This window comes from Melanerpes formicivorus, unplaced genomic scaffold (genome assembly GCF_026170545.1).
Source record: "Melanerpes formicivorus ecotype bairdi unplaced genomic scaffold, bMelFor1.0.p_v2 SCAF_57, whole genome shotgun sequence".
Classification (NCBI taxonomy): Eukaryota; Metazoa; Chordata; class Aves; order Piciformes; family Picidae; genus Melanerpes; species Melanerpes formicivorus.
In genome coordinates this window covers 2,391,893-2,463,818 of record NW_027142409.1, presented here as the reverse complement: position 1 = coordinate 2,463,818, position 71,926 = coordinate 2,391,893, and the positions used below count along the sequence as shown (strand labels likewise).

The window sequence follows — 71,926 nt, the reverse complement described above, 5'->3', positions numbered from 1 at the left end:
CTGTCAGTCTTGCTTCCGTCTTTGCTCCGTGCAGCAGCTTTCTGTGCTGGGCTTTCTGCCAAGGCCTCGGCCTTGAAAACCAGATAACAGGCCTGTATACTAACTCCTTTCCAATTAACACGAACTGCTTCTAACTTTTTTTTCCTCTCTTTCCTTTCTCTTTCTATCCCATTCTGGGGAAAGGGGGGGAGAGAGGGGAGAGCGGAGGTGGGGGACCCCTCTCTGCCGAGAGGGATTACTCTCATTTCTGTGTTACTCTGTTGTATATCTTTGTATATATTGTAGATATTGTAAATTTGTAAATAATCCCCTGCAAACCCTACATTGCTTTGTAAATATAGCTCCACTGCTTTGCTAATTCAGCTTGCGAGTTTTTTTTCTTTTCCCTTCAATTTTTTTTTCCCTTTTACTTTACAAGGGGGAAGGGAGGAGGCTTCTTGGCCTTGCCCTTCCACCCACCACAATATCCTACATTGGTTTGTAAATATACAGCTCCACTGCTTTGTTAATTCAGCTGTGAGTTGTTTTTTTTCCCTTTCCCTTCAATTTTCTTTCCCTTTACCTTACAAGGGGGAAGGGAGGAGGTTTCTTGGCCTTACCCTTCCAAACCCTTGACAAGCTGAAAGAGTTTAATTTCAAACTGTTGTACTGCTACATCGCATCCAAGGGAAGAATCCATGAGGAATCTACAGTGCACAAACCCTGAGAACCCTGAGAGCTCTGAGTCAACTAAGAGACCCTGAGAACCCCTGTTTCCCTTTTACTTCACTTGGTTGGTGAAGAGACAAACTGTTTTCCATTTTTCTCATTTCCTGATTTTCTTGGACTCTTGAATCATCCACGTCTGATTATGGCCGGAATGGACTATGAACTTTACTTATGAACTGTAAATATTGTCTTGGATTGGATGGACAGTGTAAACAGCCAATGAAATTGTTCAGAAGGGGTGGACTGTGACCGTTTGAGGCGGTGCCTTTAAGAAAAGGACAGTGCTGGGACACTCTGGCTGAATATTTTGTAAACAAAGACAGGTCTAAACGAATTTCATTGGTAGATTGGTAGAATGCAGCTTTAAGTTTTAGTGCAGCTGGAATTTTTTCTCAGTTCTTTCCTTTCCTTCTCCCTTTCCAGCTTGTCTGCTTCTGGGCAACTACCCAGAATTCTTACCTTGGATAACAGATAAGGCCTACTAACACCTTTCTCCTGTAATAACTGCCTTTTCTCTCTCTAACCCTTTTTGGGAAAAAAGGTAGGGGGAGAGAGAGGGGTACAGGGGGGGAACCCTCCTCTGTCCAGAGGAGGGAATTTTGTTCCTGTATTTTTCTTTGTTGTATATTTCATAGTTTCATAGTTTCATAGTTTCATTCAGGGTTGGAAGGGACCACAAGGATCATCTAGTTCCAACCCCCCTGCCATGGGCAGGGACACCCCACACTAGATCAGGCTGGACAGAGCCTCATCCAGCCTGCTCTTAAACACCCCCAGGGACGGGGCCTCGACCACCTCCCTGGACAACCCATTCCAGGGTTTCACCACTCTCATGGTAAAGAACCTCCTCCTCACATCCAGCCTGAATCTCCCCACCTCCAGCTTCATTCCATTCCCCCTAGTCCTATCACTACCTGAGATCCTGAGAAGTCCTTCCCCAGCCTTCCTGTAGGCCCCCTTCAGATACTGGAAGGCCACAATTAGGTCGCCTCGGAGCCTTCTCTTCTGCAGACTGCACAGCCCCAACTCCTTCAGTCTGTCCTCATAGGAGAGGTGCTCCAGCCCTCTGATCATCCTCGTGGCCCTTCTCTGGACACGTTCCAGCACCTCCACATCCCTCTTGTAATAGGGGCTCCAGAACTGGACACAGTACTCCAGGTGGGGTCTCACCAGGGCTGAGTAGAGGGGGAGGATCACCTCCCTCGACCTGCTAGCCACACTTCTCCTGATGCAGCCCAGGATCTGATTGGCTTTGCGGGCTGCAAGTGCACACTGAGAGCTCATGTTGAGCTTTTTGTCCACCAGCACCCCCAAGTCTCTCTCCTCAGGGCTACCCTCCAGCCAGTCACTGCCCAGCCTGTATTTGTGCCTGGGATTGCCTCGACCCAGATGCAGGACCCTGCACTTGCTCTTATTGAACTTCATGAGGTTGGCCTGTGCCCACCTCTCCAGCCTGTCAAGGTCCCTCTGGATGGCCTCCCTTCCCTCCAGCGTGTCTGCTGCACCACACAGCTTGGTGTCATCAGCAAACTTGCTGAGGGTGCACTCAATGCCACTGTCCATGTCCCCCACAAAGATGTTGAATAAGACAGGTCCCAGGACTGATCCCTGAGGGACTCCACTTGTCACTGGCCTCCACTGGGACATGGAGCCATTGACAGCCACTCTTTGGGTGCGGCCATCAAGCCAGTTCCTTATCCATCTAGTGGTCCACCCATCAAACCCATGTGTCACCAGTTTGGAGACCAGGATGTGGTGTGGGACAGTGTCGAAGGCTTTGCTCAGGTCCAGGTAAACGACATCAGTTGCTCGCCCCTCATCTATTAATTTTGTCACCTGCTCATAGAAGGCCACCAGGTTGGTCAGGCAGGATTTGCCCTTGGCAAAGCCATGCTGACTGTTCCCAATCACCTCTTCACTATTCTTTTGAGCGAGTAGTGACTCCAGGAGGATCTGTTCCATGATCTTTCCAGGCACAGAGGTGAGACTGACTGGCCTGTAGTTCCCTGGTTCCTCCTTCTTGCCCTTTTTGAAGATGGGGGCAATGTTTCCCCTTTTCCAGTCTGTGGGGACTTCACCAGACTTCCAGGACTTTTGAAATATAATAGAGAGGGGTTTAGCAACCTCATCTGCCAGTTCTCTCAGTACCCGTGGGTGTAACCCGTCGGGTCCCATGGACTTGAACACTTTCAGGTTCTTCAGATGATCACAAACCTGATCTGCACTTACAATGGGCAGTTCTTCCTCCCCGTCCCTTGCTTTGACTTCCATAACATCAGGAGTGTGGCTAGAGGCCCTTGCAGTGAAGACTGAGGTAAAGAAGTTATTAAGTACCTCAGCCTTTTCCTCATCACTTGTGACCATGTCACCATTTTCCTTTCTGAGGGGGCCCACACCTTCCCTAGTCTTCTTCTTCCCATTAATATACCTGTAAAAGTTCTTAGTATTCCCTTTAATCTCCCTGGCTAGATTCAACTCAAACTCTGCTTTGGCTTTCCTAACCAGGACTCTTGCTGCTCGGGCAGCTTCCTTGTATTCCCCCTGTTCTACCTGTCCTTCCCTCTGTATATATGTTGTAAATACCATATATATTTTGTATAAATAACCTGCATTTTCACATTGCTTGTAAATATAGCATCCCTTTTTCTTTTCCAACTGTGTTAGCTGTGTTTTTTTTCCTCTTTGTGGGGGAGGGAGAGCTAGACCTTCTCTCTCAACCCGCTGCAGTCATGGATGGAGATGAGGTTAGTCAAGCAGAACCTGCCTTTCATAAACTCATGCTGAGAGGGTGATCATCTGGTTGTACTGTATGGTGCCGTATGATAGCACTATAGATGGGTCCAGCAGTGTTCCCTAGGGATCAGTACTGGGTCCAGTTTTGTTCAATATCTATCAACGACCTGGGTGAGGGGTTTGAGAGTACCCTCGGCAAGTTTGCTGATAATACAAAACTGGGGGGGTGGTTGGCTGACACCCCATTGGACTGTGCAGCCATCCAACATAACCTGGACAGGCTGGAGAGCTGGGTGCAGGTGAAGCTCAAGAAATTCAATAAGGACAAGTGCAGGGCCCTGCATCTGGGGAGGAATAACACCATACATCAATACAGGCTAGGGGCTGCCCTGCTGGAAAGCAGTTCCACAGAGAAAGACCTTGGAGTGATGCTGGACAGCAAGTTCTCCATGGAACAGCCATGTGCCCTTGTGGCCAAGAGAGCCACTGGCATCCTGGAGTGCAGAAGTGTGTCCAGCAGGTCTAGGGAAGTTCTTCCACCTCTCTACTGTGCCCTGGTGAGACCACACCTGGAATGCTGTGTCCAGTTTTGGGCTTCTCAGTTCAAGAAAGACAGAGAACTGCTGGAAAGAATCCAACAGATAGCCATGAGGATGATTAGGGGACTTGAGCATCTCCCCTATGAAGAGATACTGAGGCACCTGAGGCTGTTCAGTCTTGAGAAGAGTGAGAGGGGATTTAATCAATGTGTATAAATATCTGAGGGGTGGATGTCAAGTGGAGGGGGCCCATCTCTTTTCAGTAGTGTGCACTCATAAGACAACAGCAGGTTCAAACTTGAACATAGGAGATTTAACCTGAACCTGAGGAGAAACTTCTATACAGTGAGGGTGGCGGAGCACTGGAACAGGCTGCCCAGAGACATTGTGGAGTCTCCTTCTCTGGAGATTTTCAAAGCCCACCCGGATGCATTTCTGTGCAGACTACCCTATCCTGCTTTGGCAGGGAGGTTGGACTCGATGATCTCTTGAGGTCCCTCTAATACGACCTCTAATACACTGTGATACTGTGAAACAGAATTTTAAGAGAATCCACACTTCTGTGGGCACTCCTGTTGGTGTTCTCCACATTATACACATCTACACTGATAATTTTGATTTTGCTCAGTTCCTACTTTTCAGAAAATAATTTGTTTGGCTTCTTGCACTGGCTTTGTTCTATTGTATATCTTGGTGTTTTGTTGGGAAAAGTTTTCTCAGCTGATATTTCTTGGGGTTTTTGGCCTTTTTTCCTTAGTGAAAAATAAATTTATTTAATCAGTAACCAAGGATTTATAACATCAAAGCAAGCTGTTTCATATCTTTGCAAGTGCCATCCCTAATTTTAAATACATGGGTAGTGACAGTTGTTGGACCTAGTCACATAAGTATGTTTTGCATCTGCAGGTATTTTCACCTAGATTTTAGAAGCAATGGACTCTGTGGATAGACAGATAACATGAGTATTAAATACAAGGTCTGTGCAGACAGGTATTGAATAGTGTCTGCTGAGATCAGGAGAGAGAAGCAGAGAGAGTATTATCTTGTCTTAAAAGTGTGAATTTGATAGTCTTGAAACAACCTGTGAACTAGACACAGACTTGCTAAGTAATTTTGGTGATGGGTGATAAAATTCTGAGCAAAATGAAGTTGTGATCTTGCTTCTAGCCAGCAGCCTGTGGTTAAAGCATTCACATAAATGTCTTGGATTACCAGGCTTAATCCCTTGCCTTGCTTGAGAGGATTTGTACCCATGCTTCCAACTGTCAAGAGATTTCCCTGGCTGCCACAGAGTAAGAGGAGAGAGATGCACGCTATTTAATTTCTGCTCCTGGTGTCATTCTACTCTGCATAATTAATTAAGCATTCACTGAGGCAAGGACCAGAATCATGCTAACCCATTGTTTAAATACTGCCCTAATTACCAGACCAGAAAGTCTCCTTCCACCCTTTTTATCTCCTATTCTGTCTCAGATGCTGTCTGATATGGAAGACAGCAATGTTAGCAGGAAGAAATAAAAAAGTATCACAGAAGAGCCTTATCACATATATGGATTTAGGGTATCTAGGTAAGTCAATCACTTTGGATTTTTCCTGGGCCAAGTGATATATCAGGTGGGATTGCAGTTTCTTTGCATGAAATCATGGTAACATGAGAGACGTCAGATCTGTATCTTACCTTTTTACATGTCCAATCCCACTGAACTCTTAAAGCTAACTGGATTAAGTGCTATGCTAACAGAAAATGGTTCTGTGACAACTGAATTTTGATATGCATGTTTGTTGAATCAACTACTCCTACCACTGATAGTATTCATAACATTGGTAGCATTGAACTCACTTTCCTACCTTCCAGTAAATTGCTTTAGAATTTTTATTTTGCAATGAACATCCACCTGACACCAGTACTGTTTATCATTTTCATTCAAAACTATTACAGATTATACATAATTTTAAGTAGGACTTGATCAAAATCAATGTCATGGTCTTAATGCTTAGCCGTCTGAGGAGTTGCATGGAAGTTAAGGTCATAATGACCCAGATCAAAAAACCAAATCAAACAACCAAAACTCAAACACTTAGATGCTCAAAATGAAATTTAATTAAAATGTAGATCTGAGTCCACAGCTTAGATCAGGAAAATCCCTATTCACCTGCTACATCAGTATCAGCTGTGCTTTATATATAATGTGTAACTGGAATGTATTAAAAAGGAAGAGCTGTTGAGTTCAATGAGTGATTTTGGCTATGCAGTTGTGTTGTCCGGTGCAAAAATATAACTACAGAAGAAAAGGTAACTTCTTGCTCATCATTTCTGCTCTTTGCCCAAATTTACAGTCTTTGTACCTCAGAAGAGCCAGTAATAACATACTAGAATTATGCTGGTTGCGTCCCTAAAAAGGAAGCCTGAGGGTGCTATGTACTGGATACTGTTCCAACACAACTTCTGCAGTCAGTATAATTTATGCAACGGAAGTGAGAATGCACACACATATGCAGCTCTGCTATCTGGAGGCTTTGCACTGAACTACCTACAGAGGTTAAAGTGTTCATAGGATATAGGCAGCCTCCACCCGAGAAGTTAATTTCATGATAATGTGGTTGCTAGCAAATGAAAACTTTTCCAGAAGTTTCTTTATTACTAACGGTACATGAGTCATCAAGAACACAAAGTGACTTTGACATCGCTGGGAGAGTTTGCAGGCTAATAACTGGAAACACTGTTCTCACTTGCAAAATAAAGTAATGAAAATTATTTTGACAGCCTGAAACTAAATGTCAGTCTAACAAAGATGCTTTCAGAATAGGGCCACATCCTGAGAGTGACTCAGTGAAGTTTGTGTCATGCAGATGGCAGAAGCAATGAGAAGTACTCCAGAGCAGAGGCTTCTCATTGTTGTTGCTGCTGTTATTGTGAAGCAGAGAATTTCATATTCCTTTGCCGAAGCAGATAAATAAAGATGCACTTTTTATTGGGAGAAAAGAAAAAAAGTTGTACTGAAGTGCTTGCCTGAAGATGTATTTACCTTAATCTCATAAAGTAAAATTGAATTGGTTACTGAGTTGAAATCAGTCAACAATTTTTCTGCAGCCTATGCAGAAAGAAGTCTTTCAAGTGTGGGAATGAGCCCATTTTGACATATATTATCTTGATGTAAAAACCAGATACTTTAACAGATTTTGATATTGTTACTGAAGCATAATGGATAGTAATGTGGTCTTTGTGACTTTCAGTAAGTGTATACAATAGAAGCAAACTAGTAGAAAAGTATTTAAATTATTAATGATGCATTTAGTATGTCAAATTGTATGTATAAAAGACACAACTATAACTAATTCAAGAAGCCTATGTTGCTAGCTGTTAAATTTGAGAGAAATAGTTTGCTAATCCTTCTTTCTAAGAGAGTGACCTGAGCAGTAAGTGGCAGCATGCAGTTTTTATCAGAAGGTCTCTGAATCATTCATTGTACCTCATATGTGTGCATAATGTAATTTGGTTCTGCTAAATGCAGTGCACGGAAAACACTGATGGTTATAGTTGGGGGAAAACAAATAGGAAACTGAAGATATGGCACAAAATTAAGTTGTAATTTCTTTTTAAACATTTTTTTTCCTAAGTGAAGCGTCTAGTAGCCCGAAGTGCATTCCATCAATGTGCTCTTAGAGATTCATTTGAGATCATTAGAATTTGCAGTAAAAATACTGCTGATTATTTTTCATGGGAAGATGATTCTGTCCTAGTTGAAAGCTGTGCTGGGTTGAGGTAGCCCCCTTCCCCACCACTGGCAGCAATAAACACTCAGACAAATGGATTGCAAAAGTGATGGAAAGTTTAAATAGAAAGCAGTGAACATTTACAGAAAGCCAAAAGCACAGTGACAAAGAAAGATCCCAAAACAGGCCCAGAGAGATCCCATCCCCACCTGAGGGTACACCCAAGACCCCCAGGGCTCCTTCTTCCCCCTCCCACTGCTAGGCTAGTCTCAGCTGGCCAGATCTGAGACTGCCCATCCCCCCATGGCCTTGGGCCTAGCCAGGCCCAAAGCCAGGAGACATCTCCCCCAGTTACCGGCTGGCGAAGGAGGAAGAAAAGAGGAGGTGCTAGACTCTGCACTGCATCTTATAGTGGTGCAAAGAATTGTGGTATGAAATACTACATAATTTCCTGTGTCCACCCCTCTGGGCTGGACTTCTGGACACAGCAAGTAAACATTGCAGGGGGGCACCCAGCTCAAACTGCAACACGCCCAGGAGCTGATGGCATTGTTCCTGAAGTGAGTCCCGTTGTCAGACTCGATCCATTCAGGGGTACCGTGCCGCCACAGGATTTGCCTTTCAAGGCCTAAGATGGTGTTCCAGGCAGTAGCATGATTTACAGGGTATGTTTCTAACCAGCCTGTAGTCGCTTCCACCATGGTGAGGATGTAGCGCTTGCCTTGGCATGTTTGTGGCAGTGGTCCAATATAGTCAATCTGCCAGGCCTCGCCATAGCGAAAACCCAGCCATCGCCTTCTGTTCCAGGGAGACTTGGCTCTGGTGGCCCTCTTGATGGCAGCACAGGTTTCACAGTCATGTGTGACCTGTGCGATGGCTTCCATGGTCAAGTCCACCCCTTGGTCACGAGCCCACCTGTACGTAACATCTCTCCCTAGATGTCCTGATGTTTCATGGGCCCATCGAGCTACAAACAGTTCACCTTTTCGCTCCCAGTCTAGATCCACTTGAGCTATATCAATCCTGGCAGCCTAGTCTGCATGCTCATTGTTTTGATGTTCTTCATTAGCATAACTCTTAGGTACGTGAGCATCAACATGACGTACCCTCAGAGGCATGTTCTCCACCCGAGCAGCAATGCCCTGCCACAGTGAGGCAGCCCAAATAGGCTTGCCCCTGCGTTGCCAATTGGTCTTCTTCCACTGCTGTAGCCATCCCCACAAGGCATTAGCCACCATCCAAGAATCTGTGTAAAGATAAAGTACTGGCCACTTTTCTCTTTCAGCAATTTCTAGAGCAAGTTGGATGGCTTTCACCTCTGCATATTGACTTGATTCACCTTCTCCTTCAGTAGTCTCAACAACTTGTCGTGTAGGACTCCATACAGCAGCTTTCCACTTCCAATGGCTTCCTACTACATGACACGATCCATCAGTAAACAGAGCATAAGGCCTTTCATCTTCAGGTAACTCGTATGGTGGTGCCTCTTGGGCATGAACCACTTCCTCAGGTGATGCTCCAAAATCCCTGCCTTCTGGCCAGTCCATAATCTCTTCCAGAATTCCTGGGTGGTTTGGTTTTCCCAGTCGAGCTCGCTGTGTAATCATAGTATCATAGTATCATTCAGGGTTGGAAGGGACCACAAGGATCATCTAGTTCCAACACCCCTGCCATGGGCAGGGACACCCCACACTAGATCAGGCTGGCAAGAGCCTCATCCAGCCTGCTCTTAAACACCCCCAGGGACGGGGCCTCGACCACCTCCCTGGACAACCCATTCCAGGGTTTCACCACTCTCATGGGGAAGAACCTCCTCCTCACATCTAGCCTGAATCTCCCCACCTCCAGCTTCATTCCATTCCCCCTAGTCCTATCACTACCTGATATCCTGAGAAGTCCTTCCCCAGCCTTCCTGTAGGCCCCCTTCAGATACTGGAAGGCGACAATTAGGTCACCTCGGAGCCTTCTCTTCTGCAGACTGAACAGCCCCAACTCCTTCAGTCTGTCCTCATAGGAGAGGTGCTCCAGCCCTCTGATCATCCTTGTGGCCCTTCTCTGGACACGCTTCAGCACCTCCACATCCCTCTTGTAATAGGGGCTCCAGAACTGGACACAGTACTCCAGGTGGGGTCTCACAGTGTGTGGTGGGTGGAAGGGCAAGGCCAAGAAGCCTCCTCCCTTCCCCCTTGTAAAGTAAAAGGGAAAAAAAAATTGAAGGGAAAAGTAAAAAAACTCGCAAGCTGAATTAGCAAAGCAGTGGAGCTATATTTACAAAGCAATGTAGGATTTGCAGGGGGAATATTTACAAATTTACAATATCTACAATATATACAAAGATATACAACAGAGCAACACAGAAATGAGAGTGGCCCCCCCCTCGGCAGAGGGGTCCCCCGCCTCCGCTCTCCCCTCTCTTCCCCCCCTTTCCCCAGAATGGGATAGAAAGAGAAAGAAAAGAAAGGAAAAAAGTTAGAAGCAGTTCGTGTTAATTGGAAAGGAGTTAATACCGGCTGTTATCTGGTCTTCAAGGCCGAGGCCTTGGCAGAAAGCCCAGCACAGGCAGAGCTGCTGCACGAAGAAAAGGCGGAAGCAAGACTGATAGAAAAGTCGTGCAAATGTCCACTTCACTCCCAGTTCAGAAGGTGCTTCCTCCCACTTTACCAATGAAATAGTTTAGACTATTCCTTCCGTTTACCAACTTCCGTCCACCATATTCCCATTCTAAAGGGGGCAATGTGGGGAACTGTGGAAGTAACAGCTACCCTTCTGGTATTGCTACCTCGGGTTCTGCCACTTTGCAATTCCCTCAGTCTCCTGAAAAGATTAGAAGTTGGTTGGCCATCCCAGCGGTTCATGTTCTCACCAAACTGATCACGCAGAGTTATCCAAATAGTTCTACGTGATTGCCTTGGTGGTCTATTTTGGAATGACCTGTTTTGGAATGTCCTGTTTTGGAATGACCTCCTTGGAGGACGTGTATTCCTCACAGATGAGACTTGTACCCACCTGGAGGAAGAATTGAAATTATCCCTTTGTGCCAATTGGGATATGGAATTTCTAAATTCATCTTTTAACTCTCTTATGCAATTCTGAATATCACCAGACATCGTTTTAATGGCCGAAACCAAAGAACCACGTGTCATGCTATCCTCCAATTGTCTCATTTGATCACTGAATTGGCCAACCGTGGGAGAAGCTCCACCATAACTTCTTGACACAATTCTGCTTGCCAGAATGTTTGCATAATTGGAAGGAGCAAGTTTGATGATCTTTTTAGCAAGACCAATACCCACAGGAATGTCATCAGGATTCAGAGTTTCATGTTCACCATAGAGTAGCTCTCTAACAGCAAATTCTCTCAAGCGCTTAATTCCCTCATCTATGGTAGTCCAGGGTTTAGGATTCCATGGAAGATCATCTCGGGAAGGGTATCTCAGGGCAACCGCTACTAAGAGGCGTATCCACAGATTAACCTTACCGAGAGCTTCGCCTAGATGTCTATCTATTCCATTGTCCCTTGAGAGAGTTCCTAACTGAGCTGCTGACTTGTCTCCAACTGTTAGAGCTGAAGCACCTGTATCATAACACCTACTAAGCCAAGCTAGAACCGGCTCCTTATCTGCCCTGGTGAAATCTTTACGGACATTTCGCAATTCCTCCCGTGGAGAAGAACAGTCCGTAATATCATCTACATCTTCATCTCCCTGAATTCTTTGCCCATAAAATCCTGCTGTCATTCTCCTAAGGATCTCTTTAAGCTGAGATCCACCTTTGCCAGCTGCTTTCCTAGCTTCATCTCTATCCTGCTTTGATCTCACTAGGTTAGCTAGATCTTTAAAACAAACCTTCTCTTCCTCCTGAGCAGGATCTTTTAGAGTAGAGGGCCCCTCACCAGGATCAGTCTCCAGCTCCTCTTCTTCTCCATCTTTGGCCTTTCCAGCTCTAGTCTTTAAAGGAGCCACCTTAACTGGAGCTGTGTTTGAATTTACAGCCACCTTAATGGAAGCTGACAGGTCCTGAGATAAATCAGCTGCTGGGGCAGTGACTTCCGGTCCCACTGAGGGAGTGGGTGGAAGTGACGTTGCTCCATTATTGGCCGACGGAGAAGAAGAAGAAGGAGAAGGAGTGGGAGAAGGAGTAGGCGCCATGTTGATACCAGCCGATGCCCTTGGCTGCTTGCCAGAATCAGCAAAGTCATTTAGAGCTGCCTTACCAATTAACTTTTTAGCCTTCTTTTTGACTGACACCGGTTCTCCACAGTCCTCATCACTAGATGACTCTGGGACTGATCGAGAGCCACGGCGTTTTCTTTTTGATCTAGTTTTAATAACAAAACAAGCTCTGGACACCTTTCTCTCTCGCCGCAAAGAGACCAGCAGATACACGTTAATTATCACCATCAGCAGAATTATAGACACCAAATAAATCACCTTTGGATCCCAGGCATCACTTAAAGTTACTGTCTCCTCAGGTGGAATCTTAAAACCCTTTATCTCAATTGGGAGAGTGGTGGAGGTAACATTCCTGTATCTCACTGGCCATAGGATATTAATACATTTTCCATACCATAATTTAACTCTATACATAACCCACATATAAATTGTCCGCACCAAATATTTGCCCAGGTAATCCAAAATCAAACCCAAACAATACCTGTAAACCAGAGCCCCAAAAATTGAAAAGAATAATCGCTCCACAAACCACAATACCTTCATGTTTGCTAATTCAGCTAGAAAACACTAAATCAATCAAGTAATAAATTAAACTAATTATCTGCCGCACGTTGGGTACGCCAATAAAAAAAATGTGGTGGGTGGAAGGGCAAGGCCAAGAAGCCTCCTCCCTTCCCCCTTGTAAAGTAAAAGGGAAAAAAAAATTGAAGGGAAAAGAAAAAAAACTCGCAAGCTGAATTAGCAAAGCAGTGGAGCTATATTTACAAAGCAATGTAGGATTTGCAGGGGGAATATTTACAAATTTACAATATCTACAATATATACAAAGATATACAACAGAGCAACACAGAAATGAGAGTGGCCCCCCCCCTCGGCAGAGGGGTCCCCCGCCTCCGCTCTCCCCTCTCTTCCCCCCCTTTCCCCAGAATGGGATAGAAAGAGAAAGAAAAGAAAGGAAAAAAGTTAGAAGCAGTTCGTGTTAATTGGAAAGGAGTTAATACCGGCTGTTATCTGGTCTTCAAGGCCGAGGCCTTGGCAGAAAGCCCAGCACAGGCAGAGCTGCTGCACGAAGAAAAGGCGGAAGCAAGACTGATAGAAAAGTCGTGCAAATGTCCACTTCACTCCCAGTTCAGAAGGTGCTTCCTCCCACTTTACCAATGAAATAGTTTAGACTATTCCTTCCGTTTACCAACTTCCGTCCACCATATTCCCATTCTTAAGGGGGCAACGTCAACCGGCCACACTGTGCTACCCACTTACTCCATGTAGCACTGGTGGCATGATGAGTAGAAGGGATGTTTCTCCTGAACATCCAATGCAGCACAGGCAGTCTTGGTGCTAAGAGGAGAGTTGCTTCTGTACCTACTACTTCTGATGCAGCTCGAACTCCCTCATAGGCTGCTAAGATCTCCTTCTCAGTTGGTGTATAGTGGGCTTCTGATCACCAGCCCCACGTTGGTGCGCCAAAATGTAATGGGTTGGGGCAAACCCCCTCCCCACCACGTGCAGAAATGACAACTCAGACAAACAGATTGCAAAAGTGATGGAAAGTTTAAATAGAGAACAGTGAGTGCGTGCAGAGAACTAGAAACACAGCGACAAGAAGAACCCCAAAACAGACCCAGAGAGATCCCATCCCCACCTGAAGGTGCATCCAAAACCCCCAAGGCTCCTCCTTACCCCCCACTGCTAGGCTAGTCTCAGCTGGCCAGATCTGAGACTGCCCATCCCCCCGTGGCCTTGGGCCTAGCCAGGCCCATGGCCAGGAGATCTCTCCCCCAGTTACCAGGTGGCGGAGAGGAAGGAAAGAGGAAGTGCCAGACCCCGCCGTGAAACTTATAGTGGTGCAAGGGATCATGGTAGGAAATAACCTAATTTCCTGTGTCCACCCACTGGGCTGGACTTCTGGACACAGGAAACACCCCTGTAGCAGAGGGCACCCAGCCCAAACTATGACAGAGGGCTACAAAGATATCAGGGGAGTAGAACATCACTCCTGTGAGGAAACATCTGACCAGGGCTGGTGGTGGCAGGGTGAGAGGGAGTGGAATGAAGCTGGGAGAGGGGAGACTGAGACTGGAGGTCAGGAAGAACTTCTGGAGAGTGAGGCTGGGGAGATACTGGAACAGGTTGCCCAGGGAGATCGTGGACCTCAGAGCAGCCTTCCAGGACCTGAAGAGGCTCCAGGAGAGCTGGGGAGGGACTTGTGACAAGGGCTGGGAGTGCCAGAATGAGGAACAATGGCTTTGAGCTGGGAGAGGGGATATTGAGGAAGAACTTCTGGAGAGTGAGGCTGGGGAGACTCTGGCACAGGCTACCCAGGGAGGCTGTGGCTGCCTCCTCCTTGGAAGTGTTGAAGGCCAGGCTGGATGAGGCCTTGAGCAGCCTGGGCTGGTGGGAGGTGTCCCTGCCCATGGCAGGGGGTTGGCACTGGGTGGTCTTTGAGGTCCCTCTCTGAGAGCACTGTCTCTCAGCAGCATTCCCATCTCTTCACTCAACAGCAAGTGGCAGCTTGTGGCAATAAAGTGCTCTGCTGGGAGCTTCCAGCTGCCACTGTGAGAGATTAATGCAACTACCAATGTAATACATACAGGCTGCCCAGGGAGGTGGTTGAGGTTCCATCCCTCAAGGTCAGGCTGGACAGGGCTCTGAGCAACCTGATCCAGTGGAGGATGTTCCTGCTGAGTGCAGGGGGTTGGACTGGCTGAGCTTTGGAGGTCCCTTCCAACCTGTCTCGGTCCAGAGAGGGAAAGAGACTCAGTTCTTTTGAATATTCACGTGTTGTGAAATTAGAGGCACAAAGGAGGCCAAAATGTCAACAGCTAGACTATTTATTACATAAATAAAGTGGAAATAAGAAGGGGAGAGAGAGAGAATAGAGAGAGAGAAGAGAGAGAGAGAGAGAAGAGCAATTATATTCCCACACCCCTCACCCCCCCAAGACAGTTCAAGTCTGTGGAGGAAAGGTGCTGCAGGAGATGTTGGGTTTGTAGAGAAACGGTGCTGAGGCTTTGGCTGGAGAAGATATGTGGTCCTCTGGGCAGCCTCTTCAGTTCCATGAGTTGCAGCAGGCAGAACTTAGGACACGGAGAGAGGGTTCAGTCTGCTTCTTCCAGGCTCCATGGCCTCTTTTCTCCAGAGCAGCATTGTCCCAGGCTTTTCCATCTCTCATGCTTTCTTTCTCAGCGGCATTGTCCTTCTTCTCCATTTTCCTTCTCCGTTTTCCATCTGCGTTTTTCTTCTTCTGAGCCAGTAGCGGCTGAAGTCTTTTATACAGTTTTTTAGTCCATAGGTATGTGTCCAAGTATTGTCCCTCAGGAATTCAGGGGCCAGGAAATCATCCATAGGTATCGTTCCCCAGGAAATCTTTCTGCGCATTTCTGTGTGTTTGGGCAGGGGTCTGGATGGAGGGGGGAGGCTTCTGCTTCCTCCTTCTCCATCTACATGCCCCCACACTCCTTACACATCAGGAAACAGAAGGTGAATCCATTGTCCCACCATCCTCCCTTCCTGGGGTATCTGATGGCTGGAAATGATTTTGTCCTGAAGGCTTGATGGCCGTGTTCTTGGGCCATTGTTGTAGGCCAGCTGCAGTCCAGTGTTATCATGATGCAATCACAAGGTGATTTGCATCCAGGATTGGTAGACAGGATTCCAGTGAGCTATGTTATCTTAGCACCTTCCAAGAGTTGTTCAAGTGGCTCTGCCCAACACATATCAGCTATTGTCTGGGTAAGCAGCAAGTGATTTTATTTTTGTTGAGTGTGAGAAACTAGCTATAATATTTGGCTTTCGCAAGGGGAATTACTGGGGACTGTGAGGCTCGATTGTTGGGCGGATGGTCTGTATTGTGTGGGGTATTGAGAGAGAAAGGTGAGGCGCCAACGGGTCTAAAGACTGGCCAGGTCAAAAGTGCAGGTTTTGTCTCAGTCCTGATGGAGAGGGGTGGGAGCGTGTTGGGGAATATATGAATATGTACCTTTTAATATATGAATATGTATGTTTGCTGTCTCTATAAGTTCACCTCGTGCTGTTAGGGTGTGCCTCTAGCAAACTCACTGTGCGTCCAGTGCTGTGTTGCCTTTATTTTATAATAAACTGGTTATAAATTTTCAGCAGTGAGTTCGTTTCTCACAATTTGGTGACCTGTACGTAATTACCCTGTCTGCAACAGCTTTTGGGGCCCTTCAGAAGGGGGGGCGCCCCCGCCGATTTCGGTGGCCCGGAAGGAGGACCCTGGAAGCCTCTCAGAACACAGGTAGATCCAGCCAATGCTATAGGATAAAGGCAAGGGAAGGAGCTCCCGGATGTAGCCTGTAATTCTAGTGCACAAAGACCCGGGCAAGAAAAGGACTGTAAGTATTGTCCGGTTGGGCGGGTATTGAGGTCAGTGAGAGTGTGTGTGTGCGTGAGACATGGGCTGGACAGTCCGGATCCACGAAGTGAGTGCGGAGTCCTTCTAACTGCGTTTCCAATATCCCGCGAGGGACTTGGCCAGTGAAGGGACGAAGCGGTTGGTGATGGAAAGCATGGACCTCGGGAAATGGGTCAAGGGTCAGGTGTAGAGCAGCCCCGGGAAACATGGGAGCAACAAGGGTACCCAGGGTTATACCCCCGGACAGTCCTCTGGGGTTGCGTGTTGGAGGCACAATACGCAGGATAAGGATAAGGCAAAAAGGATAATGGAGGAAGGGCCTAGAAAGAAAAGTAGATTGTGGGAAGGTTGGGCATTTGAAATGAGAGTGCCCAAGAAGAAGAGAGATCTTAAGGGGTTTTTTTCAAGCTTAGTTGGATCGGCTCCGGGTGGGCCTGGAGCCGGGGCCATTAGGGTAGGGGCTGCACGTAGAGCAGCCGGAGCTGCAAGGCCAGTGTCAGTGTTTGCACCAGCACCTGCGGTAGTGCGGCGGGCGGAGCAGGAGCTGTTGCGGGGAGAGCTGCAGTGGCTGAGCCATGCCCACCAGGGACTGGCAAAGGATCAGGCCCAGGAGGTGGCCAGGCTCAGGTCGGAGAAGGAGGGTTAAGGGTACTCATGTTACCAAGGTTCCTAGAGGGGGTGTGGAGAGCGAGTTTTAGGGGCAAAAGGGGAAAGGTTTAAAGTCCTCGTAGTTAAGGATGTTAAACTGGTTACTGAAGCTAGAATTGGGCTAGGGTATATCTTAGTGTAGTACTAAGTGCAAGACGTAATTTACTAGGGAGAGATAGTTCAGTTGGACATAAGGGTAGCTCGGGAAGACGGGCAGATGACGGTCAGAAGAAAATAGAGGGGGGTTCGGTGTAGATAACTTGTTGATCTCAGGAGAAGGGGCAGTTGGGGTTGGAAGGAGGATTGTGTCTCTTCAAGCCCCAAGGCAAGGATTGTTTGGATTGTGGATAGTTGGTTTTGTGAGAAACGAACTCACTGCTGAAAATTTATAACCATTTTACTATAAAATAAAGGCAACACAGCACTGCGTGCATAGCGAGTTTGCTAGAGGCGCACCCTAACAACACGAGTTGAACTTATATAGACAGCAAACATGCATATTAATATATTAAAATGTACATATTCATATATTCCCTAACACGCTCCCACCCCTCTCCATCAGGACTGAGACTAAACCGGACTGAGACTAAACTGGACTGAGACAAAATCTGCACTTTTGACCTAGCCAGTCTCCAGACATGTTGGCACCTCACCTTTCTTCCCCAATACCCCACACAATACAGACCATAACCAACCAATCAGCCCAACGAATCAGCCCAACAATCAAGCCCCACAGTCCCCAGTAATTCCCCTTGCGAAAGCCAAATGTTATAACCAGTTTCTCACAGTCCCTCCCCTTCTTTCTACTACATTTGGCTTGAGCCATAATAACCTAACTTGGCAACAATTCTACAACAAGCCAAATAATTCCAATTTAAACTTCCTGGTAAAGGGAATGGAATAACAACTGATGTTCCATGCCTGAAAATATTTCCTCTTTTACTTTAATAGGCACCATACACAGGGAGTGGCTATGGTATAATCCTGGGAATTAGGAGTCTGGTTTGACTTGCAACTCCACTCACATGGCCTATGGGGTTGCTGCCCACAGCCATGGTTCTAGATCTTCTTCGTGGCAATTACAGAGGTCTACCCGGTCTTGCCTCCTTCAATCCCACCAATATTCTGCTTGGATTATATCCCCGTGTTCAGGGAGGTTTTATGTTTTCAGGCAAGGACCATTACCACTCCTGCTCTGATACTGGAACTCGTCTGATGACCATCCTTAGGTCCTCCATTTGGGGTACCACAGTCCATTCGGTGGGTGGATCCACAGGTCCTTTAACTCTTGTTGCATGTGTCCATCCTCTCTCTGCTGTCCGCACTGCAGTCTCTGTAGTAAGCAAGACCTGAAAGGGTCCTTCCCACTGAAGTGTAAGTGTTTGTTCTTTCCACATTTTTATCATAACCCAATCTCCTGGTTTAAATTCGTGGATTTGGAAATCCAAAGGAACTGACTGAGATAACATCCCTTGAGCCCGTAAATGTTGTAATGTTCTCCCTATTACCATCACGTAATTTCTAATGTTTTTGTCCCCCAATTCATAATTAGCCATTTCCCTCCCACCTTGTAAATAAGGTAGCCCAAACATCATTTCATAAGGTGATGCACCAACATCAGATCTCGGCTGTGTCCTGATCCGGAGCAGGGCCAAGGGTAGGCACTTAACCCATGTCATCTGGGTCTCAATCATTAATTTGGTAAGGGTTTGTTTCAGTGTTTGGTTCATTCTTTCTACTCTCCCCGAGCTCTGTGGGTGCCAGAGGGTATGAAGTTCCCAATGTATGCCCAAACTGTCCATTAATTGTTGGACCACCTTTGATGTAAAATGAGTGCCTTAATCAGAATCTATCTGGTGTACCAACCCATATGTGGTGAAGAGGTTATTAAATTTATGAATATGAAATATGAATTATGAAAAATATTATTTTATTAATTATCAAACTATTAATAACCGATGAATCACCAACTTATATACATGTTCTAGTGCACGTTCGTGAAATACATTCCACAACTGGCTTAGTGTTATGATTATAACGTAATTGAACTATCTATAAACCCTTTCTATATTTATATAACGAAGGGTGCAGTTCCGCAGCTTGGCCACTAGATGGAGACTCGGCGGGACGCGGGCGGCTTCTGGCTATACACAGCAGTATTATAATCTTTCTATGCGTCAGCGCTTACTCTGCTAGACGCGGATACTTTGAACTGAGTGCTAGTGGATGGAAAGCACGTGAACGATATTCAGTTCCCTTCAGACAACAGGGATCGGTCCTGGACAGGGTCGGTCCGTGGGGTCGGCCCTCAGAAGTCGGCTCGCACGGCAGGGCGGGACGACGGTGGCCGGTAGGTGGGCTCGAACGACGGAAGCAGGCGAAGCTACGGGGGTCGGCCCAACCACGGCGGTTCTCGGGGCTGATGCAAACAGCCTCAGGGAGAGAATGCGGCTGCGTTAGGCGGCGGATTCTCTTTACCGAGGTTAAAGGAGCAACAGGACTCTCGTAGTGGTCCCGGGTCCGGTGCAATACAAGCACGAACAATGCTCTGGTTTTCCCTGGAATTCACAGGGCTCAGAGCGGCACTCGGCGGCTCTGAGAGAGCAGCACTCGGTATTGATCAAGTCCCTTCTCCCCGGCAACTGGGCAGATCTTACCCGCGGGGGTTGGTCCAGTCCTCCGGTGGCACGATGGGCTCTTCCGATCGGCACGACTGGTTGTAGCAATGCTGAGCTCCTCAGGCTCAGCGAAGGTCCTCCCTCTGGGCTTCTTCAACAATGCAGAGGCTTCCAGTATGCGTGCATGTATAACAGAAGCTAACAATAAGCTCAATGGCAAAGGCTGCAGCTCGAGAGTTACTCTCTCGAGCAAGCACAGAGACAAAGTAAATGAGGGGGCAACGTGTTCACCAACTGGGGTGATACTTATAGATTCCTCGAGGCTGGGCTTGACCAATGGGCACTCTCATAAGCAACTGGCTTCAGCCTATAGAAAGCGTGAAGCTAGAATTATGCCCATACTTGGTGTAAGCACAAGCACTGCATGCGCTGGGTGCGTGCAAGCCTGGCTAATGCCTTGGCTTTTGTCTTCCTCCTGGAGGAGGGGGAACTTGCCCACATGCTGGGACAAGATTCAGTATCGGGGCATAATGTGCCTTCACCACACCATACCTAGGAATTATGTCTTCCAATATCACTTTAGTTACTACATTGGCGGTTGCTCTGGAGACTGGCACAGCTTCTACCCAATGTGTCAAATGATCCACTAGAACTAGGAGGTATTTCCATCTGTTTATCTGAGGTAGTTCAGTAAAATCTACTTGAATAGCTTGGAAGGGGCGTAAGGATATGGTACATCCCCCAGATGGAACCTGCCTCATGACTTTCTTGTTTACTTTTTGACATACTAGGCATTTGCTGGTTACCTGCCTAGCTATCTCATAAACTCCAATAGAGACATAATCCTGTAGGAAATGATCACACAGAGCTCTTGTTCCCCAATGGGTGTTAATTGCTCGAGGATTTTTCGGGCTAAGGCTTTTGAAATCAGTTGTCTCCCATCTTCCAATTTCCAAATCCCTTTTTCATCTTTCCTTCCCCCTATCTTTTCAAGTGCCTGTTCCTCTGTAGGAGTGAATACTGGTGATTCCTCCTGTTCATCTGATGCTGTTACTTGTATATGGAGGACATGCTCCTCTCCTTCTTCAGCTACTTGCTTAGCTTCACTGTCAGCTAAGTTGTTCCCTCTAATAATTAACGAAGTTCCCTTCTGATGTCCTTTTACATGAACCACTGATATTTCTTCTGGTAGTTTCAATGCCTCTAAGACTTCCCTGATTAAGGCTCCATGAATCAAATCTTTCCCTTTTGAATTTAACATCCCACTTTCTTCCCAAATTTTTCCAAATGTATGAACTATTCCAAAAGCATACTTAGAGTCTGTATAAATGGTTCCCACTTTATTCATTAAAAGGTGCAAAGCCTGATTCAGTGCATATAACTCACAGGTCTGAGCTGACCAATGGGAGGGTAATTTCCCTTTTTCAATCGTTTCCAATCTTAGCCCATCAACCACTGCATATCCTGACAAGCGTTTCCCATTTACACACCGAGAGGACCCATCCACAAAATATTTCTCCCCTTCTGGCAATTCCTGTTCAAATAAATCTTCCCTTGTTTTAGTCTGGTATTGAATAACCTCCAGACAGTCGTGTACTAAAGCTTCAGTAGGCTCCCCATATAAAAATTGAGCTGGATTTAGGCTTTGGCTAGTGGAGATTGTTAGATCTGGACCATCAATCAAGATTGCTTCATATTTTAAAATCCTAGAATCAGTTAGCCATTTTTCTGCTTTTTGGTTCAGTATATTTCTCACTGAATGGGGAGTATATACTTCCAATTTTTCTCTTAGTGTTAATTCTCTACTTTCTTCCACCATGAGTGCTGTGGCTGCCACTGCTTGAATGCATGCCAGCCAACCTCGGCTTACAGGATCTAATAACTTTGATAAGTATGCTACTGGTTTACGTGACCCTCCCCATTCTTGAGTCAGAACTCCATAGGCCACCCCTCCTTCCACATTAACAAAGAGTTGGAATGGCATATCCAGGCAAGGGAGGCTCAAAACTGGAGCAGTAGTCAAAGCCTTTTTAATTGTTTCAAATTTCTCCTCATCTTCCCCTGTCCAAAGTAAGTTATCATCTCCTACTAATTTTTCATATAAAAACTTGACTAACTGGCTATATCTCTCAATCCATAATCTACAATATCCTAGTAACCCTAATAATCATCTGACTTGTTTCTTTGTTTTAGGGGCTTGGAGAGATATAATCCCTTCTACTCTTTCAGGATCTATCTTTCTGGCTCCATTACTTAACCATAGTCCTAAATATTTAACTTCAGGTTCCACAAATTGTAATTTGCTTTTAGATACCCTTAATCCTGAATTTCCCAGGAAATTCAAGAGGTTTATGGTGGTCCTTCTAACTTCAACTGCCCCTTCTCCTGAAATTAATAAATCATCTACATATTGTGTGATTAAAACATCCTTTTCCTGTGGAAATGACAGTAACAATTTTTCAAGGTTTTGACCAAATAGATTGGGAGATTCTGTAAAACCTTGGGGCAATCTGGTCCACCTCAATTGTTGCTTTCTCCTGGTGACTGGATCTTCCCATTCAAAGGCAAAGATATCTCTACTGTTTTCAGCTAATGGGCAGGCCCAGAAGGCACCTTTAAGATCTACTACACTATACCATTTATGATTTGGAGGTATGTGACTCAACAATGTGTAAGGATTAGAAACTACAGGAAACCGAGTCACAGTTCTCTTATTCACCTCCCGCAGGTCTTGCACCAACCTGTAAGTTCCATCCTCTTTCTTTACTGGTAGTATGGGGGTGTTATGCGGGGACATACAAGGTTCCAAGGTCCCCTCTTTAAGGAGGCGGTCTATAACTGGCTTTAATCCCTCTCTCCCTTCTTTAGATATGGGATACTGTTTTACTCTGATAGGGCGTTCTGGTTGCTCTATAGTTACTTGTATAGGTTCAATGTCCAAGCTCCCTCTATTTTCTTCACTGGCCCAGACTTCTGGGTTAATCCCTGCCTCATCCTCAGTGTGTAATTGTAATATTCTGACCCTCATCTGCCCCTCTTCTGGAACTACCCCTATGCCCAATTGAACTTGTAAATCTCTCCCTAGTAAATTACATCCTGCGCTTGGCACTACCAAAATATCTCCTACCCCAATTCTAGCCTTAGTTTCTAATTTAACATCCTTAACTACAGGGACTTCAAACCCTTCCCCCTTTGCCCCTAAAACTTTTACAGTATTTTTACTCTCCACACACCCTTCAGGAACCTTGGTAACACAAGTACGTTCAGCTCCTGTATCTACTAAAAATTCTAAAATTTCTTCCTGGGGTCCTACTTTTAATTTTATCAAGGGCTCCTGTTGGTATTTTTGCCCCAGGTAAAAGAGCCCCTGACACCCCTATTGCTGATCTTCTTCAAAAACTTTAAGATCTCTATTCCTCATTTGACAATCTCGTTTGGTTTAAAACCAAAGCAGAGTACAGTGGCACAATGACCTCCCTGCTCCTGCTGGCCACACTATTCCTAATGCAGGCCAGGATGCCATTGGCTCTCCTGGCCACCTGGGCACACTGCTGGCTCATATTCAGGTGGCTGTCGATCTCTCTTCTTCATTTGACAATCTTGTTTAAAATGTCCAATTTTCCCACAATAATAACATTCAGTACTCTTACTTCCAGTTTGAGCATTCCCCAGGTCCCAGTGAGGCCTGGGGGTTTTATCCCTCATAGGTCGAGGAGGTGGAGGGTGGGAGAATTGTGTTTTCTTCTCAGGTTTCCCCACCTGACCTGCTTCCCTCATGCTGGCTACCATAATTTTGGCCTTAGCTTTTGCTTTTTCCTCATCTCTATGCACATACACCTTCTGCGCTTCCCTCAATAATTCTTGAAGTCCTCTATCTTGCCAATCTTCTATTTTTTCCAATTTTTTTCTAATATCTGGCCAGGAATGAATGACAAAATTTACCTTTAACAATATGTGGCCATCCGGACTGGTGAGATCTATTCTTGAATATTGCTGTATATTTTTCCGTAACCTCTCAAGCGAATCAGTAGGGGTTTCCTCCCTTCCCTGTTGACTATCAAATGCTTTTTTTGTATTTTGCCCCCTGGGTATTGCTTCCTTTATGCCTCTAATAACCAAGGTTCGATATTCATTCATGTTTTGTCTGCCCCTATCATCATTATGGTTCCAATTAGGAGAAGCTAGGGGTATCTTTTGATCACCTGGAGGTCCCTGCTGATTTTCCCTTTCCCAAATTCTCATTCCAGCTGTTCTAATCATCTGTCTTTCCGCTGAAGTAAAATGGATTCCCATGATTGATTGCATTTCTTCCCACGTGTAAATATTTGGCCCCAAAAATTGATCAAATTGTTCTGATACTCCAATTGGGTCTTCCAGGAGACCTTTTAATTCCTTCTTAAAGTTTCTCACCTCAGTAGAAGTGAGAGGGGCATTTACATATCCAATTCCCCAATTCACTCCCCCCAGGGACACCTCTCTCAAAGGATATAATGGCACTCCTTCATGTGGACTGTCTGAGTCAGTAGACTCTTCCTCTAAAACCATGACATTTGCCTGTCTTCTAGTTTGCCTACGTCTTCTCCTTTGGCGGGTGGATTTAGACGGGGGAGGACTAAGGGTTAGGCTAGTGTGTCCCTCTGCAGTGGGGGCAGGGGCTGTTGCTGCCAAGGGGACGGGGGCTGCAGGGAGGACGGGGGCTGTAGGGAGGACGGGGGCTGCTGGTACTGCAGGGTTATAAGGTGGGGGTAAGTGATTCAGTGGTTCCCACTTTTCAGGTTCTGGCTCTTCCTCTTCCTCCACCTTAAAAACCGTTACTGTCGCTGCTGACCAGACGTTGCCTTTCCAGCAAGCAGCCTATTCACTCTCCTCCTGATTAAAAGGCTCCTTACTGTTAACATAAAGGTTGAGAGCCTGACAGATCCATCCTTCCGAGGACCCACATTGGGGCCAAAATAAATTGTCTGATCTGATCTTCTTTCTAGCCCATTTCTCCATACAATACTATACCATTGTTCCCTTATCTTTATCCCGTGTATTAGGATTCTCTTCCCAATACGCTAATTGTAATCCCAGAGGGCTGTCCGGGGGTATATCCCTGGGTACCCTTTCGCTCCCATTTTTCCCGGGGCTGGTCTGTTTACCCGACCCCTGCCCCATTTCCCAAGGTCCACGCTTTCCATCACCAACCGCTTCGTCCCTTCACTGGCCAAGCCCCTCGTGGGAGATTGGAAACGCAGTTAGAAGGACTCCGCACTCGCTTCGTGGATCCGGACTGTCCAGCCCATGTCTCACGCACGCACACACTCTCACTGACCTCAATACCAGCCCAACCGGACAATACTTACAGCCCTTTTCTTGCCCGGGTCTTTGTGCACTAGAATTACAGACAGTCGCGACAATTTGGAGCTCATTCCCTTGCCTTTATTTTATAACTTTTGCTGAATCTACCCGTGTTCTGAAAGGCTTCCAGGATCCTCCTTCCGGGCCGCCAAAATCGGTGGGGGCGCCCCCCCTTCCGAAGGGTCCGTGAAGTTGTCGCAGGCAGGGTAATCACGTACGGGTCACCAAATTGTGAGAAACGAACTCACTGCTGAAAATTTATAACCAGTTTATTATAAAATAAAGGCAACACAGTGCTGGGCGCATAGCGAGTTTGCTAGAGGTGCACCCTAACAACACAAGTTGAACTTATATAGACAGCAAACATACATATTAATATATTAAAATGTACATATATATTCGCCAACACGCTCCCACCCCTCTCCATCAGGCCTGAGACAAAACCTGCACTTTTGACCTGGACAGTCTTTAGACATGTTGGCACCTCATGTTTCTTCCCCAATACCCCACACAATAACCAACCAATCAGCCCAACGATCGAGCCCCACAGTCCCCAGTAATTCCCCTTGCGAAAGCCAAATATTATAACCAGTTTCTCACAATAGGATCCAGGCCGTTCGGTGAGTTTTGCCTGGGTAGGGGTCCTGGCTACGGGGTCCCGGAATTTCACTGTGGGTGATGATTCCAGATTCTGGATGGTAGTCAGGTGGTCTTCACAGCCCTGGAGAATTCGGGCTGTGAAGGGGCAGCGTTGTTTCTACGGTCTAGGGGCTGTGCAGACTGGTCGTCTGTAGGGATCGGGCGATCTGCGCTGCGTCCCGGTGTCCGGTGTCCCGGTGGTGAGGGGCCCGGTTTCGGGGTTTTGGTATCCTGTGGTCTGGTTTCTGGAGGGGCCTGGGCCGTCGGGGCCCGCGTCGTGGTGGCGGTCGCGGGTTTGACGTCCTGGTTTGCGGTGTTCCGGCGGTGGGGGACCCGGGTTCAGGAGTTTTTCGTATCCTGTGGTCGGTTCCTTAGGGGGGCTTGAACTGTGGGGGCCCGTGGCGTGGTCACGCTCGCGGGTCTCACGTCCCGGTTTCTAGGGGGGGACCTCGGTTTGAGGGACCTGCTTCAGGAAGGGTTTTTTTCCGTAGTTTCAGGCTTCCGCAGGAGGGCAGGGACCTGGGCTGCGGCGGGTGAGGGTTTTTTTTTGCGGTTTGACTTTGCAGGGGATCGGCACAGTGAGGGGGGGTCGGTCGTTCGCAGGGAGCGGGCTAGGGGCTCGGAGCTGGCGTTTCAACTGCCTCGGCTCGGTTTTGACCCCCGGGCAGTGATTAGTGATCAGGAGAATGGGACAAAAGCAAGTCATCAGAACTCCCTCCCATTCCTATCTCAGAGTGCGTGTTAGGGATCATATTACAGTATCGGGATGATGAGTTAAGAAAAGGAAAATCAAAGAAAAAATGCTTTATCTTTTGATGATTGGATTTGCCAAGCTTTGAACCATCATGTGAATTCTAAAAAGTGTTTTAGTAGGGAAGAAGCTGAATATGCTGCTGTTTGGATTAGGGCTTCACACCCTACTCCTGTTCCCATATTTTAGGACAAAGACAAGGAAAAGGCAGACAGGCTGGCATGAGAATATGGGAGAGGTAAAATCAGAGTGGGGAGGCCACCAAGAAATCAGAAGTGGCCTAATCAAGATCCTCAGTGGGACCATCAACAGCTTCAAGGGAGACAGAACATGGGAGGTAATACAAGGAATTGAAGAAGCTGTGCCCAGAAATTTTGATAAAGCCTATAGTGAGCATCAGAGGAAGCCTCCTATGGAGTGGATGGTAAGATTAAAGAGAAGTTTGCAGCTCTATTCTGGAATAGATCCCAGTTCTGCAGCTGGGGTGATACTTCTCAGGATGCAGTTTGTGGCAAAACCATGGGCAATCGAGGATTGGCAAGACAGAGGTTTAGAGGAATTACTACGTGAAGATCAGAAGGTCTTTGTAAGGAAGGATGAAGAGAAACAGAAGGCAAAAGCTAGAATGTTGGTAACTGCTGTAAGGGTACTGGTGATTATGGATAGAGAGGAAAAATTACAGTATCACTTAGGTTGGAAAGGACCTCGGGGATCATCGAGTCCAACCTATCAACACAGACCCCATGACTAGACCATGGCACCAAGTGCCACGTCCAATCTCCCCTTGAAAGCCTCCAGGGTCGATGACTCAACCACCTCCCTGGGCAACTGGTTCCAATGCCGAATGACTCGCTCTGTGAAGAACTTCCTCCTCACCTCAAGTCTGAACCTCCCCTGGCGCAGCTTGAGACTGTGTCCCCTCATTCTGGTGCTGGTTGCCTGGGAGAAGAGGCCAACCCCCTCCTGGCTACAACCACCCTTCAGGTAGTTGTAGAGGGCAACGAGGTCACCCCTGAGCCTCCTCTTCTCCAGGCTAAACAATTCTTACATCTATATGGGGTGTTGACCTAGGACTGGACTGGAAGTAAAAATCCTGTAGGGCATTGTTCCAAGTTATTAGATTCTGTAAGTAGGTGAGGGCCAATTTGCTTATCAGTGGCCCTTATTAGTAGAAGAGGCCCAGAAAGTGGCTTTTTGTTTTGTTCTGGTCTCAGATCCCACCTTTGGGATTCCTGATGTATATGGGATTGAAGCTGGGGGTAAAGTGTTAATCACAACTTGGAAAGGAGAGTCTCTAATTTCCCCCGGGAAGGATCTTTTCTTGTTTTTGTTAACAACAGATACAGCTGTCCGTACTGCAGAACAAGGGTGGACACATAGTATCATAGTATCATAGTATCATTCAGGGTTGGAAGGGACCACAAGGATTATCTAGTTCCAACCCCCCTGCCATGGGCAGGGACACCCCACACTAGATCAGGCTGGCCAGAGCCCCATCCAGCCCGGTCTTAAACACCTCCAGGGACGGGGCCTCGACCACCTCCCTGGACAAAGGACCACTTCAGGAATGTGCCTCTGAACACCTAGGTCTGAAGGCTCTGGAACTAGCAAGACAAACCCACCTTTTGGAACATCTGACATTGTGTGACATTGAATCTGCATTGCAAGAAAACATCAAGGAAAGCCCCCGTTTCATTCTGTGTATAAAACACCCTGGAACTTGATGTCATTGGGGATGGGTAAAGTGTAAATGTTGTAATGGTAAACAGGTTGAATTAGTAATTAGGCCTACTAAAACTTAGATGATGTGCTGAGAGTGTGTGTGGTTATAAATGTATGCTGTTGTAGTTATGTAATTAGGTTTCCTGTGGGTTCAAAAACTTTAACTTCTTGATTATTAAATGTAAATTGGCTTGTTGGATAATTTGAAGTGATTAGGACAGAGGATTCATCTGTGTTCTGTGTGTTAAAGTACCAAAAACTGTGTTCAGCTAGTGGGACCACAGAGACTGCAATACAGACAGCCAACATGCAACCAGAATTAAAGGACTAGTGGATCCATCCACTGAATGGACTGTGGTACCCCAAATGGAGGATATAAAGATGGTCATGATTTGAGTTCCAGTATCAGAATAGGAGTGGTAATGGTCCTTGCCTGAAAACATCACAAACTACAAACAGGTCGGGGTTCGAAATTGGTACAGCCTCCATGGACAAGGGAAGGAGACATGGTCTGAGCAGAGCATTGGTGGGGATTGAAGGAGGCAAGACCAGGTAGACCTCTGTAATTGCCACAAAGAAGATCTAGAACCATGGCTGTGGGCAGCAACCCCATAGGCCATGTGAGTGGAGTTGCAAGTCAAACCGGACTCCTAATTCACCCAGATATTGGTATATGGTACCTATTAAAGTAAAAGGGGAAATATTTTCAGGCAAGGAACATCAATTGTTACCCCATTCCTTTACCAGGAAGTTGAAATTGGGAATCCTTTTGATTGTTGTAGAATTGTTGCCAAGTTAGGTTGTTATAGCTCAAGCCAAATGTAGTAGAAAGAAGGGGAGGGATTGTGAGAAACTGGTTATAATATTTGGCTTTCACAAGGGGAATTACTGGGGACCGTGGGGCTCGATCATTGGGCTGGATCGTTGGGCTGGTGGTCTGTATTGTGTGGGAGAGAAAGGTGAGGCACCAACAGGTCTAAAGACTGGCCAGGTCAAAAGTGCAGGTTTTGTTTCAGTCCTGATGGAGAGGGGTGGGAGCGTGTTGGGGAATATATGAATATGTACGTTTTAATATATTAATATGTATGTTTGCCGTCTCTATAAGTTCACCTCGTGTTGTTAGGGTGTGCCTCTAGCAAACTCGCTGTGCGCTCAGTGCTGTGTTGCCTTTATTTTATAATAAACTGGTTATAAATTTTCAGCAGTGAGTTCGTTTCTCACACTGGGCAGCCTGTGCCAGGATTTCAGAACCCTTTCAGTCAAGGAGTTTCTTCTCATCTCCAACCTAAACTTCACCTGGGACAACCTGAGACCATTTTTTCTCCTCCTATCACTTGTTATTAGGGAGAAGAGACCAATCCCCACCTGGCTCCAACCTCCAGTCAGGAAGCTGCAGAGAGCAATGAGGTCTCACTCAGCCTCCTCTTCTCCACACTCACCACCCCCAGCTGCCTCAGCTGCTCCTCCCCAGCCCTCTTCTCCAGACCCCTCCCCAGCTTTTTTGCCCTTCTCTGGCCCTGCTCCAGCCTCTCAGTGTCCTTCTTGCAGTGAGAGCCCAAAACTTGTGGGGAGTTTTCTTCAGTCAGACCATTTTGGTTGGCTGGGTTGGGTTTGTTTTTAACCCAACCTTTCTGCTGAGCAGTGCTTACTCCTTTTCTGCTTGGTTCTGTTGCTTCTGAAGAAGCTGCTGCCCTGCCCTACTCAGCATCAAGTCACTCTCCTTGAGCCAAAACAAACAACCATTCCTTCTGCAAACCCACAAACCACAACCCAAAAGGCTTTACCTCAGTTTGCCTTGGCTTAAGCGCTCAAAGCAACTTCAACACCAGGAAACAACTGCAGTGCTGATTTGGCTTGAGGGGGCTCAGCAGGATTGGATCCTGAATTGGAGGGAGTTAGCTCCAGCCTCTTGCAGAAATATGTTTGATGGACACTTTGCTGGATCTTCTAGGCCTTGTTGAGAAAGGGAGTGTTGAGGACAGGCTCCAGTTAGCAGGTTCATCACCTTATGGTACAGGGGTACCAAGAAGACCTTCTTGCTCTCTCCAACTCCCTGAAGGGAAGTTGTAGCCAGGTGGGGGATGGTCTCTTCTCCCAGGCAACCAGCACCAGAGCAAGAGGACACAGTCTCAAGCTGTGCCAGGGGAGGTTTAGGCTGGAGGTGAGGATGAAGTTCTTCCCAGCAAGAGGAATTGGCCATTGGGATGTGCTGCCCAGGGAGATGGTGGAGTCACCATCCCTGGAGGTGTTTAAGAAGAGCCTGGATGAGGCACTTGGTGCCATGGTTTAGTTGATCAGATCGTGCTGGGTGAGAGGTTGGACTTGGTGATCTCTGAGGTCTTTTCCAACCTGGTCAATTCAATTCAATTCAATTCAATTCAATTCAATTCAATTCAATTCAGTTCAATTTAATTCAATTCAATTCAATTCCTATCCTATCCTATCCTATCCAAGCTTCTGTAAACAAACAGACCTCCTAAGGTAGCAGTGGCAAAGCCATGGAACACCCAGTCCAGAGCTCAGGAGACCTAGGCAGTGAGGGTGGCTGTAGGGAGAGAGGGTGAGAGAATCACCTGGAGGTTTAGGTTGGATATGAGCAAAAACTTGTTGACTGGAAGGGTTCTCAAAGCCTCCCCAGGGAGGAGGCTGAATCCCCATCCCTGGAGGTGTTTCAGGCAGGCAGAGCTGTGGTGCTGAGGTGGAGAATGCTTGGAGTGGGTGATCTGAAAGGGCTTTGCCAACTGATTGTTATTGGCCTTTGTGCTGCATGCACTGAAGCAGAGCAGAGAGCTCCTTCAGACTCATCAGCTGCATCACTGAGCCTGCTCTCATCTGCAAACTTGCTTTGTGGCTTTCTCAGTGGCCAAGGAGTGTCCTGTCAGGGAGAGCTACCTGTTCCTCCTCTCCAAGCCACTGCCCTCTTGAGGATGTTTGAAGTCCCTTCCAACTTCCTGTTGTATGAATCTCCTTACATCTGCTACAGAATCAGTCCACCATTTGGCACAGGATTTCATCCTAAGGGGCTCCAGTGAGGCAGAGCAAAGGCAGCATGGTCTGGAGCAGCAGATCTGCAGAGAGCTGTGCAAGATGTGAGCTATATCTGTGTCCTGTGCCAGATCACAGATGCCCTGGAGTGTCCCAGCTTGTTCCTACAAGGTCCTTTGTCATAATGGATGAGGAGGAAGTCATCCTGCAAAACATGAGACAAAAAAGTATCCAAATCAATGAAAGCACAAACTGTTCTGCAAATCAGAAGAGACCAAATCTCCCCACCAGGAGTTGTGCTGGGAGGGAGAAAGCTGAGCAGGGAGGATATGGCCAGGCCCAACCTTTCCAAAGAGCTTCACTGAGGGCTGCCTTCACAAACAGGTTTCTTTAGCAAGTGCTCCACCTGTCCACTGAACTCTGCTCCCAAAGGCTCTGCAGCTGCACAGCTGAATGCTAGCTTGGAGGTCAGCAAGAGGAGCCAGGAAGACAAGCACAGAGGAACAGCACAGGGAAAGGAAACCACTCTGTGCAACTAGGAATCCTTGCTCTGAAGGCTCCCCAGAGCTGCTCCCTTTTACCACCTGAAGAGGAGAAGGACAACACAGATTTTGCAGAAGGGATTATAGAGTGGCTCAGGTTGGAAGGGACCTCACAGCTCATCCACTCCAACCTCCCCTCCAGGGGCAGGGACACCTCCCAGCTAGACTCAGCTGCTCAAGGTCTCATCCAGCCTGGCCCTGAACACCCCCAGGCAGGAGGCAGCCACAGCCTCCCTGGGCAGCCTGGGCCAGAGCCTCAGCAGCCTCCTGCTGAAGAACTTCTTCCTCAGCTCCAGTCTGACCCTGCTCTGCCTCAGCCCCAAAGCATTCCCCCTTGGCCTGGCTCCAGACCCCCTCAGAAGAAGTCTCCCTGCAGCCTTCCTGCAGGATCCCTTCAGGTCCTGGCAGGCAGCTCTGAGGTGTCCCTGGAGCCTTCTCCTCTGCAGGCTGCACAGCCCCAGCTCCCTCAGCCTGTGCTCCCAGCAGAGCTGCTCCAGCCCTTGGAGCATCTTCGTGGCCTCCTCTGGCCTCTCTCCAGCAGCTCTGTATCTTTCTCCTGCTGGGGACAGCAGAGCTGGGGGCAGGATTGGAGGTGAGGTCTGAGCAGAGCAGAGCCCAGGGTCAGAACCCCCTCTCCTGCCCTGCTGCCCACACTCCCCTGGCTGCAGCCCAGACCCTCTCTGTCCTTCCATCCCTTTGTGAGGCAGCCAGGAGAGCAGGCCTGGCTCTAAGGGAACACTGCCTCTGACTGAGCAGCTCAGGATGGAGAGTGAAGCATTCCAACAGGACAACCCCAGGTCCCAAGGAGGCAGAGCAGCTTTCAGGAACCTCCAACATTTCCTTTGCCATTGTTTCCAATGCTGTAGAACAAACCAGATGAGCTGGAAACAGCTGCTGCTGGATATCCTCTGATCCTTGGCCATGATAAGAGGCTGATTTCAAAAGAACCTCCATAAATACATGACAGCAGCAGCTTATAGACTGACCAAGGCCTGCTGGGGGCAGATCATTGTCTTCTTTGCATGTCAGATTTATTTCTTGCCCAAGAGAAGACAATGAATGGTAAACAGATGGGCCTGGCTGCCGACACACCAAACCCAGAGTTTATTGAACTTCCCTGGGCTGAGGCCACATGCCTGAACCTCCCTTGGGCCTCCCAGCTTCACAGATGGCTGGAAGGGACCCCTCAAAGGGCATCCTGTCCAAGCCCCCTGCAGGCAGCAGGGACACCCCCAGCTGCAGTAGGCTGCCCAGGGACACAGCAAGGCTGACCTTGGATGTCTCCAGGGATGGAGCCTCAACCACCCTCCTGGACAGCCTGTGCCAGTGTCTCCCCAGCCTCACTGTGCAGAACTTCCTCCTGAGGTCCAACCTAAATCCCCCCCTGCTCCAGCCCCAAACCATTGCCCCTCACAGCACTGACTATTGACAGACAAAAACAAATCAAAGAATTATGCAATGGGTTGGGAGGGACCTTCAAGATCATTCAGTTCCACCCCCCTGCCATGGGCAGGGACATCTCCCACCAGCCCAGGCTGCTCAAGGCCTCATTCAGCCTGGCCTGGAACACCTCCAGGGAGGAGGCAGCCACAGCCTCCCTGGGCAGCCTGTGCCAGTGTCTCCCTACCCTCACTGGCAAGGATTTCTTCCTCATCTCCAGTCTCAATATCCTCTCCCAGCTCAAAGCCATTGTCTCTCATCCTGGCACTCCCAGCCCTTGTCACAAGTCCCTCCCCAGCTCTCCCGAAGCCCCTTCAGATACTGGGAGGCTGCTCTGAGGTCTCCCTGGAGCCTTCTCCAGGCTGAACAGCCTCAACTCTCCCAGCCTGTCCTCATAGGGGAGGTTCTCTAGACTCTGATCATCTTTGTGACCTCCTCTGGATCTGCTCCAGGAGCTCCACATCCTTCACACAATTTGATCTAATTTCACAGCTTCATTTAATACAATTTTACTTTTTATTAAATTAGTTACTGACTTGAACAATCATTGATGGACTGACACAGGCAACAATCATTCACTGACTAGTACAGGAAGGGTCTGGAGGTGCTGGAAGGTGTCCAGAGAAGGGCCACGAGGATGAGCAGAGGGCTGGAGCTGCTCTGCTGTGAGGACAGACTGAGGGAGTTGGGGTTGTGCAGGCTGGAGAGGAGAACGCTCCCAGGAGACCTAATTGTGGCCTTCCAGGATCTGCAGGGGGCTCCAAGAAAGCTGGGGAGGGACTTCTGAGGGTGTCAGGGAGTGATAGGACTGGGGGGGATGGATCCAAAAGACAGGAGAGGAGATTTAGATTAGACATTAGGAAGAATTTGTTTCCCATGAGGGTGGTGAGAGACTGGCACAGGTTGCCCAGAGAGGTGGTGGAAGCCTCATGCCTGGAGGTGTTTGCAGCCAGGCTGGATGTGGCTGTGAGCAACCTGCTGTAGTGTGAGGTGTCCCTGCCCATGGCAGGAGGGTTGGAACTGGCTGAGCCTTGAGGTCCCTTCCAACCCTAACAATTCTGATTCTATTTTGCTGTTGTTTTAAGTGGGAGCAAATTTCTCAGCTGATTTAGTTTCCAGCTCCTTGTTAGCCTTAAGTAGTCATCACAAAGTCAAAGTATCTTAGTGCCATGGTCTAGTTGATTGGATTTCCTGCTGTGTATTTCCAGTTGGGAACTCTGCTTTTATTCATTCTGACACTTTGAATGATGATCCTAAATCATAGAATCAATAAGGTTGGAAAAGACCTCAAAAGATCATCAAACCCAACCTACTACCTAATACCTAACACCTCCTGACAACTAAACCATGGCTCCAAGTGCCACATCCAAGCCTTTCTTGAACACCTCCAGGGATGGTGACTCCACCACCTCCCTGGGCAGCACATTCCAATGGCTAATCTCTCTTGCTGGGAAGAACTTCTTCCTCACCTCCATCCTGAACCTCCCCTGGCACAGCTTGAGACTGTGTCCTCTTGTTCTGGTGTTGCTTGCCTGGGAGAAGAGACCAACCCCCACCTGGCTACAACCTCCCTTCAGGGAGTTGGAGAGAGCAAGAAGGTCTTCTCCAGGCTAAGCAACCCCAGCTCCCTCAGCCTCTCCTCACAGGGCTGTGCTCCAGACCTCTCCCCAGCTTTGTTGCCGTTCTCTGGACACCTTCAAGTCTCTCAATGTCCTTCTTGAACTGAGGAGCCCAGAGCTGGACACAGGACTCAAGGTGTGGCCTAACCAGTGCTGAGCACAGGGCAGAATGACTTCCCTGCTCCTGCTGGCCACACTGTTCCTGATGCAGGTCACGATGCCCTTGGCCTTTTTGGCCACCTGGGCACACTGCTGGCTCCTGTTTTGCTGCTGTCACCCAGTCCCCCCAGGTCCCTTTCTGCCTTTCTCCAACCACACTGTCCCCAGCCTGTAGAATGAAATCCCTTGGCCACTGGGTTCTAGGATTCTAAGAGCACAGAGGTCAGCTAGGCAAAACAAGGCCACCCAAGTCCCCCTCACCCTCCCAGTGTCAGCTCTGCTGCCCCTCTCCTCCACCAAGTCAGGTGGCAGGCAGAGGGCTGCAACTGTAGGGGTTCAAGAGCCAGCCAAGCAATGGATCTGCAAGGCTGTGAGGAGCAGAAGCAGAAGCAGGGCACTCACATCAAGAGACTCCAGGCAGTACCAGCAGAAGGCATGCTTGCAGTTCTTGCACATCATCTGGGCACAGCCCTCATCCCGCTCGATGTAGACCTTGCACTTGGGGCAGCGCTTGATGGGAGCATCATCAGCATCATCATCTTCCTCCTTCAGGACAGAGCTGGGGAGGGGAGGGCAAAGGCAGCAACTGGTTACGCTGGGTGGGCAGAGATGGATTTGGGGGTGCTGGTGGGGGAGAAGCTGGCCAGGGGGCAGCTGGCCAGGGGGCAGCTCAGCTGCCCTTGGCCTTCTGAGCTGCCAGTGCCCATTGCCAGAGATGCAGAGAGGGGATCCTGCCCCTCTGCCCCTCTCAGACCTCACCTGCAGGACTGTGTCTCCTCTTCCTTTTCCTTCTTCTCTCCTTCCTTCCCCTTCTCCTTTCCTTCCCCTCCTCCCTCTCCCCTTCCTCCTCCTTCCCCTTGTCCTTCTCCTCCTCTTAGGGATCTGCCTTCCTCTGTCCTGTGCCTGCTGCACCTTTGCTGGGCTGAGCCTAACTTCATCTGCTTTGCCTTGGTGCCAGTCTGGCCATTTCATTCAGCCCATTTCCATTTCAAGCTGTGGATCTTTTCCCAGTCTCCTTTCTCAGCTGGGATTGGGCTATCAAATGATGGAGTGCCCAGGGACACTAAGAGACAGGACACAGTTTGCTCCTGGGCTAGATCAGATGAACAGCAGCCAGTTCACACTTTCCTGTGTCCTGATCATTCTCCTTTTTTCTGCCTCCTTCTTTCAGGCAGTTCCTTGATCACAGAATTGTCAGGGTTGGAAGGGACCTCAAGACTCAGCCAGTTCCAACCCCCTGCCATGGGCAGGGACACCTCACACTACAGCAGGTTGCTCACAGCCACATCCAGCCTGGCTGAAAACACCTCCAGGCATGAGGCTTCCACCACCTCCCTGGGCAACCTGTGCCAGTCTCTCACCACTCTCATGGGGAACAACTTCTTCCCAACATCCAATCTGATGACACTACAAGCTCAGAGCAAAGAGCTTCAGCCTGGGGCACCAGGGAGGGATTGCTTCTTGCTGCCTTCCCTGACGGATCCTTCTGAGGAATTCACCTCCACATCAGGAATGATGAAGTTTTTTGGGACATGTTGATCTCTTAAGAGTTGATCCTGAAGGGAGGTTGTAGCCAGGTGGGGGTTGGTCTCTTCTCCCAGGCACCCAGCACCAGCACAAGAGGACACAGTCTCAAGCTGTGCCAGGGGAGGTTTAGGCTGGAGGTGAGGAGAAAGTTCTTCACCGAGAGAGTTGTTAGCCATTGGAATGTGCTGCCCAGGGAGGTGGTGGAGTCCCCATCCCTGGAGGTGTTCAAGAGGGGATTGGATGTGGCACTTGGTGCCATGGTGGTCATGAGGTCTGTGGTGACAGGTTGGACTCGATGATCTTTGAGGTCTTTTCCAACCTTGGTGATTCTATGATTCTGTGATCTGAGAGGGAGGTTGTGGATGCCACCTCCCTGGAGGTCTTCAAGGCCAGGCTGGATGAGGCCTTGAGCAGCCTGGGCTGGTGGAGGGCATGCCTACCAGTGCCAGAAGATGTGCAACTAGAGGATATTTGAAGTCCTTTCCAACCCAACCCACTCCATGAATCCATGTTCCTCAGTTAGGGTCAGCATCACCTCTCCTTGCCTTAAGAGCAGAGGATGTTCCCTCATCTAGCAGACACCACAGGAAGCCTGGAAGAAGCTTTATTTCCTCTGACAGAAGTTCCCTACCATCTTCAGGTTTTCTGGCCACTAGCCCCCAGAATGCTCCTAAACAAAGGACACTTCCAGGGACCTTCATAAGTGCCACTTCCAGCAGCCCACTGCCAGTGGGAGAGCTGAGAACAACTGATGAGGAATCAACAGTTTGCTGGAAAGCAGGGCTGAGCCTGGCTGGATTGGGCCTGATTGATTTGCCCAGGGGCAGGATGCAAGGACAAACACACCAGGGGCAACCAGCAAAGGAAATGACCCCAACAAACCACTCTGAATCCATAACTCCACATGGCTGCTGGCACAGACTGCTCCTGGCAGTTTATGCTCCAAAAGGATGAATAAAACAAACCTCAGGGGAGGGGAAAAAAACCAACAAGGAAAAATCAAATAAAATGAAAGAAACCAAGCCCCAAAAGAGAGAAAAGGTTGATTTAGCTGCTCATGAGGTTGACTGAGCTTCAGCTCTGCTCAAGCAAACACAACAAGCAGTGTTGGCAGTTACCACATTTGCCCAGGAACACAGCATGACAGCATCCAAGCAAGTCATGGACCAGCAAAGCTTGAAAGGAGAGGAGTTAAGGCTTAAACAAGAGAGGAAGTGGCCTCACATTGCACCAGAGGAGGGTTAGAATGTAGTAGAATAGAATGGAATGGAATGGAATGGAATGGAATGGATTTAACCAGGTTGGAAAAGACCTCAGAGATCATCCAGTCCAACCTATCACCCAGCACCATCTGATCAACTAAACCATGGCACTGTCATGGTCCGGAGACATTAGATGTCTCGGTCTGGAGACACAGTTCTTTTAAATATTCCCGTGTTGTGAAATTAAAGGCACAAACGAGGCCAAAGTATCAACAGCTAGACTATTTATTACATAGAGAAAGTGGACATAAGAAAGGGAGAGGGAGAAAATAAAGAGAGAGAGAGAGAGGGACGAGAGATAGAAGAGGAAAGGAATTATATTACCACACCCCTCATCCCCCCCAAGACAGTTAAAGTCTGTGGAGGAAAGGTGCTGCAGGAGATGTTGGGTTTGTAGAGAAACCGTGGTGAGGCTTTTGCTGGAGAACAGCTGTGGTCCTCTGGGGAGATGTTGGGTTGATACAGGAACGGTGCTGAGGCTCCTCTGGGCAGCCTGGGTCTGTAGAGAAAGGGTGCTGAGGATTTGGCTGGAGCTGTGGTCCTCCGGGCAGCTTCTTTTCTCCGGAGCAGCATTGTCCCGGCTTCTCAGCGGCCTGGCCCGTCTCCTGTGTTTTCCTTCATCTCCGTTTTTCTCCCCGTTTTTTCTCCTCTGTTTCTCTCTACAAACCAGTAGTTGCTCAAGTCTTTTATACAGTTTTTTTAGTCCTTAGGTATGTATTCAAATATTGTCCCTCAGGAATTCCAGTGGCAGGAAATCTGCATGTTTGGGCAAGATCCTGGCTGGAGGGGGGGGAATCTCCGTCTACCCCATCTCCATCCAGACAAGGCTCAGGAAACAGGTGGAGATTATCTTGCCCTAAAGGTGTGATGGCTGGGTCCTTGGGTCCATTGTTGTAGTCCCGTGTTATCACGATGCAATCACAAGCTGATTTGCATCCAGGATTGGTGGACAGGATTCTTTCCACCTTCTTTCCAGTGGCTCTGCTATCACTTTATCTTTGTTGACTCACACAGAGAGAGGCAAACTTATTAGACTCTCACAGGCACCAAGGGCCTCATCCAGGCTCTTCCTAAACACCTCCAGGGATGGTGACTCCACCACCTCCCTGGGCAGCACATCCCAATGGCCAATCTCTCTTGCTGGGAAGAATTTCTCCCCCACCTCCACCCTAAACCTCCCCTGGCACAACTTGAGACTGTGTCCTCTTGTTCTGGTGCTGCTTGCCTGTAAGAAGAGACCATCCCCCACCTGGCTACAACCTCCCTTCAGGGAGTTGGAGAGAGCAAGAAGGTCTCCCCTGAGCCTCCTCTTCTCCAGGCTAAGCAACCCCAGCTCCCTCAGCCTCTCCTCACAGGGCTGTGCTCCAGACCCCTCCCCAGCTTTGTTGCCCTTCTCTGGACACCTTCCAGCATCTCAACATCTTTCTTAAACTGAGGGGCCCAGAACTGGACACAGGACTCAAGGTGTGGCCTGACCAGTGCTGAGCACAGGGCAGAATGACTTCCCTGCTCCTGTTGGCCACACTGTTCCTGATGCAGGCCAGAATGCCCTTGGCCTTCTTGGCCACCTGGGCACCCTGCTGGCTCATCTCAAGCTCTACCCCCTGGTCCCTTTCTGCCCGGCTGCTCTCAGCCATTCTGTCCCCAGCCTGTAGCACTGCATGGGGTTGTTGTGGCCGATGTGCAGAACCCGGCACTTGGATGTGTTCAATCTCATGCCCTTGGGCTCTGACCATCTGTCCAGCCTGTCAAGGTCCCTCTGCAGAGCTCTCCTACCCTCTAACAGATCAACTCAGCTTGGTGTCATCTGCAAACTTACTGATGATGAACTCAATGCCGTCATCCAGATCATCAATACATTTCTTTGCTGCAAGAGTGGTCAGGGGCTGGCACAAGCTGCTCAGGGAGGTGGTAGAGTCCCCATCCCAGGAGGTGGTCAAGCAACCTGTGGCCATGGCACTTGGTGGGGTTGGGTTGATCATTGGACATGATCCTAGAAGGCTTTTCCAACCCAGACAATTCTCTGGTGCTAAGATCTCCTCTGAAGGGAGCTCCTGAGCTGCCTGGGTGTTTTTCCCCCTGGGGTGCTGTGACCGTTTGAGGCTGTGCCTTTAAGAAAGGGACATTTGCTGGGACTCTGGTTGAATGTTTTGGTATTAAAATGAAAACAATCAGATATTCTAAATTAATTTCATTGCTAGATTGGTAGAATGCAACTTTAACTTTTAATTCAGTTGGAATCTTTTCTCAGTCCAGTCTGTTCTGCCTTTCCAGCCTGTCTCCTGAGCAACTAGCCGGAATGACCCTGGATAACAGATAAGCAAAACTAATCCCTGCATGCACTTCAAAGCCTAATAAGAATTTTACTCCTTAATAACTACCTTTTCTCTCTCTCTAACCCTTTTTTGGGAAAAAGGGAGGTAAGGGGAGGGAGGGGGTACAGGGGGGAACAATCCACTGTACGGAGGAGGGTATTACTTTCTTTGCTGTGTATTTCTGTATATAATGTAAATACTGTATATATATTGTGTATATACAACCTGCATTTCATCTTGCTTGTAAATATAGCTTTTACCCTTTGCTCCTCCGACTGAGCTAGCTGTGGTTTCTTTCTTTCTTCAGCTGAACTTTTCTGGATGTTCTTCACCCCGCGAAGAATTGACAAATGTCTGTAAAGATTATACCAGAGCAGATAAGGAGCCAGTTCTAGCTTGGCTTAGTAGATGTTATGATACAGGTGCTCCAGCTCTAATGGTCAAGTCAGCAGCTCAGTTAGGAACTCCCTTGAAGGATAATGGAATAGATAGACATCGAGCCAAGATTCTCGGTAAGGTTAATCTGTGGGTACACCTTTTATTTGCAGTTGCCCTGAGATACCCTTCCCGAGATGATCTTCCATGGAATCCTAAACCCTGGACTACCATAGAGGAGGGAATTAAGCGCCTGAGAGAATTTGCTGTTAGAGAGAAACTCTATGGTGAACATGAAACTCTGAATCCTGATGACATTCCTGTGGGTATTGGTCTTGCTAAAAAGCTCATCAAGCTTGCTCCTTCTAATTATGTAAATATTCTGGCGAGCAGAATTGTGTCAAGAAATTATGGTGGAGCACCTTCTACGGTTGGCCAATTCACTGATCAAATGAGACAATTGGAGGATAGCATGACACGTGTTTCTTTGGTTGAAGCCATTGAAACTCTGTCTGGAAAAATTGAGAATTGCATGAGAGAGCTGAAAGATTCCATATACCAATTGGCACAGAGAGATAATTCGAATTCTTCCTCCAGGTGGATACAAGTTTCATCTGTGAGGAATAGACGTCCTCCAAGGAGGTCATTCCAAAACAGATAAAACCAAAACAGACCACCAAGGCAGTCACGTAGAACCATTTGGACAACTCTGCATGATCAGTTTGGTGAGAACATGAACAGGTGGGATGGCCAACCAACTTCTAATCTTTTCAGGAGACTGAGGGAATTGCAAAGTGGCAGAACCCGAGGCAGCAATACCAGAAGGGTAGCTGTTACTTCCACAGTTTCCCAGAACAACTCTAGTAGCTCCAACAGGCTCTGCAGGAGGAACAGGTCATTGGTAAGGTCGAGGACCCAAGAAGGTCAGAAGCTGCACCAATGACAGGTTGCCTCAGGCCAGCCATCAAAACTTACCCAGAAAAGAAACCTCGCAGGGTCATCGTCATAGGAGACTCCCTACTGAGGGGAACAGAGGGCCCAATATGCAGACCAGACCCATTTCATAGAGCGGTCAGCTGCCTCCCTGGTGCCCAAGTAAAAGATGTTGTAGATAGAATTCCCAACCTCGTGAGTCCTTCGGACTACTACCCACTGCTGGTCTTTCAGGTGGGCAGTGACGATGTAACAATGAGAGGCTCACAATCTATTAAAAAAGACTTCAGAACCTTAGGGCAAATGCTAAAGGGATCAGGGGCTCAAGTCGTGTTCTCTGCCATCCCTCTAACGTCAGCAATGGATGAGGACACACTGAGGAAGGGCTGACAGATCAATTCATGGCTCAGGGGCTGGTGCCATCGACAGGGCTTTGGGTTCCACAATCATGGATTGGTTTTCAAGGCACCTGAGCTGAAAACAACTCATGGGACACACTTGTCCCAGAGGGGGATAAGAATCCTGGGGCAGGAGTTGGCAGGGCTCATTGATAGGGCTTTAAACTAGATTTGAAGGGGGAAGGGGTTAATAGTCTCCTGCTGGCTGGTGACAAACAGAGGGGCAGCTCACCAGCAGTAGAGAGAAGGAGAGCTGGTAAGGGCTCTCAACTTGCTACCCTGAGGCAAGCCACGAATGATCCACCAGGACATTCTGTGGAAACCGAGGGGAATTGGCACAAGAGGAGGACAGGGCCAGCCCAGCTGAAGTGCTTCTATGCGAATGCGCGCAGCTTGGTCAACAAACAGGATGAGTTAAGGGCCACTGTGCTGCTGGGATGCCACGACATAGTGGCTGTTACTGAAACTTGGTGGGATGAATCCCATGACTGGGATGTAGGGATAGATGGGTATAAACTCTTTAGGAAGGATAGGCAGGGAAGGAGAGGAGGAGGTGTTGCCCTCTATGTCAATAGCCAGTTGGAATCAGTGGAGCTCCAACTGGGGAGGGATGATAAGCTAGTTGAGAGCATAAGGGTCAAAATTAAAGGCAGGACAGGGGAAGAAGATATTACTGTGGGGGTCTCCTACAGGCCACCTGACCAGCAGATCCAAGCAGATGAGGCCCTCCATAGGCAAATAGAAGCAGCTTCCAGGTCACAAGCCCTGGTCCTCATGGGTGATTTCAACCACCCGGATATCTGCTGGAGGGACAACACAGCAAGGCACCAGCAATCCAGGATGTTCCTGGACTGCATAGAAGACAATTTCCTCCTCCAAATGGTGGAGGAACCAACAAGAAATGGTGCTATGCTGGACCTTGTTCTCACCAACAGGGAAGGGCTGGTAAGCAATGTGAGGCTCATAGACGGCCTTGGCTGCAGTGACCATGAAGCAGTTGAATTTAACATCCTCAGGGCAATCAGGAGGAAGTATTCCAAGCTCACGACCCTAGACTTTAGGCATGCAGATTTTGATCGCTTCAGGGATCTGCTAGCCAAAGTGTCGTGGGACAAAGCCCTGGAGGGAAGAGGGACCCAGGACAGCTGGTCAGTATTCAAGGACCACCTCCTCTGTGTCCAGGAGCTCTGTGTACCAACAAAGAGAAAAGCAGGTAAGAATGCTAGGAGGCCTGCCTGGATGGGCAAGGAGCTACTGGACACACTATTACTTAAAAGGAAACTCTACAGGAAGTGGAGGGAAGGACAGGTAGAACAGGGGGAATACAAGGAAGCTGCCCGAGCAGCAAGAGTCCTGGTTAGGAAAGCCAAAGCAGAGTTTGAGTTGAATCTAGCCAGGGAGATTAAAGGGAATACTAAGAACTTTTACAGGTATATTAATGGGAAGAAGAAGACTAGGGAAGGTGTGGGCCCCCTCAGAAAGGAAAATGGTGACATGGTCACATGTGATGAGGAAAAGGCTGAGGTACTTAATAACTTCTTTACCTCAGTCTTCACTGCAAGGGCCTCTAGCCACACTCCTGATGTTATGGAAGTCAAAGCCAGGGACGGGGAGGAAGAACTGCCCATTGTAAGTGCAGATCAGGTTCGTGATCATCTGAAGAACCTGAAAGTGTTCAAGTCCATGGGACCCGACGGGTTACACCCACGGGTACTGAAAGAACTGACAGATGAGGTTGCTAAACCCCTCTCTATTATATTTCAAAAGTCCTGGCAGTCTGGTGAAGTCCCCACAGACTGGAAAAGGGGAAACATTGCCCCCATCTTCAAAAAGGGCAAGAAGGAGGAACCAGGGAACTACAGGCCAGTCAGTCTCACCTCTGTGCCTGGAAAGATCATGGAACAGATCCTCCTGGAGTCACTACTCGCTCAAAAGAATAGTGAAGAGGTGATTGGGAACAGTCAGCATGGCTTTGCCAAGGGCAAATCCTGCCTGACCAACCTGGTGGCCTTCTATGAGCAGGTGACAAAATTAATAGATGAGGGGCGAGCAACTGATGTCGTTTACCTGGACCTGAGCAAAGCCTTTGACACTGTCCCACACCACATCCTGGTCTCCAAACTGGTGACACATGGGTTTGATGGGTGGACCACTAGATGGATAAGGAACTGGCTTGATGGCCGCACCCAAAGAGTGGCTGTCAATGGCTCCATGTCCCAGTGGAGGCCAGTGACAAGCGGAGTCCCTCAGGGATCAGTCCTGGGACCTGTCTTATTCAACATCTTTGTGGGGGACATGGACAGTGGCACTGAGTGCACCCTCAGCAAGTTTGCTGATGACACCAAGCTGTGTGGTGCAGCAGACACGCTGGAGGGAAGGGAGGCCATCCAGAGGGACCTTGACAGGCTGGAGAGGTGGGCACAGGCCAACCTCATGAAGTTCAATAAGAGCAAGTGCAGGGTCCTGCATCTGGGTCGAGGCAATCCCAGGCACAAATACAGGCTGGGCAGTGACTGGCTGGAGGGTAGCCCTGAGGAGAGAGACTTGGGGGTGCTGGTGGACAAAAAGCTCAACATGAGCTCTCAGTGTGCACTTGCAGCCCGCAAAGCCAATCAGATCCTGGGCTGCATCAGGAGAAGTGTGGCTAGCAGGTCGAGGGAGGTGATCCTCCTCCTCTACTCAGCCCTGGTGAGACCCCACCTGGAGTACTGTGTCCAGTTCTGGAGCCCCTATTACAAGAGGGATGTGGAGGTGCTGGAACGTGTCCAGAGAAGGGCCACGAGGATGATCAGAGGGCTGGAGCACCTCTCCTATGAGGACAGACTGAAGGAGTTGGGGCTGTACAGTCTGCAGAACAGAAGGCTCCGAGGAGACCTAATTGTGGCCTTCCAGTATCTGAAGGGGGCCTACAGGAAGGCTGGGGAAGGACTTCTCAGGATCTCAGGTAGTGATAGGACTAGGGGGAATGGAATGAAGCTGGAGGTGGGGAGATTCAGGCTGGATGTGAGGAGGAGGTTCTTCACCATGAGAGTGGTGAAACCCTGGAATGGGTTGTCCAGGGAGGTGGTCGAGGCCCCGTCCCTGGGGGTGTTTAAGAGCAGGCTGGATGAGGCTCTGTAGTGTGGGGTGTCCCTGCCCATGGCAGGGGGGTTGGAACTAGATGATCCTTGTGGTCCCTTCCAACCCTGAATGAAACTATGAAACTATGAAACTATGAAACAGTGGCTCCAGTTATAACTCTGCACACTGTGCTCAATGCACATGTGGGCATGTTCCCCATAACTAGGGGTGCCCTGCCTCCTGCCAGGGGGAGGAGAGGGATAACAGAGATAATGGAATCTATTGGGATGTGTACATCCAGTGGCCTGGCACTTCACAATTTCGGAAGTACAGGGCCTTGGTTGACAAAAGAGCTCAGTGCACCATAATGCCATCAAATTATCAGGGATCAGAGTCTATAACTATTCTGGGAGTCACTGGTGGATCTCAAGAGTTAAGTAAGGTGGAGGTTAATATAAGTTTAACTGGTAAACAATGGAGGGAGCATACAGTTGTGACCGGACCTGATGCACCTTGTATTTTGGGAATTGATTTTCTGAGAGTAGGGTGTTTCAAAGACCCTAGAGGTTACAAATGGGCTTTTGGAGTAGCTTCTATAGAAATTGATGGACAAAAACTGAAACTATCTGCTAGACCTGAACTTTCTGATGAATCTGCAGTTGTGGGACAACACAAGATACAGGACATTAAATTGCCGGTTGCTTCTCAGACTGTGCATCACAGACAATACAGAACCAACCGTGACTCTTTGTTGCCCATTCAGAATCTGATTCGTCAGTTGGAGAGTCAGAAAGTTGTCAGCAAAACTGATTCACCTTTCAACGGTCCAGTGTGGCCTGTGCGGAAGCAGAATGGAGACTGGCGTCTGACGGTAGACTACCGAGCCCTGAATGAAGTAACACCACCTATGAGTGCAGCAGTACCAGAAATGATGGAACTCCAGTATGAGCTGGAATGCAGAGGCCAAATGTTATGCTACCATAGACATTGCTAATGCATTTTTCTCTATTCCCATAGCAGAGGAATGCAGGCCTCAGTTTGCTTTCATATGCAGAGGAATCCAGTACACTTTCAACAGATTGCCAATGGGCTGGATCCACAGCTCAAGCATCTGTCATGTGTGGTGAAGGCACATTATGCCCCGATACTGAATCTTGTCCCAGCATGTGGACAAGTTCCCCCTCCTCCAGGAGGAAGACAAAAGCCAAGGCATTAGCCAGGCCAGCACACACCCAGCGCATGCAGTGCTCGGGCTGACACCAAATATGGGCATAATTCTAGCTTCACGCTTTCTATAGGCTGAAGCCAGTTGTTTATGAGAGTGCCCATTGGTCAAGCCCAGCCTCGAGGAATCTATAAGTATCACCCCAGTTGGTAAACAAGTTGCCCCCTCATTCACTTTGTCTCTGTGCTTGCTCGCGAGAGCAACTCTCGAGCTGCAGCCTTTGCCATTGAGCTTATTGTAGTTAGCTTCTGTTATACATGCACGAATACTGAAAGCCCCTGCATGGTGAGAAGCACAGAGGGAGGACCATCACTGTTTCTGAGGAATCCAGCGTCGCTACAGCCAGTCGTACCGACCGGGAGAGCCCACCGTGCTACCGGAGGACTGGATCGACCGCTGAGGGTAAGATCTGGCCAGTTGCCGGGGAAAAAGGGACTTGATCGATACCGAGTCCACGTATGCCTAGCCGCGCCGTAGCGGGAGAGGAACCACCACGTGTGCCGCTCTGAGCCCTGTGAATCTCAGGGAAGACTAAGGCATTGTTTGTGCCTATACTGCACCGAACCTGGGACCACTTCGAGAGTCCCGCTGCTCCTTTAAGATCAGTAAACGAGAATCCGCCGCAGCCCCATTCTCTCCCGAAGCTGTTTGCATCAGCCCCAAGAATCACCGTGGTTGGGCCGACCCCTGTAGCTTTGCCTGCTGCCGCGTCCTCCGAGCCCACCTACCAGCCACCGTCGTCCCACCCTGCCGTGCAAACTGACTTTGAGGGCTGACCCCACGGGCCGACCCCGACCAGGACCGATCCCTGTTGTCTGGAGGGAATCGAATATCTTCCACGTGTTTTCCATCCACTAGCCCTCAGTTCAAAGTATCCACGTCTAGCAGAGTAAGCGCTGATGCATAGAAAGATTGTAATATTGCTGTGTATAGCCAGGAGCCGCCCGCGTCCCGCCGAGCGGCCAAGCAGCGGAACTGCACCCTTCATTATATAAATATAGAAATAGTCTGTAACTAGTTCAATCAAGTTCTAATCATAACATTAAGCCACTTGCAGAATCTATTTCATGAACGTGCACTAGAACATGTATATAAGTTGGTGATTCATTGGTTATTAATAGTCTGATAATTAATAAAAATAATATTTTCATTAATCATATTTCATATTCATAAATTTAATAACCTCTTCACCACATCATGCAGTAATCCATGATGCTCTGGAGAAAGGTGCTGCTCCAGAACACATCCAGTTCATCGATGATATCATCGTCTGGGGTAAAACTGCTGAAGAAGTCTTCAAGAAAGGTAACAAAATCATTGACATTCTTCTGAATGCAGGTTTTGCCATCAAGCGAGACAAGGTGAAAGGACCTACCACAGAGATTCAGTTTCTGGGAGTGCGGTGGCAGGATGGACGCCAACACATTCCAGTGGATGTGGTAAATAGAGTCTTTACCATGGCAAATCCCATGAACAAGCAAGAAACCCTACGTTTCTTGGGGATAGTGGGATTTTGGAGACTTCACACTCCTGGATACAGTCAGATTGTGAAACCTCTGTATGATGTGACTCGAAAGAGAAACAGTTTCCACTGGGGACCTGAACAACAAGCAGCCTTTGACCAGATAAAGCAAGAGGTAGTTCAAGCAGTGGGTCTGGGACCTGTCCGAGATGGTCCAGATATCACAGTATCACAGTATCACAGTATAACTTAGGTCAGAAAAGACCTCAAGGATCATCGAGTCCAACCTATCAACACAGACCCCATGACTAAACCATGGCACCAAGTGCCACGTCCAATCTCCCCTTGAACGCCTCCAGGGTCGATGACTCAACCACCTCCCTGGGCAACCGGTTCCAATGCCGAATGACTCGCTCGGTGAAGAACTTCCTCCTCACCTCGAGTCTAAACCTCCCCTGGCGCAGCTTGAGACTGTGTCCCCTTGTTCTGGTGCTGGTTGCCCGGGAGAAGAGGCCAACCCCTTCCTAGCTACAACCATCTTTCAGGTAGTTGTAGAGGGCAATGAGGTCACCCCTGAGCCTCCTCTTCTCCAGGCTAAACAATCCCAGCTCCCTCAGCCCCTCCTCATAGGCCTTGTGTTCAAGGCCTCTCACCAGCCTTGTTGCCCTTCTCTGGACATGTTCAAGTGCCTTGATGTCCTTCTTAAACTGAGTGGCCCTGAACTGGACACAGTACTCAAGGTGCGGCCTAAGCAAAGCAGAGTACAGGGGCACAATGACCTCCCTGCTCCTGCTGGCCACACTATTCCTAATGCAGGCCAGGATGCCATTGGCCCTCCTGGCCACCTGGGCACACTGCTGGCTCATATTCAGGTGGCTGTCGATCAGCACACCCAGGTCCCTCTCTGTTTGGGAGCTCTCCAGCCACTCCGACCCCAGCCTGTAGCTCTGCATGGGACTGCCATAGCCAAAGTGCAGCACTCGGCACTTGGACTTGTTGAATGCCATCCCATTGGACTCTGCCCATCTGTCCAGTCAGTCGAGGTCCCTCTGCAGAGCCTTTCTACTCTCTAACTGACTAACATCTGCCCCTAACTTGGTGTCATCTGCAAACTTGCTGATGACTGACTCGACCCCCTCATCCAGATCATCGATGAAGATGTTGAAGAGGACATTGAAGATATTAAGAACATTTTGTACACGGCTGCAAGTGACAATGGTCTAACCTGGTGCTTGTGGCAAAAAGCTCCAGGTGAGATACGTGGACGACCTCTTGGTTTCTGGAGTCGAGGTTACAGAGGTTCAGAGGCTAATTATACTCCAACAGAAAGAGAGATTCTAGCTGCCTATGAAGGAATAAAAGCATCTTCTGAAGTAATTGGAACTGAATCACAACTTCTCTTAGCTCCCAGATTACCAGTCTTGAATGGACTATGAACTTTACTTACGAACTGTAAATATTGTTTTGGATTGGATGGACAGTATAAACAGCCAATGAAATTGTTTAGAAGGGGTGGACTGTGACTGTTTGAGGCTGTGCCTTTAAGAAAAGAACAGTACTGTGACACTCTGGCTGAATATTTTGTAAACAAAAGACAGGTCTAAACGAATTTCATTGGTAGATTGGTAGAATGCAACCTTAAGTTTTGAGTGCAGCTGAGACTTTCCTCAGTTCATTCTTCCCTCCTCCCTTTCCAGCTCGTCTGCTTCTAGGCTCTCTGCCAATCTGACCTTGGACAGATAAGCGTGTGGCCTACTAACACTTTGCTTTAATTTATAACTGCTTTTATTAACAATTGCTCTTTTTCTCTCTTTCTAACCCTCTTTGGGGAAAAAGGGGAGAGAAGGGAGTACAGGGGGGAACCCTCCTCAGCAGAGGAGGGAATTTCTTTCCTGTATTATTGTTTTTCTTTTAATTTACTGTATATTTCTGTGTATATATTGTAAATACTGGAAATTGTATATATATCCTGCATTCCCTAAAAATTGCTTGTAAATATAGCATTTCCCTTTTGCTCCTCTGGCTGGCTAGCTGTGGTTATTTCTTTTTCTTCTCTTTGTGGGGGGAGAAGGCTGGGCCTTTCTCTCTAACCCTTGACAATACTTGTAAATACTGTAAATTGTGTACATATCCTGCATTCTCCAAAATTGCTTGTAAAATATAGCATTTTTTTTCCTTTGCTTCTCCGGCTGGCTAGCTGTGGTTTTTCTTCCTATTTGTGGCGGAGAGAAGCCTAGGCCCTTCTCTCTAAAACCACCACAGTGGGGGAGGGAGAACTGGGCCTTCTCTCACCACCACATTTTTAATTGGCATGCCCAACGTGTGGCAAAATTAGCTTGATTTATTGCCTGCTCGAGTCAGATTTGCAAACATGAAAGTGTCTTGGATTTTAGAGCATCTAGTCTTTTCAATCTGTTCTGTATTGATCTACAAGTATTGTTTAGGTTTGCTTCTTGATCAAATAGGGAAATATCTAATGCATAAATTTTATTTATGGTTTAAATATAAGATTCAGCTTCTCTATGACCGGTGCACGGCATTCTTTTGGCTTACAAGATACAGAAATGTGACATCGAGCACTCTCCCAATTGAGATAAGGGAGTTTAAGATTCCAGTAGGTGAAAGAGTAATTTTAAGTGATGGCTGGGATCCAAAGGTGATTTATTTGATGTGTGTGAATCTACTGCTGATGATAGTGATTGCGTATTTGTTATATGCTCTGTGTCGGGAGAAAAAAGTGTCTAAGGCCTGCTTCATTATTAAGCATAGATCAAAGAGAAAGAAGCACAGCTCTGGCTCTGCTCCAGAGACTTCTAGTGATGAGAAGAATGGAGAATCTGTATCAGTTAAAGATAAAGCTAAATAGATAGAGGCTCAAGCAGCTCCTCTGTGCTTTGCCAGGACTGGTAGCCAGGAGTGAGGCTGCCAAGAGCTACCCAGTTTTGGAGCAGAGCTTCCAAGGATCCAGCATGACTTCAGTGAAGGAATCAGCTCCCAAACAAAGCCTGAGGAAAACAACTCTTTGCCATCCCTCCCCCAGCCTGTTTGCAGCCTGGGTGCTGTGTTTGCACATCCCTGATCTTTCCCAGCACTTTACCTCGTTTCTCCTGGCAGAAGGGAGACTGGGATGTTCTCCTGGCAGCCCTGGCCTGGGTGCCAGTTAGACTTGCAAGCAGAGCAGAACTCAATGTCACAGGCCTTGCACTGGACCAGCTGGGGGTCCTGGGGGCTCTGTTCCTGGAGCTGGCAAACTGCCTGGCACGTAAAGGATGGACACCAAGTCCGGCAGGGATAGAAAAGCACTTCTGGAAAGGGACAGAAGAGAAGAGAATTCCCTGGGGGCTACAAGCTTGGCCTCCCACAACAACCTGTTCCAGCTGAGCCTGACTGGCAGGGCTTTGAAGACCTGAAAGCTTTTCATTCATTCCTCCCAATTCAGACATCAGTCTGGGGCTGCCCTACAAATGGGCACCAGGCTGCAGTGAGTGCCCTGGCTTTGAATGAACTCCCTGCTTTCAGTCACTGAACTCAGCTTGAGCTGAGGAGGAGACATCCTGGAATCACAGAAGGGTTTGGGTTGGAAGGGACCTCCAAAGCTCAAACCCCTGCACTCAGCAGGGACATCCTCCACTGGATCAGGTTGCTCAGAGCCTTGTCCAGCCTCACCTTGAAGATCTCCAGGGATGGAGGCTCAGCTCCCTCCCTGGGCAACCTGCTGCAGTGTTCCAGCAGCCTCCTGGTGCAGAACTTGTTCCTCACATCCACTCTCAATCTGCTCTGCTCTCATTTCAAACCCTTGCCCCTGGGCCTGTCCCTGCAGACCTTTGGGAACAGCTCCTCTGCAGCCTCATCATCTTCAGCTGCAGTTAAGCACAGCCCAAGCTAGGCAGCAGAAAGGCTTCTTACAGTGGCCCAGAAGGACTCTGTTTCCAGTTAGCCTCTGTCCAAGTGTAACCCAAAGAATGGGTTTGGTTGGGAAAGACCTTGAAGAGCATCCAGTCCAACCTGTCTCTAACTGTGCCAAGGCTGGGGCTGAACCATGGCCCTCAGCACCACAGCTTTGCCTCTGATAAACACCTCCAGGGATGGGGATTCAGCCACCCCCCTGGACAGCCTGTGCCAGGCTTGGAGAACCCTTCCAGTCAACAAGTTTCTCCTCATCTCTAACCTAAACCTCCCCTGGGGCAGCTCAAGGCCATTTCTTCTCCTCCTATCACCTTGTTACTAGGGGAGAAGAGACCAACCCCCAGCTTCCACTACCTGAAGGGACTACAAGAAAGCTGGGGAGGGACTTTGGACAAGGGCTGGGAGTGCCAGGACAAGGGACAATGGCTTTGAGCTGGGAGAGAGGAGATTGAGCCTGGAGATGAGGAAGAAATCCTTGCCAGTGAGGCTGAGGAGACACTGGCACAGGCTGCCCAGGGAGGCTGTGGCTGCCTCCTCCCTGGAGGTGTTCAAGGCCAGGCTGGATGAGACCTTGAGCTGGTGGGAGGTGTCCACATCCAGGGTCAGTTCTATTTCCCCCTTTATTCTTGTCTATAGTTATTTCCCAACATCGCTGGACACAAGGTACTGGCATATTCGCATGTAAAGGTTCCTCAAATTGTAATTTCCACCTTAACTGAGATTGTGGAATCTCCATATGATCCTCATGTTTATGATTTTGGAATACTTTTTGTATTTCTGTTACATTAGGAAAGGCTGTTCCTATTAAAGGAAGCCCATGGGCCGAATTTTTAGGTAGCCGGGAACAGATCCAACAATCAGTCAAATTATAACTATTCACTATCCCTTTCAATAGATGCAGATAAGTGTTTTGTTCCCATGACCTTACTTCAAATGGTGCTATCATCAATATGATTAATGGGGTTATGATCTTAGCTCCTTTGAATCTGTATATCATTACTAATGTTGAAAGAGAATTCATCCACACATGGGAACGTGGTTTTTGATCTTGATTGGACTCCTTATGTGCAAATAGGGTTAGGATCAAAATTAGGCTCCACCAGTATATGTTAACTCTGCCTCCTCGGCCTGCTGGGGTGCAACCAGCAGCCGGGTGTATTTTCTTCTCGGCAGCAGTTACATTCTTCAGGAGCCCTACAGATTTTAACTCCTTAACCCACTTCAAAATTCCATTTGGAGTCTCTTCTCTACTTCCTTGGTTAGTTCGTTTACCATTTCCCATTGTGCTTTTGTTATTTCAATTCCTCTGCCTTCAAAATCTTATGTCTCTTACTTTTCCTTTTACTAATCCTTTTAATTATTCCTGATATTTCCCAACTAAAATTTCTCTAGTCTTTATTTCCCACTTATGCCAATCCCTTTCAATAATTTTCCATGGGGATTGAAATCCTTTTCCTCACCACAAAATAGGTTTTCTGTATTTACCAGCCCAAACTGCCTATTTTCAGATTCAGCATTCAGGACAAAATATTTTTTTGATTATGAGAAATATAAAACCATTTCTTACAACAATTAAAACATTTACAAGTCACCCATCCTTCATAAGTTCTATGATGCTTTATACACGGAATGGAATGAGGATGTTCTTCAGTGTTTTCGTGCTGTGCAGATTCAAGACCACATGCTCCAGAGCCTCCGACTGTGGTGTTACGTCTATTCGAATGTTTATCTGGTCTGTCGGCACTCGCTGCAGTCGTGGAGGTACTTCAAACAATTTGTGTAGGTGGCGTGGAAGTCGTACTGATGACAGTTTCACTTTCTCCGCCGAGTCACTTTTATCTCTCCAGGCTCAGGGGTCCCGTTCATTCCTGAACTGGTCCTTTTACTCTCGAAACATGCGTCCACCCTTTTTCGGCAGTCCGGACAGCCGTATCTGTGGTTAATAAAACAAGAAAAGGTCCCTCCCAAAGGGGAAACAATGATTTCTCTTTCCATGATTTTATCAACACTTTATCCCCAGCTTTAATTTCATGTATAGTGAATCCCAAAGGTGGGGTCTGAGATAATATACCCATTTTCCATAACTCATTCAGTATTTTCCCAATTTGGATGACATATTGCTTTATATTCCAATCTTCAATTAAATTATCTTTAAGGGGCATCCCCTGGATATAGGGCATTCCATATAGCAGTTCATAGGGGGAAAGACCCATATCCCCATGGGGTTTGGTTCGAATGTTCAACAATGCCAATGGTAAACATTTAATCCAAGACATTTGTGTCTCCACCATCAATTTCATTAACTGCTGTTTTATGGTCTGATTCACCCTCTCCACCCATCCGGAACTCTGAGGGTGCCACGGAGTATGGTATTCCCACCTAGTTCCCAAGGCTTGCATTAATAATTTCACAACCTTAGAAGTAAAGTGTGTCCCTTGATCTGAGTCAATTACTTGGATTATTCCATATCTTGGAATCACTTCTTCTAATAACACTTTTGCTACAGTCTGTGCTGTAGCCCTTGCTGTAGGGAAAGCCTCCACCCACCGGGTGAGGTGATCTATTATTACTAACAAATACTTAATTCTCCCTATTTTAGGTAATTCAGTAAAATCTACTTGTATCTTTTCAAATGGTCTTACAGCCACTTGCCTTCCTCCCATTGCTGCCTGTCTGAATGTTTTTCTGTTTATCTTCTGATATGTCAAGCACCCCTGTGTTACTTGTCTCGCTATCTCGTATACTCCAATGCAGGCATACTGCTTAAGGAAGGCCTCTCCCAAGGCCTTAGAACCCCAATGAGTATGAGCATGCAACCTATTCATAATTACCCTAGCATAAGCTTTGGGTAATACTTCCTTTCCATCTGGAAGATTCCACTTTCCCTCCTTCAGTATGGCCCCCATTTCTTTTATTTTGTTCAATTCTTCCTCTTGATAAACCTTTAATTCAGCTTTTTCTGGGTTTTCTTGTTCTAAGTGTAAAATCTTCAGATCTCTTCCCTGATTCCTTAAGGCAGCACTCCTTGCTTCACTATCTGCAGCATTGTTTCCACGAATGTGATATTCTAATCCCCTTTGATGTCCCTTTATATGAACCACTGCAATATTTTTAGGACCCCTTAAGGCTTTAAGGACTTTTACCACTAACTCCTGATGTATAAGCCCCTTTCCCTGAGTATTTATTAATCCTCTTTCCTCCCAAAGTTTTCCAAAGGTATGCACTACCCCATATGCATATTTAGAGTCGGTATAGATAGTCCCTGATTTGTTCTTTAACAACTCTAATGCTCGGAGTAGAGCATACAATTCACAGGCTTGGGCTGACCAGCTGGCACTTAAAGGACCTGATTCAACTATCCTCATTTCTCCATCTACGATGGCATATCCTGATTTTCTTTTTCCCTCCACTATCCTGGAAGACCCATCTATAAATAGTCGCTCTCCGTCATCCAACTCAAAGTCCTTTAAGTCTGGTCTTATTTTAGTTTGTAACTCAATTATCTCGATACAGTCATGCTGTAAGTCTTCTGGTGGTTCTCCGAACAGAAACTGTGAAGGATTCTGAGCTTTGGTAGTCCTAAGCTCAAGTTCCGGTGATTCCATTAAAATAGCCTCATATTTCAAAATTCTGCTATCTGTTAGCCATTTTTCTGCCTTTTGTTGCAGCACCCCCCTTATGTTATGTGGAGTGTATACTCTCAAAGGAGCATGAAAAGTTATTTTCTGTGCTTCTTCTACTAATAATGCTGTTGCCACTAAGGCTTGTAAACAAGCTGGCCATCCCCTACTTACAGGATCTAACAACTTGGAACAATACCCTACAGGTTTCTTACTTCCAGCCCAATCCTGGGTTAACACTCCATATGCTGTGTGGTTAGATGTGCTTACGAAAAGGTCAAATGGTTTCTCCACGTCAGGTAGATTTAAAACAGGGGCTTCAATCAACATTCTTTTTATGTTATCCAGTCGCTCATCATCCTCTGGACTCCACTTGATATTACTAAGGGTCAATTTCTCATACAGGAATTTCACCTTTTCGCTGTATCCCTCTATCCATGATCGACAGTACCCCAGAAGTCCAAGCAGCTGCCTGATTTCTTTTTTACACTCAGGAGCCCTTAATGCTAATATTCCTGACACCCTTTCAGGGTCCAACCTCTTTTTACCCTTACTTAACCAATGTCCCAGATATTTCACCTCCTGCTCTACAAACTGCAGTTTTGACTTTGAAACCTTAAGCCCGTTTTCCCCCAAAAAGTTTAGCAGCTGTATTGTGGCTGACCGAGTTTCTTCCTCATCTCTTCCTGCTATCAACAGATCATCCACATACTGCAGGAGTTTAATATTTGCTGGAATTTCCCAACCTTGTAATAGTTTTTCTAAAGTCTGTCCAAATAAATTTGGTGATTCGGTGAACCCCTGAGGCAACACAGTCCACCTTAACTGCTGTTTTCTTCCTGTTTCAGGATCTTCCCACTGAAAGGCAAATAAATCCCTTGAGTCCTTGTCTAAGGGGCAAGCCCAAAAAGCGTCTTTCAAATCTATTACACTATACCAAGTGTATTCTGGGGTCAAATGACTCAACAATGTATATGGATTTGTTACTACAGGAAATTTAGTTAATGTTCTCTGATTTACTGCTCTTAAATCCTGTACTAAACGATAAGTTCCATCTGATTTCTTTATCGGTAAGATTGGGGTATTGTGAGGAGACATACAGGGTTCTAGTGTTCCTTTGTTTCTTAATTCATCTATAATAGGTTTCAAACCTTTTCTCCCTTCTAATGGTATAGGATATTGCTTTATGCGTATGGGAATACTTGAGTCTGTTATTTGAATTTTAATTGGATCCATATCAATTTTTCCTCTACTCCCATATTCATACCAAACTTCTGGACTTATATCCCGTGGCCGGTTGACATTGCCCCCTTAAGAAAGGGAATATGGTGGACGGAAGTTGGTAAACGGAAAGAATAATCTAAACTATTTCATTGGTGAAGTGGGAGGAAGCACCTTCTGAACTGGGAGTGAACTGAGCATTTCCAGGACTTTTCTATCAGTCTTGCTTCCGCCTCTTCTTCGTGCAGCAGCTCTGTCTTGTGCTGGGCTTTCTGCCAAGGCTCCGGCCTTGAAGACCAGATAAAAGCCGGTATTAACTCCCTTCCAATTAACACGAACTGCTTCTAACATTTTTTTTTCCTCTCTTTTCTTTCTCTTTCTATCCCATTCTGGGGAAAGGGGGGGAGAGAGGGGAGAGCGGAGGTGGGGAACCCCCTCTGCCGAGGGGGGTTACTCTCATTTCTGTGTTACTGTGTTGTATATCTTTGTATATATTGTAGATATTGTAAATTTGTAAATATTCCCCTGCAAATCCTACACTGCTTTGTAAATATAGCTCCACTGCTTTGCTAATTCAGCTTGTGAGTTTTTTTTTCCTTTCCCTTCAATTTTTCTTTCCCTTTACTTTACAAGGAGGAAGGGAGGAGGCTTCTTGGCCTTACCCTTCCACCCCACGACATTTTTTTTATTGGCGCCCAACGTGGGGCAGATAATTAGTTTAATTTATTACTTGATTGATTTAGTGTTTTCTAGCTGAATTAGCAAACATGAAGGTATTGTGGTTTGTGGAGCGATTATTCTTTTCAATTTTGGGGCTCTGGTTTACAGATATTGTTTGGGTTTGATTTTGGATTACCTGGGTAAATATTTGGTGCGGACAATTTATATGTGGGTTATGTATAGAGTTAAATTATGGTATGGAAAATGCATTAATTTATTATGGCCAGTGAGATACAGGAATGTTACCTCCACCACTCTCCCAATTGAGATAAAGGGTTTTAAGATTCCGCCTGAGGAGAGAGTAACTTTAGGTGATGCCTGGGATCCAAAAGTGATTTATTTGATGTGTATAATCCTGCTTTCAGTGATAATTAAAGTGTATCTGCTGGTCTCTTTAAGGCGAGAGAGAAAGGTGTCCAGGGCATGTTTTGTTATTAAAACTAGATCAAAAAGAAAACGCCGTGGCTCTCGATCAGTCCCAGAGTCATCTAGTGACGAGGAATGTGCAGAATCTGTGTCAGTCAAAAAGAAGGCTAAAAAGTTAATTGGTAAAGCAGCTCTAAATGACTTTGCTGATTCTGGCAAGCAGCCAAGGGCATCGGCTGGTATCAACATGGCACCTCCTCCTTCTTCCACTCTTTCTCCTTCTTCTTCTTCTCCATCGGCCATTAACGGAGCAGCGTCACTTCCACCCACTCCCTCGGTGGGACCGGAAGTCACTGCCCCAGCAGCTGATTTATCTCAGGACCTGTCAGCTTCCATTAAGGTGGCTGTAAATTCAAACACAGCTCCAGTTAAGGTGGCTCCTTTAAAGACTAGAAGTGGAAAGGCCCAAGATGGAGAAGAAGAGGTGGAGACTGATCCTGGTGAGGGGCCCTCTACTCTAAAAGATCCTGCTCAGGAGGAAGAGAAGGTTTGTTTTAAAGATCTAGCTAACCTAGTGAGATCAAAGCAGGATAGAGATGAAGTTAGGAAAGCAGCTGGCAAAGGTGGTTCTCAGCTTAAAGAGATCCTTAGGAGAATGACAGCAGGATTATATGGGCAAAGAATTCAGGGAGAGGAGGAGGAAGATGATATTTCAGACTGTTCGTCACCACGGGAGGAATTGCGAAATGTCCGTAAAGATTTCACCAGGGCAGATAAGGACCCAGTTCTAGCTTGGCTTAGTAGGTGTTATGATACAGGTGCTTCAGCTCTAACAGTTGGAGACAAGTCAGCAGCTCAGTTAGGAACTCTCTCAAGGGACAATGGAATAGATAGACATCTAGGCGAAGCTCTCGGTAAGGTTAATCTGTGGATACGCCTCTTAATGGCGGTTGCCCTGAGATATCCTTCCCGAGATGATCTTCCATGGAATCCTAAACCCTGGACTACCATAGATGAGGGAATTAAGCGCTTGAGAGAATTTGCTGTTAGAGAGCTACTCTATGCTGAACATGAAACTCTGAATCCTGATGACATTCCTGTGGGTATTGGTCTTGCTAAAAAGATCATCAAACTTGCTCCTTCTAATTATGCAAACATTCTGGCAAGCAGGATTGTGTCAAGAAGTTATGGTGGAGCTTCTCCTACGGTTGGCCAATTCAGTGATCAAATGAGACAATTGGAGGTTAGCATGACAGGTGGTTCTTTGGTTTCAGCCATTAAAACTATGTCTGGTGATATACAGAATTGCATAAGAGAGTTAAAAGATGAGTTTAGAAATTCCATATCCCAATTGGCACAAAGGGATAATTTCAATTCTTCCTCCAGGTGGATACAAGTTTCATCTGTGAGGAATACACGTCCTCCAAGGAGGTCATTCCAAAACAGGACATTCCAAAACAGACCACTGTTATAGATGACTCCAGGTAAAAGTTTTTGGTAACTGATTTATTGGCACTAAAAGGTTGTAAAAAGGTAATAAAGGCAATATCAGCAAGCAAAGCAGCGCGCTGGGCTTGGGAGGGGTCAAAACTTCACCTCCACAGCAGCCTTACAATAGTTTTTCTTCATCTTATATAGTTACATCATTTACATAAGCAAACTTATGCTAAATAGAAGGCAGGCATATGATGATTAGTCTTAGTATAGATGGTCAAATCCCTTCTCCCTACATTCAGTGTGGTAAAGGTCAAAGTATCCACTTGCACGCATGCTCAATTGTGCAGGCTTCTTATCTGAAGAAAACAAATTCCTAGTTCTGAATGTTTATCTTTAAGACAGCTCCTTCTCAGCCGTGGTGTCTCCAATTAACCAGACAGTGTCCTTGCAAGTCTGCAAGATAGGTTTCTTTCCCTTTACCCTCTAAACAGGCCTCACAAGATCCTGACCCTTAATCCCAGTGCACTCTAAGTCTTATAATTTTGACACAAATCACCCGTATATTCATAACAATCCCCCATTTTCTTTTTGTCACCATTGATTTGTGTTAAAATTTCTAAATTTTTCAATACTTCTTTAACTGGATCATGGCTAGGTTCATCTGTTCTGATCACATTCTGATCATAATTCTCTACTTGTAACTCGTTAACATGAGCAATCTTACTTAAAGGTCTTAGTATTTTGTAACAACAATTGCAGAGTATTATGCATAGCAATATCACAATTATTCCAACAAATATTACAAACAAATGTTTAAGCCAATTTAGATTTGGTAACCAGAAAGTTAATTTATCCCATATTTCTTTAAATCCACAAGAAGTATCATATAAAGAAATCTGATGTAATATCTGATTGTGGTTTACGATCGCCTGTAAATCTGTTTCCACTCGTTTATCTAGATTAACATAACTACAACAACTTACATTTATGACTACGCATACACCCCCTTCCTTAACATATAAAAAATTCAAAGCTAATCTATTCTGAGTAGATATTTTCGAGAGACTATTGATTTCAATTTGCTGCGCTTTTATTGCATCTATGCTTGCATTCATCATGATTTCAACTGTAGCAGAAAAATTTACCATTGCTTTTTCAAGTTCACTAACTCCAAGCCAAGGCAGAAACCACCTAGCAAAACTATGAAACTTACAATGTCTGATTACTAGTGGATTTGCTCCTCTCTTAGTTTTTCTTGCAAAGCTTCTAAGTAATCCCTGTGGTTGATTTACTATAAAGATATGAGGATAGACTGGTCCTATAGCACATCTTCCTTGCCATCCTAAGGGTAATACCTTATAAGCAATTTTACCACATATCCAATGCCATCCTGATCCAATAGGTATTTGCCATCCTTTAGGTATGTGTCTTTTCTCTCCGGTCTGATCAAGATTCCACATATTTGCTTCTCCATAGCTAATAAATTGTGAACACTTTGAATATTGCCCTATAAAAATTACATCTCCACATCCAGGGTCAGTTCTATTTCCCCCTTTATTCTTGTCTATAGTTATTTCCCAACATCGCTGGACACAAGGTACTGGCATATTCGCATGTAAAGGTTCCTCAAATTGTAATTTCCACCTTAACTGAGATTGTGGAATCTCCATATGATCCTCATGTTTATGATTTTGGAATACTTTTTGTATTTCTGTTACATTAGGAAAGGCTGTTCCTATTAAAGGAAGCCCATGGGCCGAATTTTTAGGTAGCCGGGAACAGATCCAACAATCAGTCAAATTATAACTATTCACTATCCCTTTCAATAGATGCAGATAAGTGTTTTGTTCCCATGACCTTACTTCAAATGGTGCTATCATCAATATGATTAATGGGGTTATGATCTTAGCTCCTTTGAATCTGTATATCATTACTAATGTTGAAAGAGAATTCATCCACACATGGGAACGTGGTTTTTGATCTTGATTGGACTCCTTATGTGCAAATAGGGTTAGGATCAAAATTAGGCTCCACCAGTATATGTTAACTCTGCCTCCTCGGCCTGCTGGGGTGCAACCAGCAGCCGGGTGTATTTTCTTCTCGGCAGCAGTTACATTCTTCAGGAGTCCTACAGATTTTAACTCCTTAACCCACTTCAAAATTCCATTTGGAGTCTCTTCTCTACTTCCTTGGTTAGTTCGTTTACCATTTCCCATTGTGCTTTTGTTATTTCAATTCCTCTGCCTTCAAAATCTTATGTCTCTTACTTTTCCTTTTACTAATCCCTTTTAATTATTCCTGATATTTCCCAACTAAAATTTCTCTAGTCTTTATTTCCCACTTATGCCAATCCCTTTCAATAATTTTCCATGGGGATTTAAATCCTTTTCCTCACCACAAAATAGGTTTTCTGTATTTACCAGCCCAAACTGTCTATTTTTAGATTCAGCATTCAGGACCAAATATTTTTTTGATTATGAGAAATATAAAACCATTTCTTACAACAATTAAAACATTTACAAGTCACCCATCCTTCATAAGTTCTATGATGTTTTATACACGGAATGGAATGAGGATGTTCTTCAGTGTTTTCGTGCTGTGCAGATTAAAGACCACATGCTCCAGAGCCTCCGACTGTGGTGTTACGTCTATTCGAATGTTTATCTGGTCTGTCGGCACTCGCTGCAGTCGTGGAGGTACTTCAAACAATTTGTGTAGGTGGCGTGGAAGTCGTACTGATGACAGTTTCACTTTCTCCGCCGAGTCACTTTTATCTCTCCAGGCTCAGGGGTCCCGTTCATTCCTGAACTGGTCCTTTTACTCTCGAAACATGCGTCCACCCTTTTTCAGCAGTCCGGACAGCCGTATCTGTGGTTAATAAAACAAGAAAAGGTCCCTCCCAAAGGGGAAACAATGATTTCTCTTTCCATGATTTTATCAACACTTTATCCCCAGCTTTAATTTCATGTATAGCGAATCCCAAAGGTGGGGTCTGAGATAATATACCCATTTTCCGTAACTCATTCAGTCTTTTCCCAATTTGGATGACATATTGCTTTATATTCCAATCTTCAATTAAATTATCTTTAAGGGGTATCCCCTGGATATAGGGCATTCCATATAGCAGTTCATAGGGGGAAAGACCCATATCCCCATGGGGTTTGGTTCGAATGTTCAACAATGCCAATGGTAAACATTTAATCCAAGACATTTGTGTCTCCACCATCAATTTCATTAACTGCTGTTTTATGGTCTGATTCATCCTCTCCACCCGTCCGGAACTCTGAGGGTGCCACGGAGTATGGTATTCCCACCTAGTTCCCAAGGCTTGCATTAATAATTTCACAACCTTAGAAGTAAAGTGTGTCCCTTGATCTGAGTCAATTACTTGGATTATTCCATATCTTGGAATCACTTCTTCTAATAACACTTTTGCTACAGTCTGTGCTGTAGCCCTTGCTGTAGGGAAAGCCTCCACCCACCGGGTGAGGTGATCTATTATTACTAACAAATACTTAATTCTCCCTATTTTAGGTAATTCAGTAAAATCTACTTGTATCTTTTCAAATGGTCTTACAGCCACTTGCCTTCCTCCCATTGCTGCCTGTCTGAATGTTTTCCTGTTTATCTTCTGACATGTCAAGCACCCCTGTGTTACTTGTCTCGCTATCTCGTATACTCCAATGCAGGCATACTGCTTAAGGAAGGCCTCTCCCAAGGCCTTAGAACCCCAATGAGTATGAGCATGCAACCTATTCATAATTACCCTAGCATAAGCTTTGGGTAATACTTCCTTTCCATCTGGAAGATTCCACTTTCCCTCCTTCAGTATGGCCCCCATTTCTTTTATTTTGTTCAATTCTTCCTCTTGATAAACCTTTAATTCAGCTTTTTCTGGGTTTTCTTGTTCTAAGTGTAAAATCTTCAGATCTCTTCCCTGATTCCTTAAGGCAGCACTCTTTGCTTCACTATCTGCAGCATTGTTTCCACGAATGTGATATTCTAATCCCCTTTGATGTCCCTTTATGTGAACCACTGCAATATTTTTAGTACCCCTTAAGGCTTTAAGGACTTTTACCACTAACTCCTGATGTATAAGCCCCTTTCCCTGAGTATTTATTAATCCTCTTTCCTCCCAAAGTTTTCCAAAGGTATGCACTACCCCATATGCATATTTAGAGTCGGTATAGATAGTCCCTGATTTGTTCTTTAACAACTCTAATGCTCGGAGTAGAGCATACAATTCACAGGCTTGGGCTGACCAGCTGGCACTTAAAGGACCTGATTCAACTATCCTCATTTCTCCATCTACGATGGCATATCCTGATTTTCTTTTTCCCTCCACTATCCTGGAAGACCCATCTATAAATAGTCGCTCTCCGTCATCCAACTCAAAGTCCTTTAAGTCTGGTCTTATTTTAGTTTGTAACTCAATTATCTCGATACAGTCATGCTGTAAGTCTTCTGGTGGTTCTCCGAACAGAAACTGTGAAGGATTCTGAGCTTTGGTAGTCCTAAGCTCAAGTTCCGGTGATTCCATTAAAATAGCCTCATATTTCAAAATTCTGCTATCTGTTAGCCATTTTTCTGCCTTTTGTTGCAGCACCCCCCTTATGTTATGTGGAGTGTATACTCTCAAAGGAGCATGAAAAGTTATTTTCTGTGCTTCTTCTACTAATAATGCTGTTGCCACTAAGGCTTGTAAACAAGCTGGCCATCCCCTACTTACAGGATCTAACAACTTGGAACAATACCCTACAGGTTTCTTACTTCCAGCCCAATCCTGGGTTAACACTCCATATGCTGTGTGGTTAGATGTGCTTACGAAAAGGTCAAATGGTTTCTCCACGTCAGGTAGATTTAAAACAGGGGCTTCAATCAACATTCTTTTTATGTTATCCAGTCGCTCATCATCCTCTGGACTCCACTTGATATTACTAAGGGTCAATTTCTCATACAGGAATTTCACCTTTTCGCTGTATCCCTCTATCCATGATCGACAGTACCCCAGAAGTCCAAGCAGCTGCCTGATTTCTTTTTTACACTCAGGAGCCCTTAATGCTAATATTCCTGACACCCTTTCAGGGTCCAACCTCTTTTTACCCTTACTTAACCAATGTCCCAGATATTTCACCTCCTGCTCTACAAACTGCAGTTTTGACTTTGAAACCTTAAGCCCGTTTTCCCCCAAAAAGTTTAGCAGCTGTATTGTGGCTGACCGAGTTTCTTCCTCATCTCTTCCTGCTATCAACAGATCATCCACATACTGCAGGAGTTTAATATTTGCTGGAATTTCCCAACCTTGTAATAGTTTTTCTAAAGTCTGTCCAAATAAATTTGGTGATTCGGTGAACCCCTGAGGCAACACAGTCCACCTTAACTGCTGTTTTCTTCCTGTTTCAGGATCTTCCCACTGAAAGGCAAATAAATCCCTTGAGTCCTTGTCTAAGGGGCAAGCCCAAAAAGCGTCTTTCAAATCTATTACACTATACCAAGTGTATTCTGGGGTCAAATGACTCAACAATGTATATGGATTTGTTACTACAGGAAATTTAGTTAATGTTCTCTGATTTACTGCTCTTAAATCTTGTACTAAACGGTAAGTTCCATCTGATTTCTTTATCGGTAAGATTGGGGTATTGTGAGGAGACATACAGGGTTCTAGTGTTCCTTTGTTTATTAATTCATCTATAATAGGTTTCAAACCTTTTCTCCCTTCTAATGGTATAGGATATTGCTTTATACGTATAGGATTACTTGAGTCTATTATTTGAATTTTAATTGGATCCATATCAATTTTTCCTCTACTCCCATATTCATACCAAACTTCTGGACTTATATCCTTTTCATCCTTTGCAGTTAACTTATATAATCGAACACTCAAACCATCTTCTTGACTCTCTAAATTCAATTTCAATTTTATGATTAAATCTCTTCCCAAGAGATTGTATTCAGCCTCTGGAACAACTAACAAATCATTTAGACAAATCCTTTTTTCCGATTCTATTTCTATATTTTCAAGCAGTGACACCTTAAAAGGTTCCCCTTTAGCTCCAATTACTGTTGCTGTTTTTTTTCCTTCCTCAACCCCCTTAGGAATCTTCTGTATAGTCGATTTTTCTGCTCCTGTATCTACCAAAAATGTCACCTCCTCCTTCTGGGGACCTACTAGTAACTTTATCAAGGGCTCGTTTGATGTTCTTGTCCCCAAAATATACAGCCCCTGACACCCCTAATCTTCCTTAAACATTTTCTCATCTTTCTCCTTTTGTCTACATCTTTTCTGAATATGTCCCTTCTTTTTGCAGTAATGACAAGTAGGGACTTTGTTTTTCTGAACCCTGTTATCCCATTTCCACTCCCGTGTTATTTCCTGTGGTTTCTGACTTTCTCTTACAGCAGTTAGAAACAGCTTAGCTTTTGTTTTTTGTTTAACTTCATCTCTCCTCACATATACCTTCTGAGCTTCCCGTAGTAATTCTTCTAATCCCCTGTCTTGCCAGTCCTCGATTTTTTCCAACTTCTTCCTAATATCTCCCCATGATTTTGCAACAAACTGTGTCCTGATAAGGGTCACTCCAACTGCAGAATTGGGGTCTATTCCAGAATACATCTGCAAACTTCTCTTCAATCTTTCCATCCACTCAGTAGGAGATTCATCTTTCCTCTGTTGGTCACTAAAAGCTTTATCAAAATTCTGTCCTCTAGGAACAGCTTCTCTAATTCCTTGTATTATTATAGTTCTCAGGTCACTCATATTCTGTCTCCCTTGGGGCTGCTGATGGTCCCACCCAGGGTCTTGATTAGGCCGCTTTTGATCTCCTGGTGGCCCCCCCTGATTCTGCCTTTCCCATATTCTCATACCAGCCTGTCTAATCCTGTTTCTTTCCTCTGCAGTGAATAGAATACTCAAAATAGACTGCATCTCTTTCCAAGTATATGTATTGGGACCCAAAAATTGGTCCAGTCTCTCAGCTACACCTAAGGGATCATCCAGCAAGGTACCCATCTCTTTCTTAAAACTGCGGACATCTGAGGTACTGAGAGGTACAGTCACAAATCCTATTCCTCCTTGCTGCCCCCCCATAGGTACTTCCCTGAGTGGATGTAATCCTACAATGTCTCCCTCTTGTTCATTCCTGTCATTCCTAGCCCTACCTCTTGTTTGGGGAGGTGAAGTAGGGGGAGGAGGAGGATTTGGGGGATTCCGACGACCCCTATCCTGGCGATAAGGTGGTGGTAAGTTGTCCAAGGATTCCCATTTTTCCTCCTCCTTTTCTTTGCTCTTATCCTTATCCTCAGCTTTTAATGCCAGTATTGGAACAGGAGAAGGCCATGAAGCCCTAATCCAAATGTCAGCATACTCACTCTCTTCTTGATTAAAAGGCTTTTTAGAGTTCACATGTAAGTTTAAGGCTTGACAAATCCAATCCTCAGAAGATCCAAAAATAGGCCAAAACACATGTGGTCTTAATGGTTCTTTTGGCCATACCTCCATACAGTAGTGAATCATTCTTTCCTTTGATTTCCCTTTTCTCTGACCATCATCCTCCCAATATTGAATGAGCAGCCCTAATGGACTCTCTGGAGGAATAGAAGGTAAAGCCTTCTCTCCACCCTGCTTTGATGACTTACTCTTCTTTTGTCCCATTTTCTCCTGACTACCACAAATCTTACAAATAATAAACAAATAAAATAAAACTAAAATAAAATAAAACTAAAATAAAAAACTAAAAAAAATCCAAAGAATTCCAAATACTCATGCGAGTGGAACAGTCTAAACAATTCCTACTCATGAATACAATTCCTGGCTACTACAAAAACTCATGCAAGTGGAACAGCCTAAACTATTCCTACTCACGAATACAATTCCTGGCTACCACAAATACTTAGGCAAGTGGAATAAACCACAAATACTCATTCAAGTGGAACAATACCACAAATAATCATGCAAGCGGAATAATCAAAATAATTCCTACTCACGAATACCCCTCTTCTTTACCAGCCAGAGCCACCGCACCAGATCCACCGTACCTCCCCCCTTGCAGAACCTGAAACAGCGGACTCAAACACTCAAACTATGGTAGCCGAATACAAATGTAGCCGAATCCTTCCCCCCCCCAAGCGGTATTCTCACCACCGTGGTTGTCGTCGCTTGGATCTCGTATACGAAGTTTTATGGGGTCCACGTCCTCCAATTGGACGTCAAACAACAAACAAACAAACAAAAAAAAAACAAAAAAACACAAACACAAAACACCAAAAAAAGAAAAAAGGAAAATAAAAGAAAAAAGAAAAAAAATTAAAAGAAAAAATTAAAAATTTCTTTGCTTGCCTTTATTGAGTTCTGATCGTGCTGACCTTTCTGTCTTTGGACTACAATGAAGGCACAGAAAATGCTGTGGGGTGCCCCTTCATTTGCAGTTCAAAAGATGTGAAGGTTCAGACGATTCCCGGCCAATGCACCATTTGTTATAGATGACTCCAGGTAAAAGTTTTTGGTAACTGATTTATTGGCACTAAAAGGTTGTAAAAAGGCAATAAAAGCAATATCAGCAAGCAAAGCAGCGCGCTGGGCTTGGGAGGGGTCAAAACTTCACCTCCACAGCCTTACAATAGTTTTTCTTCATCTTATATAGTTACATCATCTACATAGGCAATCTTATGCTAAATAGAAGGCAGGCATATGATAATGAGTCTTAGAATAGGTGGTCAAATCCCTTCTCCCTACATTCAGTGTGGTAAGGGTCAAAGCATCCACTTTCACGCATGCCCAATTGTGCAGGCTTCTTATCTGAAGAAAACAAATTCCTAGTTCTGAATGTTTATCTTTAAGACAGCTCCTTCTCAGCCGTGGTGTCTCCAATTAACCAGACAGTGTCCTTGCAAGTCTGCAAGATAGGTTTCTTTCCCTTTACCCTCTAAACAGGCCTCACAAGATCCTGACCCTAAATCCCAGAGCACTCTAAGTCTTATAATTTTGACACAAATCACCAGTATATTCATCACAGTGAAGAAGCCCAGAGGGAGGACCTTAGCGACGCCTGAGCTCAGCGTCACTACAGCCAGTTGTACCGACCAGGAGAGCCCACCATGCCACCGGAGGACTGGACCGATCCCCCGAGGGTAAGATCTGCCCAGTTGCCGGGGAGAAGGGACTTGATTGATACCAAGTCCACATATGCCCAGCCCCGCCGTAGCGGGAGAAGAGCCGCGGTATGCCACTCTGAGCCCTGTGAATCTCAGGGAAGACTAAAGCATTGTTTGTGCCTATACTGCACTGAACCCGGGACCACTCCGAGAGTCCCGCTGCTCCTTTAAGGTCAGTAAACGAGAATCCGCCGCCTAATGCAGCCGCATTCTCTCCCCGAGGCTGTTTCCATCAGCCCCGAGAACCGCCGTGGTTGGGCCGACCCCCGTAGCTTTGCCTGCTACCGTGTCGTCCAAGCCCACCTACCAGCCACCGTCGTCCTGCCCTGCCGTGCGAGCCAACCAGGACCGATCTCTGTTGTCTGGAGGGAATAGAATATCGTTCACGTGCTTTCCATCCATTAGCACTCAGTTCAAAGTATCCACGTCCAGCAGAGTAAGCGCTGATGCATAGAAAGATAGTAATATTGCTGTGTATATCCAGGAGCCGCCCGCGTCCCGCGACAGAACTGCACCCTTCATTATATAAATATAGAGATAGTCTGCAAGTAGTTCAATTAAGATATAATCATAACACTAAGCCACTTGTGGAATCTATATCACGAACGTGCACTAGAATATGTATATAAGTTGGTGATTCATCGGTTATTAATAGTTTGATAATTAATAAAAATAATATTTTCATTATTCATATTTCATATTCATAAATTTAATAACCTCTTCGCCACATCTGGCGAGCAGAATTGTGTCAAGAAATTATGGTGGAGCTCCACCTACGATTGGCGAATTCACTGATCAAATGAGACAATTGGAGGATAGCATGACACGTGTTTCTTTGGTTGAAGCCATTGAAACTCTGTCTGGAAAAATTGAGAATTGCATGAGGGAGTTGAAGGATGAATTTAAGAATTCCATATCCGAATTGGCACAAAGAGATAATTCCAATTCTTCCTCCAGGTGGATACAAGTTTCATCTGTGAGGAACACGCGTCCTCCAAGGAGGTAATTCCAAAACAGATCAAATCAAAAAAGACCACCAAGGCAATAAAGTAGGACTATTTGGATAACTCTGCGTGATCAGTTTGGTGAGAACATGAACCGCTGGGATGGCCAACCAACTTCTAATCTTTTCAGGAGACTGAGGGAATTGCAAAGTGGCAGAACCCGAGGTAGCAATACCAGAAGGGTAGCTGTTACTTCCACAGTTCCCCAGAATGACTCTTATGGCTCCAACAGTGGCTCCAGTTATAACACAGCACACTGTGCTCAATGCACATGTGGGCATGTTCCCCATAACTAGGGGTGCCCTGCCTCCTGCCAGGGGGAGGAGAGGGATAACAGAGATAATAGAATCTATTGGGATGTGTACATCCAGTGGCCTGGCACTTCACAATTTCGGAAGTACAGGGCCTTGGTTGACACAGGAGCTCAGTACACCATAATACCATCAAATTATCAGGGATCAGAGTCTATAACTATTCTGGGAGTCACTGGTGGATCTCAAGAGTTAAGTAAGGTGGAGGTTAATATAAGTTTAACTGGTAAACAATGGAGGGAGCATACAGTTGTGACCGGACCTGACGCACCTTGTATTTTGGGAATTGATTTTCCGAGAGAAGGGTGTTTCAAAGACCCTAGTGGTTACAAATGGGCTTTTGGAGTAGCTTCTATAGAAATTGATGGACAAAAACTGAATCTATCTGTTAGACCTGAACTTTCTGATGAATCTGCAGTTGTGGGACAACACAACTTGATACAGGACATTAAATTGCCGGTTGCTTCTCAGACTGTGCTTCACAGACAATACAGAAGCAACCATGACTCTTTGTTGCCCATTCAGAATCTGATTCGTCAGTTGGAGAGTCAGAAAGTTGTCAGCAAAACTCATTCACCTTTCAACAGTCCAGTGTGGCCTGTGCAGAAGCAGAATGGAGACTGGCGTCTGACGGTTGACTACCGAGCCCTGAATGAAGTAACACCACCTATGAGTGCAGCAGTACCAGAAATGATGGAACTCCTGTATGAGCTGGAATGCAAAGAGGCCAAATGGTATGCTACCACAGACATTGCTAATGCATTTTTCTCTATTCCCATAGCAGAGGAATGCAGGCCTCAGTTTGCTTTCATATGCAGAGGAATCCAGTACACTTTCAACAGATTACCAATGGGCTGGATCCACAGCTCAAGGATCTGTCATGCAGTAATCCACGATGCTCTGGAGAAAGGTGCTGCTCCAGAACACATCCAGTTCATCGATGATATCATCGTCTGGGGTAAAACTGCTGAGGAAGTCTTTGAGAAAGGTAACAAAATCATTGACATTCTTCTGAATGCAGGTTTTGCCATCAAGCGAGACAAGGTGAAAGGACCTACCACAGAAATTCAGTTTCTGGGAGTGTGGTGGCAGGATGGACGCCGACACATTCCAGTGGATGTGGTAAATAGAGTCTCTACCATGGCAAATCCCACAAACAAGCAAGAAACCCTACGCTTCTTGGGGATAGTGGGATTTTGGAGACTGCACATTCCTGTGTACAGTCAGATTGTGAAACCTCTATATGATGTGACTCGAAAGAGAAACCATTTCCACTGGGGACCTGAACAATAAGCAGCCTTTGACCAGATAAAGCAAGAGGTAGTTCAAGCAGTGAGTCTGGGACCTATCCGAGATGGTCCAGACATTAAGAACATTTTGTACACGGCTGCAAGTGACAGTGGTCCAACCTGGTGCTTGTGGCAAAAAGCTCTAGGTGAGACACATGGACGACCTCTTCATTTCTGGAGTACAGGTTACAGAGGTTCAGAGGCTAACTACACTCCAACAAAGAAAGAAATTCTAGTCGCCTATTGTGGTGGGTTAACACCTTTTTCTGAAAACAAAAGAAGAAAGCAGGGTGGAGGGCTTGCGGGTACTTTACACTCCCTGGAGGGCGTCTCCCCCCTGGGAAAGCTGAGTCTGTTCCACTCCCCCCTCCCTGCCCAGCAAGGGTATAAAAGCAGGACCTCATAGCTGTTGGATGTCCTTTTTGGCTCCTGCCTCTGCTGGATGAGAGCTACTGCAGCTGCTCTCCTGATCCTCAGCCACGTCGCTGGACCTGATCCTTCTCCCTGCTGCTTCTGCGCCTCTTCAGAGACAGACTGGTTTTGTATTATTTTTTTTCCTATTCCCCTCCCATCCATTCTTGTTCCTTGCCCTTGTGAACCTTATTCCCTGTTATTGCTATATATATATATATATTTGAAGAAAAAAATTATTTGCCTCTCTACTTCCAAGCTGACTCCAGATTGTTGATTAGTGGATTTGCTCCTTACCTTTTTTTTTTCCCTTCTCTCCCTGTTTGGAGGGAGGAGGTGGGGGGGAAGTGGGGAAGAGATTCTCAGCCTTTTCCCCATTTGAGCTTTTAACTTTCAGTTAAGGCTCAAACCACTACAATTTTTGGCGCCTCCAACGTGGGGCTTGGAAATTGATCTTGTATTGGGAAAGCAATACCTTTTTTTTTTCTGAAAAAGGAGCTTGAAGTAGAAATGGCAATTTTAAAGAACCTGATGGTCCAAGCCTTTGCATGGGCTTTTGGCTGGATCTTTTGGACCCACATCTACAAATTAATAACTTACCACGTGGTGTGGTTAATGATAGAGATGCTGATCAAGTGGGTAAAAACTTTACCAATTAAGCTAGGCATGTATCTCTTGAATTCATTTAATTTCACTGTCAGTGGTAACTTTTCTAACATAGGAAACTTTCCTGAAGCAAGTTATGAAACCAATGGTGTAGATAAAAGTGCCTGTGATGGAAAATTGCTCTACGTTGCAATATGCTCCATATGCCTAAATGTAATCCTTATAGTGGCATTTGCTGGGACCGTGTTGGGTGGAGGACTAGCTAACCCATTAAGAGCTGTTTGGAGGGTGATAACACACTCCTTTGTGCTCTTTAATGACTGGGGGCGTGCCTGCCGTGGGCATTGTAAGCACTCTGTAGACACAAAGAGGGAGGGGTCGGGTTGTAATGACTGTGCCAGCTCTCAGCCTGAGCCCCAGGCACAAGGGTTTGCCCCACCACCAGCAGTCCCACAGTTGACCCCTGATGCTCCTGCCAATGCAGTCTCTCTAGCACCGGTCACCACACGCAGGAAAAGAAATCAAAAATCATCGCCAAGCACGGATGGTGAGGAAGGAACCTCAGCAGGCCCCAGCAGCTCACAGAACCCAGCGGTGGATGAAGATGATTCAGACCAGGAAATA

At 46.4% G+C, this 71,926-nt stretch overlaps 1 protein-coding gene across 1 annotated transcript; it reads right to left on the bottom strand.

Annotated features, from left to right (window-relative positions):
* Positions 1-31,053: 31,053 nt before the first annotated feature.
* LOC137452674 (E3 ubiquitin-protein ligase RNF144A-like) lies at positions 31,054-55,226 on the bottom strand. Its single transcript, XM_068161302.1, has 4 exons — positions 55,202-55,226; positions 50,359-50,566; positions 35,107-35,263; positions 31,054-31,149 (listed from the first exon to the last, which is right to left on the bottom strand). Exons 1-4 carry the CDS (start codon positions 55,224-55,226, stop codon positions 31,054-31,056), a joined length of 486 nt encoding a protein of 161 aa, XP_068017403.1.
* Positions 55,227-71,926: the final 16,700 nt, after the last annotated feature.

Coding starts and splice junctions, on each gene's coding strand:
- LOC137452674 (XM_068161302.1), bottom strand. CDS start 55,226: ATGGATAGAGGGATACAGCGAAAAG. Junction 50,567..55,201: donor TAGAGGGATACAGCGAAAAG/GTGAAATTCCTG, acceptor GTCCCTTTCCAG/AAGTGCTTTTCTATCCCTGC. Junction 35,264..50,358: donor CTTCTGCCAGGAGAAACGAG/GTAAAGTGCTGG, acceptor TCCCCTCCCCAG/CTCTGTCCTGAAGGAGGAAG.